The sequence below is a fragment of the Callithrix jacchus genome, chromosome 6 (assembly GCF_049354715.1).
Source record: "Callithrix jacchus isolate 240 chromosome 6, calJac240_pri, whole genome shotgun sequence".
NCBI classification, from domain to species: domain Eukaryota; kingdom Metazoa; phylum Chordata; class Mammalia; order Primates; family Cebidae; genus Callithrix; species Callithrix jacchus.
Genome location: NC_133507.1, coordinates 161,390,873 through 161,460,320, shown reverse-complemented (window position 1 = coordinate 161,460,320; position 69,448 = coordinate 161,390,873). Strand labels below are relative to the sequence as shown.

The window sequence follows — 69,448 nt, the reverse complement described above, 5'->3', positions numbered from 1 at the left end:
GGGCTGGCTGAGCACTGGATCCTGTAAAGCAGGATCCCCAACCCTCAGGCTGAGGACCAGTGTGAGTCCATGGCCTGTTAGGAGCTGAGCCTCACAGCAGGTGAGCGGCGGGCGGGTGAGTGTCACCACCTGAGCTCCGCCTCCTGCCAGATCAGCAGCCGCAGTAGATTTTCACAGGAGTGCACACCCTGCTGAACTGCACATGTGGGGGTCTCAGTTGCCCGCTCCTATGGGAATCTAACTCATGCCTGATGGTCTGGATCAGGTGGACCACTGGTATCCTAAAGCCTTCCCCCCTCCACCATCCATGGACAAATTGTCTTCCGTGAACCCGGGCCCTGGTGCTGAAAAGGTTGGCGACCGCTGCTGTGAATGGGCTGGCAGCTTCTCGCCCGGGGGATGTGGGAGTCACACGAGGTGGGATCGTCTTCATTTAGGCCACTATCTGTTGGGTGTTGACACCGAGGGGACAGGCGAGGTGGAGGAGCGGCCCTGACTTGCTGTGAGATGCTGGACATGCCCCTCAGGCAGTTCTGTGGCCAGTGCTGGGGCCGCAGCCTCGGACGCTGGGCAAGGTTGTGCCGGCCACCCCGTGCAGGCCCCTGCCTCGCCGGTCATGGCCCGGCCTTGCCCTGTTTGCCATCCCTATGCAACGGGTCGGCAGGGACTGACCCTGTGGGAACAGCCTCGGTCCAGGAGGCCACTGAGCAGGGGCCCTCCCGACCATGGTAACCCCAAGTGCCTGGGTGCCCTGTGGCCTCTGCCTGCGTCCTTGTGAGTGGTGCAGTTTTGTGGCTGACAGTTGTGAGTTGAGGAAAGCAGGGAGGTCCTCTGCGAGGCTTGGTGCCAGCTGTGTTAGAAGCACCCACTCGATGCATCCTTGGTCTCTCACCCGTCACCCAGGCATCACGGCCAACGGGAGAGGCCCATGTCACGCAGCCACCCAGCCCTGAGGAGGGAGCAGCCCTCGGTCCTCGTCCCTCCGCAGAGCCTCCCACCCCTGAACTCTGGATTTATGGGCTTTTTCCCTGCGCTGGATGGGGGCCATGAGAGCAATTTCACTGTGGCAGCATTTGTCAAGGCTGGTGGAAGCATCGGAGAGGTGCATTGGCAGCCCCAGTGTTTCTCAGCTGCTGCAGAGGCTGCCCCAGGGGCTCTAGAATGGTGGCAAAAGGGGTCAGCCCAGGGGTGACTGAGGTCCATGAGCCCAGGCCTACCCCTGGCCACACAGCTGGGGCTCACCCTTATTGGCTTCCTGCAGCCTACAGCTTGGTCAGCGTGGAGGCCGCCACTGCCCAGGGTGAGAAAGTCCAGGATGAGGATGTCCTGGGGCTCCAGGAGGCCAAGGAGGGACCCAGAGGGGCTGTCCCTGACGGAGCCTTGTCACCCTCCCCTACCAGAGAGGTCTAAGGGGGACAGCTGGAGCCAGGAGCGGACAGGAGGGTTCTGGGGCTGAGTCTCCACCTGCCTCGGGGTCAGGGGATGGCGGCAGATGTCTGTGCACCTCAGGTCCCCAGGCAGCTGCCCCTGCACACCCCAACTGTTGGAAAGGCTCTCAAGGCCAAGAACCTCCCAAGTCCCCACCAGTCATCTCTGAGAATGTTTTCCCCTCCAGGAAAAATGTAGCCACATGAGGGTCCCTGAAAATGCCACGAAGCTCTCCGGACACTGCAGCTGTGCACTCTTGGGGAAAGCGGCTTGTGTTTGGGGAGCTTTGGGGGACGGCCTTGGAGCAGCAGAGGCTGGTTCGCTCTTGGTTCCTGCGGCCTGAAGTCCACATCCAGGCACTGCAGGGCTGCACTCCCACCGAAGCAGCGGGGGGTCCTGGCTTGTCTCTTCAGCGGCTGGTGGCCCTGGGCTCGTTGGATTGTGGCCGCATCACTGCACCCTCTGCCTCCGTCTTCACCCAGCCTGCGCAGCATGTCCGCCGGTCTCCCCTAAGGGCACTGGTCATATTGAAGTACGGGCCCACCCCACTCCACTGTGGCCTCATTTGAGCCTAACTGTTGACACCTGAGCATGACAGCTTATCCCCAAAGATGGTGACTCACTGCGGTTCTGGAGGTGGCGACTTGAACAAACCGTTACAGGGACACAATTCACATGCAGCAGGGAGGCCCTCTCTCCCCACGCTGTGCTCAGCGCTGATCCTTCTGTCCCTGCCCAGGGCCTCAGGGACACTGTTAACCCCCAGGGTTATGAGGCAGGTGCTTGACCTGAACCACAGCAGCCTCCAGCACCCGCCCTTGGCACCCCATCTTCCACCAGGGCTCTGCTCAGCCTCTTACCTACGGAGGCTGGCCACTGAGGATTCCAAGATGGTGGCTTCCTCATTTAGAAATCCTGGGCCTCCCATGTCTGTCCCTTCCCTCCCTCACTCTTCCCTCCCTCCCACTTCCTTCCCTTGCCCTTCACTCCCTCCCGCTTCCCTCGGCCATGCCCACAGGTTTCCCTCCAATGGTCTGAAGTCTGGCTACAGACCCCCCTGGCTGCGTCCTCCCCTCCGGCTGCGTCCTCCCTCCTCCCTCCTCCCTCCTCCCCTCCGGCCCCCAGACTGGACACGGTTTTTGACTATCTGTGACTCACATCTGGGAAACTGCACAGCACCCCTTGGGGTGGGTGGGGTGGGGCAGCACCCACAGAGTGGCTGGGCTGATGGCAGCCTGGGCAAGGGACCTTTGCTTAGATGCCCCGGCCTGCCCTCTTCTCTGTCCCTGCCTGGCCTCCCCAGGGGAAAGCTTGGCCTCACACTTCATCAGGAAGAGACTGTCAGCCATCAGGCCACCCAGCAACTCTGGGCAAATCCTCCAAAAATCCATTCCCAGAAAGCTGGTTTGCTAGACCGTGCTCTGCTCTTCCATGGAAGGGGGTGGGGGACACATGTCACAGGAAGATGAGAGGCGAGACAGGAGGCCAGCTGCAGATACAGCCTGCCCAGCACACACAGGTAGGGAGAATCAGGGGCACCGGCGTGCAGTAGGTGGGCGTGTAGTAGGTGGGCGCGTAGTAGGTGGGCGTGTAGTAGGTGGTGTGTAGTAGGTGGTGTGTAGTAGGTGGCGTGTAGTAGGTGGCGTGTAGTAGGTGGGCATGTAGTAGGTGGTGTGTAGTAGGTGGTGTGTAGTAGGTGGGCGTGTAGTAGGTGGGCGTGTAGTAGGTGGGCGTGTAGTAGGTGGTGTGTGTAGTAGGTGGTGTGTAGTAGGTGGGTGTGTAGTAGGTGGTGTGTAGTAGGTGGGTGTGTAGTAGGTGATGTGTAGTAGGTGGTGTGTAGTAGGGCGTGTAGTAGGTGGGCGTGTAGTAGGTGGGCGTGTAGTAGGTGGGCGTGTAGTAGGTGGCGTGTAGTAGGTGGGCGCGTAGTAGGTGGGCGCGTAGTAGGTGGCGCGTGGTAGGTGGGCGCGTGGTAGGTGGGCGCGTGGTAGGTGGGCGCGTGGTAGGTGGGCGCGTGGTAGGTGGCGAGTGGTAGGTGGGCGCGTGGTAGGTGGGCGCGTGGTAGGTGGGCGCGTGGTAGGTGGGCGCGTAGTAGGTGGCGTGTAGTAGGTGGGCGTGTAGTAGGTGGGCCTCCACATGGTGAGCCTGGATGAGAAAAGCCACAGGGCAGTGAAGAGGCTCCCCTTAGAGGCCTGGGAATTTCAGCCCCTCAGAAAGGAGGCACCTGCATGCAGGAGGCAGGTTTGCAGGAAATCCCATCCCTACCTGCCCCTGCCGGGAGCTCCCTCAGCAAGAGGCAGAGCAGGGGTGACTCACCTCCTTCACTTCCTCCAGCCCCGCCCAAGCCCCGGCCTCACGCCTTCCCACCCTGTCCACAGGTCCCCTCCAGAAAGCCCCCATGTCAGTGCCTACCCTCCTGTGTGAGTCCATTTTCATGCTGCTATAAATAAATACCTGAGTGGTTTGTTTATGAAGGAAAGAGGTTTAACAGGCTCACAGTTCTGCAAGGCTGGGGAGGCCTCAGGAAACTTACGATCATGGCAGAAGGCGTGGGAAGCAGGCACCTTCTTCACAAGACAGCAGGAAGGAGAAGGGCCAGCGAGTGAGGAAATGCCATGTGTTTAAAACCATCAGATCTCACGAGCACTTCCTCACAGTCAGGAGAACAGCAAGGGAATACCACCCCATGACCCAGCCACCTCCTCCCTCCACATGTGGGGATTACAGGTCCCTTCCTTGACACATGGGGATTACAATTTGAGATGAGATTTGGGTGGGCGACAGAGCCAAACCATGTCACCCCCATTCCCATGACATTTCCTGCTGGGCTCTGAGTCCCCCGTCTCCTTGACAGTCCCTGCACCATGTCCGCCTCCCAACTCCCACCCTCCCCTCAACCCCCACATTGGGAAAGGGGGATCCTGGGGTCTCCCTGCAGCTTCACCTCTGGAGCACTCTATCCTGCCTGCTGCCTGCTGTGCTCCTTGAACTGCTCCCAGAGCCAAGGGCCCCTCCTTGGATGCCCCTTTCCACTCCATAGCCCCCTTCCTTTCCTGTCAGTGGACCCTCAAGGCCGCCTCCTCGGGGATCCCTCCATAGCCTGGCCCTGCTCTTTCCATCCTCTCTCCCTTTCCCAGGAAAGCTCTCCATACAGGCTGAGACCCCTAGTCTCCCCCAGGCCTGGGACCCCCACCAGTTTCTTCCACAGTGAGCTGAGCTTCAGGGGCAGCACATTCCCAACCAGGGCCCATGCTCCAATGGGGGACCCTGCTCTGCACACCAGTACTGACAATGTTGGAGGGCCTGGGCGTTTCTCTCCTGGATGCACAGCCTGGGCATCACCTGCTCCACCCAGCAAGCAGCAGGGCTGGTCCGGACCAACTGGACAGTGCTGACACAGGGCCCATGGGCTGCAGGCAGGTGTGGATCGGGGTTGGGGCTTGGCAGAGGGGCACACAGAGGCCTCAGTACCCTGACCCTGAGCCACCCTGGTCCCTGCCCAGTTCCACTACTGTCCTGTCCATCCAGCTGGGACCTTCCTCAGTGCTGAGACCCACCTGCCTGAAAACACAAGACCCAAGTGCCACATCAGCTGAGCATCTGCACTAGTGGGGGTGCAGGGGGTGGGTTGTGGATACACACAGCCTCAAAGTCCCCAGATTTTTTTTTCTTTCTTTAAACTTGACACCGTCTTTGAGCCACAGCTCCCTTCTTTCTCTGTCCGGGGAACCCCAGGTTATTTGTCCATTCATGGAACCACAGCCGAGTGAGCCCTGCGCCGTGCCCTGTGCCCAGCCCTGTGCTGGGGAGGCTCTGCAGTCCCGAGTGAGCTGTGCTCACACTGGAGGCTAGAGCTGAGACGGTGCCTGGCTCCCACTGCATGGAAGAGCAGAGCCTTTGTTTTGTTCTTTGCTTAAAAAGAGGGCCAGGCACATTGTGGGTGACGGATGAACGAAGACTCACTGTCAGATGACAGATGCAGGAAAATGGTCAACTCATCTTGAGGGACATGCATGATGAGAGAGAGAGAGAGAGAGAGAGAGAGAGAGAGAGAGAGAGTGTGCATGTGTCTGTGCATGTCTGTGGCTGAGCAAGGATGAACCTGGCCCTGGACTGAGTGGAGAACCCCAGGGATGGGACCCAAGACCATGGGAAAGAGGTAGTTGCTGTGTCAGCATTGGCATGGGGGAGAGTAGCCCTGGAAGGCTGATGCAGAAATATGGTCAACTCACCTTGAGGGATGTGTGATGGGAGTGTGTGTGTATGTGCATGTGTGTGCATGTGTATGTGTATATATGTATGTGTGTGCATGTACATGCACGTGTGCAAGCATGTATAGGTATGCATGTATGTATGCACTGTGTGCATATGTGTGTACATGTGCATGCATGTGTGCGTTTGCATGTATATGTGTGTGCATGTGTATGCCTGCATTGTGTGCATGTGCATACACATATGTGTGCATGATCGTGTGTATATATGTGCATGTATGTGTATGCATGTATGCATATCTGTGTGCATGTGTGTACACGTGTGTGTTTGTGTGTGTACGTGTGTGCACATATATGTGTGTGCGTGTGTATGTATGCATTGTGTGCATGTGCGTGTGCATGTATATGCGTATATGGTTGTGCATGTAAATGCATGCATTGTGTGCATATGTATATACATATGTGTGCATGTGTATGTGTGCATGTGTGTGCATATGTATATACATATGTGTGCTTGTGTATGTGTGCATGTGTGCATGTGTGCGTGTGTATGCATGCATTTTGTGTCTGCACGTGTGTGTGTGCGTGTGTGCAGGTGTATGCATGTGTGTACATGTATATGTGTATATGTGTGTGCACGCATATGCATGCATTGTGTGCGTGTGTGTACACATATGTGTGCATGTGTATGTGTGCATATGTTGTGTCTGTGTGTATATGTGTGCACATCTATGTGTGTATGTGTGTATGCGTACATTTTGTGTGTGTACACAAGTGTGCATGTATGTGCATGTGCGTGCATGTATATGTGTATGTGTGTGCATGTGTATGCATGCATTGTGTGCATGTCCGTACACATGTGTGCATGTGTGTATGCATATGCATGCATATATATGTGTATGCATGCATTATGTGTATGTGCGTACACGTGTATGCATGTGTGTGCATGCATATGTTGTGCATACGTGTATGTGTATGTGTGCATGTGTATGCGTGTATATGGGTGTGCATGTGTGTGTGCATGCGTTTGTGCATGTGCATATGTAAAAGTTATGTGCATGCATGCATATGTACACAAATGCACAAATATGTAGGTGTGTACATGTGTATGATTGTGTATGTGTGCATGCATAAATGTGCATGTGTGTGCATGCAGGCACATTAGTGTGTGTGTGTTTAGGTGTGTGCGTGTGTATATCTCTGCGTGTATGTCTCCGGCTGTTCATAGGCATGTGTGCACATGTGCACCCCAGGAAGGCCTTTGGCAGGCAGGCTGACTCCCTGCAGCAGGGATCTCCGGCCGCGGCCAAGAACTTCTTTCCTTGCCCTGTGTGAGCCCCTGCTCTGGAAGAGTTCCGTATGTGACAACATGCTGGCTAATGATGAACGCACTGTCCTCCCTTTACCTCTCAAGGACCTACCCAAGTTCTCGTCCCATTAGCATGGCTGCCAGGAGGTCATATTTTCCTTGTGAAGATTAAGAAATGGCCCCTTTGTGGCCATAGCTCATGCATGTAGCGGTTCTTGAGCATTTGTTCCCATGGGCGTTACTGACCAGAGGAGCATAGAGAGAGCCTGCCCTGCAGAAGGCAGGAGTGGCCGAAGGAAGGCTGTGTAGAAATAAGCAAGCTGGCTCCGGCTTCAGCACCATGCTCTGAGTCTTGCTCCCGTGAGACCCACTGCCCAGAGCTGGCGAAAAAGCAGACAACAGGTGCGGGGACCGGAGGAGGAATTAATCAGCCTCGGCTCAGAGGCCCACGTGAGGGTCTGCAGAGAACCAGCCAAGGGAGAGCCTGTGACTTCTGTGGTCTGTGCCTGGTGGTGCTTCTCCACTCAACCCAGCGCCCCAAGGGGAGAACTCAGTTCCCATTGCCACACCCCTGCAGACTTGGGGCTCCTCCACTGGAAAGGCTGGCCCCTGCAGCTCGCCCATGAACACGTGAGCCAAGCTCACATGCCATCCCTGCAGTGGTCCCGCCTTCCAGGCTGCTCCCTCATGCCAATGCTGACACAGCAGCCACCTGTTTCCCGTGGCCTCGGGGCCCACCCCTGGGGTTCTCCGCTCAGTCCAGGGCCAGGCTCCTCCTTGCCCAGCGCAGTCTCAGCAGAGTACCCCTGGGTTTCTGTGCTTCTTTCCCACCCCCACTGCCCTGGGGGTCTGGGATGCCGGGAGATGAGTGAGAGAGAGAGAGGGATGCTGGTTTTCACCAAGGCACAGTGGTAACCAGACGAGGAGTTGAGCAGTCCAGCCTGCAGAGCTCTGCGGGGACACGCTGGCCGTTTCCTGTCGCTTCCTTCTAACCTTGTCATGTTCTGAACCAACACTTGCTTCCCCCACCCGCAAGGGCAGGAAAAAATGATGTGTCTGAGAAGTAAAGGGCCATTACCCAGATGTCCCATTTAGAATGCGATGGAAGGTTGGGCCCGGGCACTGCACAGCCCTATGCAGGGTGTCTGGAGATGCAGCAGAGACTAGGCTGGCTCCCTCACTGTGACCCCTACCCCACCCACTGGGGACACGCACGCAAGGAGGGGATGACGAGGGAGGGAGAAGTGAGCAACGCCTGGCTCACTCACAGAGGAAGGAGTTCTCTGGGCCTGGAAATCTGGATGTGGTGTGGATGGACAGGAGAGTGGGGAGGGTGATTCTGGGGAGAAGAGCAGTCGATTCAGGAGCCGAGGCAGGCACCAGCCCAGCACAGGAGAGGAGCGGGGAGGGGAGGAGGTGGGGCAGGCACCAGCCCAGCACAGGAGAGGAGCGGGGAAGGGAGGAGGTGGGGCAGACACCAGCCCAGCGCAGAAGAGGAGGGGGGAGGGGAGGAGGTGGGGCAGGCACCAGCCCAGCACAGGAGAGGAGCGGGGAGGGGAGGAGGTGGCGGGGGGAGGAAGTGGCTTGGTCGCATGGGGTGAGGCCCTGGAGTGTGGGAGGAAGTACATGTGCCCAGCAAGAGCCTGGGCATTGACAGACGGGCAGCACCCTCCACAGACACCTGCTTGTGGGTCCAGAGTGGTTCCGGAAGCCAGGGCTGGCACAGGGTGCCAGGGAATACAGGCTGGGAGGCGCTCCCAGGAGGGAGCCTTACAGAGGACCTTGGGCGCTGCTGCCGCCTCCCTCCACCCGAGATGCTACCTGTCCCACTGGAGTCATGAGTTCATCTTGATATTTCCAATTCAAATTGTTGAGGACATGTGTGTCCTTCTGTGCCAGCATCTCATTTATCCTTTGTGGGAAATCTTGGTTCCTGACAATGTTAACATAAACTTTAATTCTCATTGTCCCACAACAGACATACAATGATGTCAAAATAGCAATGCCAGTGTCATCACTAATGTCACTCATAGTTACATTAAGAGTAACTCTCTCTATCCTCCTCCTCATGCCCTTCAGACCAGCAGGCGGACTAAGGTGCCTGCAGGGCCTCGCTTGCCCCAGAGCGTCCGGTGGTGGCTGAGCCTTGGCTGGTGGCCACATTGCCCCAACCATGCCCTCCGTGGCACGTGGCCTCCTGTGTGTCCGCTCTCCCTCTGCCTCCCTCCGCCTCCCTCCGACAGAAACACCCGTGATGGCATCTAGAGCCCACCCAACTAACTAGTCCAGCCTCAACTCCTGCCTCGAAATCATTAACGCAGTCACATTGCAAAGTCCTCTTTGCCATCTAAAGTGGGGATCACAGGCTCCAGGGGTGAGGATGCAGACCTCGGGGCTGTGGTTCAGCCAGTCACATGAGGCGGGGAGAGAAAGCACCGGCCTTCAGACGATGGAGCCTGTTACTCCGTACCCTGTGGGGGGGGCAGATGCTGTTTTCTGGGCTGACGTGTCCCCAGAATTCATAGGCTGAGGTCCTGATTCCCAGCGTGTCACCTACTGACCTTACTTGGAGACGAGGTCTTTACAGAGGAAAAGAGGTTAAGGTGAAGTCATCGGGGTGAATGAGCCCTAATCCAAATGTCCCCTTTTTGGACACAGAGAAAAGCACAGAGGGAAGACGCTGTGAAGAGACGCAGGGAGAAGACAGCCATGTACAAGCCGGAGAGGGACCCGGGACAGGTCCTCCCGCAGCCACGGAAGAAGCCGGCCCTGCCCACCCACACTTGATCCCAGACTCGCAGCCTCCGGAGCTGAGGGAGTCCTTCTGCTGTCTATACCACCTGGTCTGCAGCCCTTTGCAATGGCAGCTTGGGACATGAATTCAGACGCATTCTTTGGCAGCATGAAGGTGGTTTTCAGGGGTCAACGGTGAAGAGTAGACCCTCCCTCTGACGTGTGCACAGGGAGCAGAGGTGGCTGGCACTGAGTTCCCAGGAGGCCCATGGGTTGCACCCCCGTGTCCCTGTGGGTTGCAGCTCCCATGTTTTTGTGGTGCCTGAGGATCCGACCTCCTAAGAAGCCTGGGGGTGGTTCATGGGTCACAGTCCTCCTCCCTCATGCAGGATGACATCACACCCACTGGAGTCACAGGCCCATGTCAACGTGGCCAGGAGGAGGCAAGGCCAAGAAGGGTCCAGAGCAGCACCTCACCACACCTGCCAGGCCCACGCCAATGCTGCCTGCTACTCCCGTGTCTCCTCACCCAGGTCCACCCAGGCAGCCATCTCTGCAGCAACCCATCCACCCACTCCACCTGCCCCTGGTCACTGTGGTGAGCCAGGTGCCAAGTCCAACACAGGACACTAGCCAGACCCCGTCCTACTCCAGACTCTCCAGTGGGGGGTCAGACAGTGGACAAATGTGAACAGGGGGAATTGAGACAGCACAGGACCATGAGGCCACACAGGACCATGTATAGGACCACGAGGCCACACAGGACCACGTACAGGACCATGAGGCCACACAGGACCACGTATAGGACCACGAGGCCACACAGGACCATGTATAGGACCACGAGGCCACACAGGAACACATACAGGACCACGAGGCCACACAGGAACATGTACGGGACCACGAGGCCACCCAGGAACATGTACGGAACCACGAGGCCACACAGGAACACGTACGGGACCACGAGGCCATACAGGAACACGTACAGGACCACGAGGCCACACAGGACCATGTACGGGACCACGAGGCCACACAGGAACACATACAGGACCACGAGGCCACCCAGGAACACGTACGGGACCAAGATGCCACAAAGGACCATGTACGGGACCATGAGGCCACACAGGACCACAGGTGGCTCAGCCCGGGCAGGAGGCAGAGTCCATGGTAAACACTGCACTTTTGCAGCTGCCCATGGTCTCTGCACCATGGAAGGTTTGGTGGTCTCGCCTGGCTTGAACTGAACTGAAACTGGCCCAAGTTCCCACAAGCAGCAGAAGTAGTGATTACCATAGTGTCCTGTGAACGGCATCTCTAAAGTGGCCAGTGAAGGGTGAGTTTCAGTGTCTGGGGGCGTGAACTTCACCTACTGTGGCCTTCAGCTTCACGGAAAAGGGAAGAAAAAAACAAAACAAAACAAAACCCAGTGATTAAAAGCAAGCAGAGGCCGGGCGCGGAGGCTCACGCCTGTAATCCCAGCACTTTGGGAGGCCGAGGTGGGCAGATCACCTGAGGTCGGGACTTTGAGAACAGCCTGGCCAACATGGTGAAGCTTCATCTCTACTAAAGATACAAAAATTAGCCAGGTGTGGTGGCAGGTACCTGTAATCCCAGCTGCACAGGAGGCTGAGGCAGGAGAACTGCTTGAACCCGGAAACCGGAGGTTGCAGTGAGCTGAGATTGCGCCGTTTCACTCCAACCTGGTTGATAGAGTGAGACTCTGTCTCAGAAAAAAAGAAACAAACACACAAATAATTTTAAAAAGCAAGCAGAGCCAGCAGACCTGATGAAATTGCCCCTGGGTTTCTGATGCTTCAGCTGAGATCTCAGGCAGGCGGGCATCAGGCAGGGGCGGGCGGAGGAGTGTCCAGCAGACAGAACCGCCGGACAAAGTCTGGGGATCAGGAAAGGACTCCGGTGCTGACGGACTGAGGGAAGATCAGGGAGGCCCTGGGGTAGGCAGGACTGAGGTTCAGGGTTTTGTCCCAGGCATCAGAAGCCCCATCAGAAGCCCCGCAGGGGTTTGGGGAAGGGCAGGCGTGTCTGTCGCCCAGTGGCTGCTGGCTACATAGATCTGGGGCGCTCCTGGGGGGGATGGGGTGCGGCAGCGGCAGCAGGGCCGTGAGCTGGTGGAGCTGGGGCATACCCTGCAGGCAGAACTGTGGGGCTCAGCTGAGCGCCTCTCCAAGAAGCCTGGCAGACTCTCTGTCGGGGTAGGCCTAATCAGTGGCCCCAGACCACTCCATGAACTTTGCTTCTGTTGCATCTGGAAGCCCCAGATGTGCCAAGATGTGGTGCTGCGGGAGGGCGCATGTGACACGTACCCCACATTCGGCCGTCCTGGACTTTGCCACGACGCCGCAGGTTTCTGCCCTACACACACAGGGATTCTATTTTTCATTTTTCTCATTTTTCAAATGGTGGGAAAAGCGTATGGTGAGTTTCTAATTGTGCACCTGACCTGTGGCAGGAGTCGGCTGCCTTTTGCTAATGGGCTGATAAGAACTGCACGTCGCTCCCTCCACTGCAGACCCTTTTCCAGAGTGGCTTCCAGCTCCCCCTGCACACAGCCCACCCTCCTTACCTGTGCACGTCTGGTACCACGAGCTGTGAAACACCTTCACAGTATGACATGACCTCAGGCCCACTCCTTCCTGTCCTTGTCCCCAGCCAGCCAGCACGTTGGGAGGGAGCACAGCCTGGGACAGCTTACGGTGGCTTAGCTCTGCTCAGAAGTGACTGCAAACCTCATAAGGATGTCCCACCAAACCCGTGATAAAGAGCCAACATGGTCCCCAAATGCCCACAGCCAGCCCACCACACAGCCACGCCGGGGCAGGCAGAGCAAAGACAACGGGCTTAACGGGTGGCCGGAAAACATCAGGGTTTGGTTTTATTTCATTTGTTTTGCAAAAATCACTTGGCTGTGAATGCACTGCTGGGCTTTCCAGATCACGGTGGCAGGTCCACACAAGTCCCACTGCTTGGGGGGTCGTGAGCAGGCAAGCCTGGCTTTCTGCAGCAGGTCCACTGGGAGGAGTGAACGGTATGACAGTAAAATCATGAATGTCAGGTACAGCAGGTCCACTGGGGGAGTCAACAGCATAACAGTTTAATCACAAATGTCAGGTATATTTCAAGGAGTCTGCAGCATCGCCGCTGAGAGCGGACAGGTCCCAGAAGTAACCTGGGCAGGTGTCCACGGGAGATTTGCCCAATGCACATGGTGTGTGCACGCAATTGTGCACGGCCCCACGGGGGTGCGGCAGTGGCTGAGACGGTTTGGGTTTTCTGGACTGAAGAGGCTCCCGGACCACATGGGCGGAGGCCAGACATGCTGCTGAAAGCCCTGCGGGACACAGGATGGCACAGCACAGAGAGCCGTTCCACGGGCTGTCTGCAGGGTGAGGCCTAGCAGGCGGGTACCAGGGTTTCCCAGCTGTGAGGATGTCAGAACATGCAATGACAACATATCCGCCCATAGATCAAATTGGCTTTTATTCACTCTTCGTGAATCGGGGCAGCCTCCCTTCTACAAAACAGAGTAAGAGCTCCCACTGGGCGATGGCAGAACAGCAGGGTTTGTAAGGTGGGACGAAGAATCAGAATGAGAGGCGGACGGCCGTGGCTCTCGCGTGAGGGTTAGAGCGGAGGAGACGCGCGTATCGGCTGAGTCAGGTGGACTGGAATCTCCTACTTTCAGGAAATACTGGTCTGTTTTGGGATCTCACTGCGGCTTTAAAGTTTCGTTTCATTCTGTGGCATTTAGCGTGAGTGCCTTCATTTTGGTTTGACCTGGTCTGCTGGTACTTCCTCTGGGCGCTCCATCCAAAATGAAATTTTGGACCTAACAATTTTTTCCTAACAAAAAGAATACATGAGTCTAATACATATCGACCTGGCAGAGGCCCAAAATGTATCCTTGAATGGGAAAATGCGGCGGTGGATGAATGTGTGTGGTCTCCTCTGCCTGCAGGGCTCAGCCCGGCCTCCGGGGGACAGGGACAGGGAGGGACAGGGTCTGTCCACACAGCGCCAGTAACACTGAACGTTTGCTCCGAGAGGGGAGCTGGAGGGGAAAGGAGGGACAGTTGTCTTTTTTTCCTTTTTTCTATTACAAAAGAACCCCAATGTCTCCTTTTGAAGCGAGCTCATCATGTGGCCCGCCTGTGGGGCGAGGGGCTGCGGCTCCCTAGAGCTGAGCAGGGTGGAGGCTCTGCCTTCCAGGCTCCTGGGCCGAAGGGCGGGCTCCCAGCCATCCAGAGCGCAGCACACATTTCAAAGACATCTCCATCCCTTTAATTCCGAGATGCGGTAAGCGCCTCTGACCCCCACCCTGTGCGCTCACAATACCTGCTTCTGGGATGAATCAACGAATCTAGGACAAGCAGCCAGAAGTGAAACAGGCAACCTGCTCTTTCATCTCCGAGTTTCCAACAACATCAGGGAGGCAGAGCCAAAAAGTCAGAGGGAGGCGGGCAGTGGGCTGGTGCCCGACTCCCGGCAGAGACCCTCAAAGCCTGCAGAGCCCAGGGGGCCCCCAACAGCCGCTGATGGGGCCACACTGCCCGGATGCCTCTGCCAGGCTGAGAAACACGCTGAGCCCTGGTTCCCATAAATTCGGCTTTTATGTGGCTGTGAATAGGAGTGAACAATGGATCTATTGCAGGCTGCACAGAACTGGCCCAGCCTGGGTTTCCCTCCCGCAGTTAGGAGCCTTGGCATGGCAGCGTTCTGGAGCCCCCGGCCTGTCTGTAAGCCTCCTAAACACCAGCGCCTGCTTGAATTTGGGGGAGGAGATTCCACCATCCCCTGGGGTCTGTTGCGGGCAACCCAGACGGTGGTTACTGCAGATTCCCATGGCTGTGGCTCAGGCTTGGCCACACAGCTTTGGGTTGTGTCTTCCAGTTTCCCTCAGCCCCCTTCCAACTGTGGCTCCCGCTGTTCAAGCCCTTCCCCTCCTGCGGAAGCCAGCCCACCCCTGCAGGCATTTGGGCATCATACCCAGGTGAGCACTTCTGCAGGGGCTGGGCATACAGGGGAACCTCAGCCCCACCCTGCACTTCCTGAGCCCAGGGCCTCACCGGCTCGTCTGTGCCCACTCAGCCCCCAGCAGCCTGCACTCACAGCACAGGGTCCATGCTGCGGTCCTACCCTCCACAATGCCCATGCCACCTCCTGGAAGCACCCACGGGCCTTCTGCTAGCTGTTCTCCTGCCTTCACCTACAGACGGTATTTCCAAGAACAGGTTTACTGGCATCACTTTTATGTGTCACCTGGGCAAGTCTGTGGTACCCAGCTGTCTGGTCAAACCCCTGTCTAGATGTCAGTGTGAAGACACACTCACACTCACGCACACTCTCACACTTGCACACTAACACACACTCTCACACTCACATGCATTCACACACACTCACGCTCACACACACACACTCTCACACACTCACACGCATACACACTCACACACTATCACACTTGCACACACTCACACTCTCACACTCACACTCTCTCACACACTCACACATGCACACTCTCACACTTGCACACTCACGCACACTCACACACGCACACACGCTCACACTCACACTCTCTCACACTCACACGCACACACACTCTCACACTTGCACACTCACACACACTCACACTCACATGCATGCACACACACATACACACTCACACACACACACTATTGATATGCTCCTTGTTCTGTTTCCCTGGACAGCGTGGACTAACAAACATCTCTGGTGAAGGGAGCCTCTGCGATGATCCCCACTGACCTCTGGCTCCTGGTGTTCATGCCCTTGTGTAATTCCCTCCCCTTGAGTGGGGGCAGAGCCTCACGACGGATCAGTTGTGTGCAGTATGGCAAATGTAATGGGTTACAAAAAGACTTCCATCTTGCTCTCCCTCTCTTGTCTCTCTCTGAAGTCAGAACCCTCACTCTGGGAGAGGCCAGTGACCCGGACGGGAGCTTCCCTATGGAGAGGACGTGTGGCAAGGAGGGATCTGAATCCTGGTGACAGCCATTAGGGATCTGAATCCCGGTGACAGCCAGGCAGGTGAGTCAAGTGGCTTTTTCCCCGGTTGTGCCTTTGGGTGACTGTCCTCTAGCCGATAACTTGCAAGAGACACTGAGTCAGAAGAACCGGCGGTCCTGTGCCTGGATTCCTGGCTCACTCGTGAAATGGTAAACACTTGTTATTTGGGGTCTGTTACGCTGAGCCAATGTGCTTTGTCACTGGGAATAGGTGAATAATGCAGCACTGTCTCTTTCCCTCCCGGACCTTCTCTGTTGAACTGTTGCTGTCTCACACTGAGTTTCCTTTCCTCTTCCTGCCAACACAGCCGTATTGATTTGGGTTAAATCAATACTCATGCCTCGTGGGATCAGGACCATGTAAGTACCATATAACCCTGAGCCAGGCGGTGCCTTCTAGTGGTATTTCTTTCTCTGCACATTTTTATTTTCCTGGAGTTAGTTATTGCCTTGCTTTTATTTAAAAAGAAACAAAACGTTAGCTTTCCACATGCCTATGTATATTCCAAATGTTCTAACGGAATTCTCAAATGCTGGCAACACATTTTCAAATGCTCAGATGCACCAGACAATCCCGTTTCCATTTTCCTTTTCTCCTGGCACTTTCCCTCTTTGGACCTTCGCCCCTTGCTCTGGAGTCTTGGTTCTCTGGACCCGAGGTGCACCTGCCGCTCTGGGGGATGCCTTTCACCCCTCTTCTGAGTTGCACAAGCTGTTTTCTGTATCCCAGGGTTTCCCTGTACACGGTGTCACCCAAACACTGTAGAATCTTAGGAAAAAGACATGGAAATAAAATGTTGACTCCTGGTAGGTCTGAAAATACCCTTTTCACTCCTAATGGTTGACGGGTCGCTTTTTAGGTGTGACATTCTAGGTTACCCCGAAGTACTCGGGGTATCTTGCCATATGTTGCAGCTTCCAGAGTGACCCTAGAGGGGCCGGATGCCTTCTGAGGTCCTGTGCTTTCTATGCAATCTGCCCTTGCACACCTGTAGGCTTTTATTTGGTGTCCAGGGTCCTGAAATGTCCAAAGCTGTGGCTCCTTGTGGGTCTGGCCTCTCCCAGAGTGGGGCTTCTGACTTGAGAGACAGAGCAAGAGAAAGGGAAGAGAGGAGAGGGCAGAGAGTGAGCCGGTCCTCAGGACGCTGTCCTCTTCCAGCGGGAGGAGCCTGCTGTGTCTTCCCGGTCACTGTGGACACTGACTCTAGTCCTACTTTCCTCAGCCATTTTCCATAGTTCTGTCCTTTTGTTCTATTTTATGAGACTTTTGTTATCTTCTTACCTTTCTGCTAATTTTAATAATTTTGATTATTGTATTTTTGATTGCCAGTGACGTTCCTTGTTTCAGGACGTGGCTCTCATTGTGGCCTCCTGTTTTGTTTCATGGACAGAACGTCTGTCTAACCCCAGTACCATCTGAGCCGATGCCGTCCAGCACCCATGCTTTCTGACCCCGATCCTGCCACGGGGCTCCCCGTCCTCCCTAAACGCAGGCTTGTATCGTGAACCTTGTGGATGACACTGAGAGCTGGCACCAGATGCCAGGAGCTTCCTGGACACAATCCTATCATTTTACCCTCTTCTCAGATACGGAAGCTGAGGTATGGAGGTGGTGAGTGCCCTGCCCAGTCACACAGCCTGTCACAGCCGGGGCCAGATGCACGGGCAGGGACCCTTTCCAAGCCTGGAGGCTCAGCCCCTCCCTCCCTGCAAGTCGGCCTGGTGTCTCCGAGTGTCTTCTTGGCGGGGTGGAAGAATCGTTGCATTTCTCCCAGCAGGGATCTTTCTCAGCCCCTCTCTCCTCGAGGCTCCCTCCCCACTCCATCACCCCACTGGAGAACAAGTCCTTATGTGATATAGCTGGCCTAGAGTTAGAACCTGTACACTGCCATTTTATAAAGAGACAAAACTGTTTCCATTCTCCTCACAATGTCTGCTAACCTTGGCCTCTGTAAACTGCGAGTTTACTTTGCAGAATGCAGAGAGGTAAAGCTGCTTACCTTCTCTTATCTGTAACTGCCACAATTGCTGGCCTCTGTTTACCGGTACTGACCAGAGTAAGCACCCCCAGATAATTCCATCCTGGCTCCAAGCAACTGAAAAATCTGTGGACCCCACACCTGCCCAAATAATGTATAAACTAATGTTTATCTTGACTTCTGTAAACCACTTAAGTGGCAATCGGAATGACAAAAGTCCCCTGGCCCTTGGAATGTCCGGAGCCCCCTCACCCTCCTCTCTGCCTGGGAGGTGATTGACAGCTTTCATTCCTATCTCCGCTCCTCACCCCCACTCCCAAGGTGGTTTTGCGGATATAACAAGGTCTTGTCACCCTTCTTTCTCTGCCATGGGTTGGAGAGACGTGAGTCCTCCGTGGTCGCTGGCAATAAACCCTGCAATTTGGCATACTTTTGTCTTGGTGTTGACACTCTGTGCTCGGTGCAATACAACACTTATACCTACCCCAGCTACGGGCAGGCTGGAGCTGTGACCCATGGGAGTGTCTCAGGCCTCTGGGAGGTGGCAGTGAGTCCTCTGAGAAGCGTCACAGAGCTGGGAAGAACCCCAGAGTCCCAATCTCCATTGGCCACTGCACAGCCTGCGTGTCACTGCCAGGAAGATGTAAGGGCTGCAGATGGTGAGCGCTGCCCACAATGAGGCTAATCATTGTTGGGGGCTTCCTGGGTGGCAGGCACAACCCAGGGTCACCGCCACTTAAGAGATGAGGACACTGAGGCACAGAGGTGTCAAGTAACTTGCCCAGGGTCCCACAGCTCATAAGAGGCAGAGCCAGAAGCCAGGATGCTCTCACACAAGACATCTGTGGCATCAGCACAGCTCAGGGGCTGAAGAGGCAGTGGCTGGGAAGGAGCTGGCCAGGCCAGAGGCGGGAGGGTGCTCAGGCAAAGCCCCAGCCCACAGCTCCTTCCACCTCCACTCTCTGGGGCCTGGGAGGCGGGTGCAGAGGGCTCCTTCCACCCCCACTCTCTGGGACCTGGGAGGTGGGTGCAGAGGGCGCCTTCCACCCCCTAGCTCCGGGGCCTGGGAGACGGGTGCGGTTTTTCCAGGATGCAGGCTCTGGGTGGGCAGGAGTGATGCAGTCTGGCTGGGGTGAGCCTGGCTATTTGTCACCTGCTTGCCAGACCCCAGGAGCTGGCCGGAGATCTCACAAGAAACCAGGACACCCCAATATTCTGAACTGAACATGGCATAGAGCCAACAGGAGCCTCATTGGGGTCTGGCTGAGTTACCCTGGTGGGAAAGCGTCGGGCTGCATTTCAGAGACTGGGGTCAGAGTGGGAGAGTGTGTGTCCCAGAGGAGGGACCTAGCTGGGGGACCTCCAGAGCTCTCGTCCATTGGGTTTCACTCCAGAGCTCTCGTCCATTGGGTTTCACCTCTGAGCCTCCATTCTCACCTGCAAGCAAACCTGTCAGTGCACGGCCCCTGGAGCTGGGCAACAGACTTGGACAGGGGCACCTGGGCCACGCCCCTACCCCACAGGCAGAGCCACCTCCCACCCCACCTGCCCACCCACGGGACCTGTGGTTTGGTGCAGAGGCTGCCTGCCCAGGGCTGCCCTCTCCTGGTTCTGGCGTGCCAGTGCGCTTCCTTCCCCGTTCCTGACTTTGTTTCCCTGAAAGCCCCTATAATCAGAACCTGGAAAGACCTCAGCAAGGGTCTGACCCAGCCCCTCTTCCCTGCCCAGGGAGACAGGGAGGGGCGGAGGAGGTCTGTTTTGGTCCAGGCATCCGCTGACCATAAGTCCGCTGAGCTCTCTCCAAAGGCAGAGATGCAGGCACCAGACTAGAGCGAAGGGTCTGCGTGTGGGGCGTGGCTTTCTCAGTTAAAGTCAGAGGTCCTCGCACAGGGACACGCTGGTGCACTTGAGATCATTACTGTGCTGTGCAGCGTGCATGGATAAGAAGTTAATGAGCCGGGTACGGTGGCTCGCACCTGTAATCCCAGCACTTTGGGAGGCTGAGGCGGGTGGATCACGAGGTCAAGAGATCGAGACCATCCTGGTCAACATGGTGAAACCCCGTCTCTACTAAAAATACAAAAATTAGCTGGGCATGGTGGCGCGTGCCTGTAATCCCAGCTACTCGGGAGGCTGAGGCAGGAGAATTGCCTGAACCCAGAAGGCGGAGGTTGCGGTGAGCCGAGATGGCGCCATTGCACTCCAGCCTGGGTAACAAGAGCGAAACTCCGTCTTAAAAAAACAAAAACAAAAACAAAAAAAAACAGAAGTTAATGAAAGACAGTAGCAAAAGCTCTGAACCCCCACTCCTCAACCTCGGCTTTATAATTCACAATTCATCAATTTTTGTCACCCCCTGTGGGCAGGAGAGTCCCCCTCCCATGAAAAACAGGACTGGCAACTCCCTCCGGCCAGGGAGAAGTGGAGCTGGCGGTCCTCGTCCCTGCCCCCAGGGCCCCTGCTGCTCCTCTGATCCCCGCGGAGGCCCCCACCCCAGCCAGGCCCAGAGGGATCCAGGGCCCTGGGGAGGAACCAGGGCACCCCCCTACCTGGCAAACAGCCAAACCACTTTCCGCTTTCTGCCCTTCCCCACTGTGTTTCTGGGGAAACGTCCCGGTGAGGAACTTGGGGTTCAGGGGAGTGTGTTAAAGGCTGAGCTGCCATTCAGCAGATCTCCAACGTGCCTCTCTCAGGGAGGCGGGGCACCGGGAGGGTCGTGGTCAGTGGACAGGCCTCTGGCCGGCCCCTGTCCAGCGAGCAGGGCCTGTATGTCACCACGCAGGAGCCGCCTCCCCCAGGCACCCTGGTTCTCTGCGCCTCCAGGCATCCTGCCCTGGACTGGAACCTGTATCTACAGGTTCAGGAGGGGAGGGTGAGAGCCAGCGGGCACAGGGGGCGAGTGTGGGTGTGGGCAGGGGACGCGCGTCCAGTGGCAGAGGATGACAGTGTCCTGGGCTGTGGGTTGCCACTAGCCCCTCCTCACCTGTGCTCCTCTGGAATCTTCTCCTGGGTGGTAAGTAACGCAGGGAGACAAGGTCCTCTGAGACAAATCCATATGGGCTGTCTGATAGGAATTCCTTCTTTTTTGGAGATTCCCAAATGCCCATTTGCTAAGCATCCAGGGGTGGATGGTCCCGCCCCAAGGGCTGCCCGTGAGCCTCGGCCTTGCGCTTGGCCAGCTGTGAAGGAAGCAAGAGCTGGGAAGAGAGCAGCTCCCTTCCCTTCCGACGATGAGTCCTACAGCTCCTCTGCCTCCTCTTCCTGGAAACGGCGTCCAGGCCCCATGGTCAAGGACTGGGTGTGAGCACATTTAGAGCCGTGCACCCTGGCAAGCTGCCGTTGTCTCCCCGCTGCTCATCCTTGAGAGCCACAGCCCGCTGGTGTTCTTACCCACAGACACCTGGATGGGTGTTGGGGGAGGTGGGGGGGGGCAGCAGCGCTGGCAGAGGTGGCCTCACAGGATGAGCCACATGGTCTGTCTGGGAGGCGTCTGGGGACATCAGCGACCTGCAGTCCCAGGGCTCTGGCGGACCAGGGCCCATTGTGCGGAAGCTCAGGCCCCACCAGGCCTTCTGAGTGGGCCTCTGTGCAGGTGACAGAGGACACACCTGGAGCATCTTGGAAGAGGCCAGGAGGGTGGTCTGACCCTCACATGCTCATCTTGCCACTCCAGCCTTTGCCGGGCGCCTCTGGGCAGGAGAGCCTGCTTCCTCTCCAGGGAAATGTGGATGATAAGAACAGCGCTGACCCTGCTGAAAGCTGAGGATTTCAGGGGACAGTCCAGGGACAGACAGTTCGTGGTGGCACAGAGCAGCTGCTGGGGACGTGAGGTGGATGCTGTGGTGAGAAGAGACCCCCAGCAGGGACGGGTGACCTGAAGCAAGCATCTGCTTATTTTATGAAACAAGGAGGTAACTGATGGCCTTTCGAGGGTCACGCGGTGCCTTCTGGTAGGCAGATCTCCTGTGGTCTGTCTTTGGCTTGGCTCTGGCTCCCCCTTGGAGACCACATGTCAGGAGGACTGAGGGAGGTACGGATCAGCGGTGGCCCGCGTCCACCTCACTCTTCGTGGCCCCTCTTACTCCACCCTCAGCTGCAGCAGCAGCTCCGCCCAGGCCTCACCTCACCTGCGGCCCCTGCTCCGACGTCCTGCCTCCCCCTGACTTCTCTGAGGCCACTGCTCTGGAAGCCTGCGGGAGCCCAGTGGGCACCCCAAACCTGAAGTGGGGAGTTTACCACATGGGGCAACCCCCACCCAGTGGAGGTGGGAGAGCATGCAGTGGAGAAGCGCCTCCTTCTAGGCTGAGGGTCAGATGCCCCCACACGCCCGGCTGCCCACAGCAGCACCGAGACCACGGCTCACCCTCTTTCTCCCGCTGCCTTGCTCCCAGTCCTAGCTTCCCACTGCCTGGGGTCAATTTCCATATAGAGCACATGGCCAGGCACACATCCCACACACACACCACACACACGGCACACACATGCACACACATTCACACACATGCACACACATTCACACACATGCACACACATGCACACACCACCACATAGCACACACCACACACTTCACACATCACCCACACCCTTACACACATATGCACATGGACACAGCACATAGGCATGCACACATACACACCCTTACAACTCCCCCTCACACACCACACACAAGGCACACACATTCACACACCACCACATAGCACACACCACACACTTCACACACATGCACACACATTCACACACATGCACACACATTCACACACCACCACATAGCACACACCACACACTTCACACACATGCACACACATTTACACACATGCACACACATGCACACACCACCACATAGCACATACCACACACTTCACACACCACCCACACCCTTACACACATATGCACATGGACACAGCACATAGGCATGCACACATACACACCCTTACAACTCCCCCTCACACAGCACACACCACACACAAGGCACACACATTCACACACCACCACATAGCACACACCACACACTTCACACATCACCCACACCCTTACACACATATGCACATGGACACAGCACATAGGCATGCACACATACACACCCTTACAACTCCCCCTCACACACCACACACAAGGCACACACATTCACACACCACCACATAGCACACACCACACACTTCACACACATGCACACACATTCACACACCACCACATAGCACACACCACACACTTCACACACATGCACACACATTCACACACATGCACACACATTCACACACCACCACATAGCACATACCACACACTTCACACACCACCCACACCCTTACACACATATGCACATGGACACAGCACATAGGCATGCACACATACACACCCTTACAACTCCCCCTCACACAGCACACACCACACACAAGGCACACACATTCACACACCACCACATAGCACACACCACACACTTCACACACATGCACACACATTCACACACATTCGCACACCACCCACAGCCATACACACATATGCACATGGACACACACACCCTCACAACCCCCCCCACACACACAGCACACACGTGCAGGGCCCCATACACACACAATACACAGGGATGGACTCATGCACATGCCACACCCACACACCACCACACATGCAAACACAAATACACAGGCATACGCACATGCACACACACACCACCCCACACAGGAACGTGCACACGCATGCATATGGACACACACACGTTCTTCAGGCTAAGACAACACTGACTGAATGCTGGCACGTGCCGGGTGTGGCCGTTGGAGGCTCTGGGTCCTCTGGAAAGAGGAGGAGGAGGAGCGGGAGCGTCTCCCCTTCTGTTGCTCCAAGGGTGTGGGGGCCGAGGGCCTCTCCCTTTCCCGGGTCTCGTTCCTCCAGTGCAGCCAGGCCAGGCCACCCCAGCCCAGCGCTGTGCCTAGGGGATCATTCCTGCCTCACCACCAAGGCGCTGAGGCCCTGGCTGGCCTCTCTGGAGCTGTTTCCACCAAGAAGCGCAGGCCCTCAGGTCCTGTGTCGCAGGATGCAGACCCCTGTCACAGCAGGTAGACAGTCGGTGCCTCTGCCCCCGAGTCATGGGCCTCTGGGGCTCCCCTGCCCTATGCCCCCATCCCTGGCTCCAAGCCAGAAAGAGGGAGGCTCTGAGAGGTGCAGCCTGCCCCCCTCTTTGGCTCTGTCCACTTCCCTCTGTGACAAGCCCAGCTCAGGCCGGCTCCAGACAGCCGTGAGTCCCTGGGTGTCCTGGGCCAGGGGCCTCGGCTGACAGGGAGGTGCAGGCTTGCAGCCCATCTTCCCACCTCGGGTCATGACCGTGACCCTCCAGTTCCAGGAGGAAGCATCTCAGAAAAGACCCTCGTGGGCATGGGGAGCTGCCTGCCTTGCCCCAGAGCTGGGGCCGCCCTCATGGTCCGGAGCCCGGAGTCCCTTCTCCCCAGCAGCCTGTGCTCAAAGCCTGGCTTCCAGCTGGACCTGGGCATGGAGCCAGTGGCCAGGCAGGGCCACAAGGCTCTGTCCTGCACGGGGCTGCCAGATTTCGCAAAAAAAAGAAAAACAGGTAAAATCGGAATTTCAGTTAGACAAGGATACTTGTCAGTATAAGTGTGTCCCTGGCAATATTTGGGACACACTTATACTAAAAAGAGTATTCATTTTTTGAAATTTACATCTAACATGGCATCCTGTAGTTTTTCAGGACAACTAGGGTCCCCAGGGGTCCCCACAGCCCCACCCCCACTGGAACCCAGGTCAGGATCCCCCGTTTGAGGAGAAGCCTCTCATGGTCTGTACTGGGGCCTGGTCAGAAATTCCAGGTCGGTTAAAGGAAGGAATTGTATCTTTCTTTAAAAGAAGACTCAAAGGGGCCTTACATAATTTAGCTTTCAAACCTGTCACCCTTACAGGACAGTCTTGCGACACGGCGGGGCAGCTCTGCTCGGACCATCTCCTGGCACGTGTGGTACCCCAGGAGGCCCGACTGCGCAGAATCCGCTGAGAACAGCGCCCCCAGAGCGCGCCTCCGAAATCCCCCACCATCCCCAGTTTTGTTTCCTGAGAAGACCCTTCCAACACCCCGTGATCTGCAACCCCCAGTCAAGTCGGGCTGGGTTTTCACTCTTTTAAAGCTGGCATCCCCACCGCTGATGTGACAGTTTTTAGTGCTTGTCATTGTGAGTAGGCCTTTCCAAGCCAGCTTAGTTTTAATCTAAAAAAGCTCTTTCTTTTTAAGTTCACTAGAATTCAAGACATTTAGCTATTTTATTAAAATAACGAGGACAGTCATCACCGGCGGGGTGGGAACTGGCATAAGACACTGTCGGAGGGCGCCCTCACCCTCACTCCTTGGGTACCTGGGCTCTGTCCTCGGGTTTGTGGAGGGGGCAGAAGGCAGCAGCTGAGAAGTGAGTGGGCAAAGTGGGGGTGGGGAGGGCACGTTCCCTGTGGCTCAGCAAGGACAGTGGGGTGGCCAGCCTGCAGGGCACAGAGGGCTCTGGCACAGACTGGTTGGGTGGACCCAGACCAGGCACTAACGCAGGCTTGGAGAGGAGGCAGGCGGGGCACAGCCAGCAGGAGGCCAAGACCGCTGTAGAGACCGAGGACACGGAGGACACAAGCCAGGGGCACGGGGGTGGGCTGGGCTTCGAGGAGGCTTCGTCCCCTCCTGGGACCGAGGACATGGGCCAGGGGGATGGGGGTGGGGTGGGCTGCTGAGGAGGCTGCGTCCCCTCCTCGGACGGAGGACATGGGCCAGGGAGATGGGGGTGGGGTGGGCTGCTGAGAAGGCTGTGTCCCCTCCTGAAACCAAGGACACAAGCCAGGGGCACAGGGGTGAGCTGGGCTGCCAAGGAGGCCGGCTGAGGGTCCTGGGCTCTGGAGGGGATGGCAGGCTCCAGGCAGCGAGCAGAGCCCTAGCACCGAAGCAGGGGCACGTTCCTGGGCCCAGATGGTGGGCTGGTGAGAGGGGACCTGGGAGCGAGTCCGAGGCCGGAGCCCAGGCTCTGAGGCCAGACACGTGAGCAGTGTGGACTTTGCAGTAGCTCATGGAAGCCTCGCAAGCAGCTGAGGGGAGGAGGGTGCTTTGAATCAGGTCTGTCTGCTGCAGACACTAGTCAAAATCTGGTTATCATCATGGCGGTGTCGTGATGGGGCCTTCGGGAGGGATTTGTGGGTGAAGAGGGGTTGCTGCGTCCTGTCAGGACCCAGTCCTGGGAGCTGCTATAAAGGAAGCTCCACTTGCCCTCGCCCAGGGCCCTTCGACTCCCAGCCATGCTGTGGAGCAGCACAAGCCCCCGTCCCCGAGGTGGCTGCCTGGTCTTGGACTCTGCAGCTTCCAGAAGCGTGAGCTGGACAAACCCCTGTCCTCTATAAATGCGCCACCTGTGGCACTCAGTGAAGACCAGACCAGGGGACGGGGGGCAGCAGGCAGGAGGCACAGCCCTCCGCAGCCCACGTCCGGGGAGATTGTGGCTTTAGGACTCTAAAGCATGAACAAGTGTCTGTGCGTGGTCTGTTCCTCCAGGAAACAGAGGTGGGCTGGGCACAGGCCTGGGCACCCCTGGCTCCGTGAAATCCGCGCCTAGCCCAGGCTTGGTGTTCCCAAAATGGACAGCAGAGGGCACCAGAGACCGCCTGATCGCTGCACCGCCGGGGCGCCGGCAGCCCGGCTCTGCCTGGTTGGCTTGGGACCCACCAAGACCATCTGTGTGTGTAAGCACAGTCTCACCCCACACAGACGAGAGTTCCAGAGGCCCCCGATGCACCCACGATGGCTGGGGCTGTGCGGGGCAAGGGCTGGGGTTGGGGAGCAGGGACTCTGCAGAGTCACCGGGAGAGATTTCAAAACCGCCGAGACCTGGACCCACTGACTCAGAATCTCACCTGAGGAGGCTGGAAATCCCGACTCTTCAGAAACTCCCAGCTGGCCCCAATGTGGCGCCAGGGTTAAGAGCCACTGCCTAGAGACGTGTTAGAAATGCAGATTCCCAGGCCCCGAATCAGAACTCTGAGTGGGAGGGGGGCCAAACAGAGACCCGCATCTTATCAAGCCCTCCAGGGACTCTGAGGCCAGGCCCCCAGGGGATTCTAACCCCCTCAGACTGAGACCACTGCCCCTGCCTCTCTGCCCAACCTGTGCTCGGGGACCAGCAGCATCGCAGCTCTCGGGAGCTGGTTAGGGATGCAGAGTCCCAGGCCCCCCCGTGGAATGAAAGCTGCACTTTAACAGGATTCCTGGGCAATTCTTACCGTCTGAGGACCATTCCCATGGGCTCTGAGGAACAGGATGCTGAGCCCGAGTCCTCCTAGGGCATCGTGAACCCTCCCCAGTGTAACTGCCCTGAAAGAATCCATTACCTCCTGCAGCCGCAGGCTCCACGTTCCTGACAATGAAGCCCGAAGTTGAATCTGTGGGCGGCTGCCTTACAGTCTGAATTAAGTTAACCACCTCTCTGGGTATCTTTGGTTAAATGTATGCCATTGTTTGGGAAGAAAATGAGTCCTTAATCATTTGCGGGACATGTGGGCAGAATGTGATGACACTGGGGACCCTGAACTCCAGAACCGAGGGACACATGGGGGAGGAGCTTCCCTAGTCCTTAACGAGCCCCCAGGGTGACCAGGAATGACAGAGGAAACTGACACTCCAAATTTGACCCCTGAATTCAGTGGGGTGGTGGGACCCCACAGGGTAGGACCAGGAGGCGTCTGCACTTACGGAGAGACAGGTGAGCACCATGACCCATGTGGTCAGAGTGGCCTGACCTGCAGAGACCCCTGGTGCCAGTTACTGGTATCCCGGGGTGGGGACGGCCTCCTGCCCACCTATAGGCTGATGCTTTGGATCACAGGGAAGCTCCCGCCTGGAGTCGGAAATCCATCCTGACCCCAGGCTCTGCACAACGGACGTCCTGCAGGTAGGTCCCCCTGACCTGGGGCTCTTCCTGCCTGCAGGTCTAAGTGGAGGCAGTGCTGGAATTATTCAGCTCCTCACGAGGGAGGAAACCTCAGCCAGCCCTGACGTTGGATGTAGGTTGTCTCGTTGTGGAGAGGAAGCTGGCTTTGTTTCAAGTGCCAATGCTGAATTCAGTCCTAACAATTTTAGAAATGGCCTAGCCAAGATGTTTTTCTCTCGATTTGATCTTTGGATCAGATTCCCAGAAGCTGGCACTCTGATCTGCCTGCCAGCAGGGTGGCAGAGGCCCACAGTTCTCCACTGGGGATGAAATACTCCGTGTGACTGTTCTGGCAGGTGACGTGTCCTTCCTCATCCCCAGCCCTTCTATAAAGAGGACCCCTGAGCTGGCAGCAGAGCCCGTCCAGGCAGCACGGCCACTAAGCGGACAGAGACTGGGTAAGCTCAGCAGAGGCCAGGCAGGGTGGAGGGTGGGGGTGCAATTTCTTAAGTCGTGGAAATTAAGGCCAACTGAGGCAGGGATTTCATCTCCAAATAGTGGGATTTGGGGTTTCTTCTCCAAACCACGGAAACTGAAATTGCTAGGAAAACAGTAAGATTATTTTTTTATCCATGCCATTTTCCCAGGGCCGCCTGCACCGGGGCTGGTGGAAGAAGCCGGGTGGTCTCACCCCTCCTGGATTAATCCTGCTGCCTTGCAGAACAGGAAGCGCTGGGAAGATGAGGGCCTGCGTGGTGCCGGGGCTGGCACTCTGCCTGCTGCTGGGGCCTCTTGCAGGTGAGGGGCCTCTCTGGAGGGACCCAGCCACCTGGACCCACCCCAGACAGCCTTCCAGTTCTCTCCCCTCCTGCCAGGCTGCTGCCAAACCCCCAAGCCTTGCAGCTGGGCTGGGGTGGGCCCAGCCGGCACCTGGGGGGGTCCTCTTGGGTGACAGCTCTTCTCTTCCTTTTCAGGGACCAAGCCTGTGCAGGAGGAAGGAGGTAACTTCTCCAATTTCTTTCCTTTCATTTGCATAAGTAACTGGTGTGCTCATGCTCCTGCTCGGGGAGAGACTGCTGGGGAGGGCAGCGGCTTCTTACCCCAAGCAGGTGCATCAAGAGCCCCGGCTCAACTCAGGCCTGAGCTGGAAAACATGGCCCTGGAGAGACAGCCTGGAGCTGCACAAGCAGAGGATCTTCCAGTGGGGCCCCTGGCCTCCAGCCACCTGGGAACACACTGGGCAGGGGAGCCGGGCATCCCCACCCTCATCCTGGGCTCTAGCCCCCAGGCCCCCTCCCAGCCTTGAGCCCTAAGTCAGTCCAGTAACTTCAGGGCCGCCTTTCGCCGAGCTCTAGGACAGGCTGTGTTGGGGGAGGCAGAGGCAGATGTCTGTGCTTCCCTCTGAAATCCCACCAGGTTGCTGACGGTGCCCCACTCCCTACCCACCCTTCCCCCGTCTTCCTCTTTCTCTATCTCCCAGACCAGGCGTCCCCAAGGACCTAGGTCACCACCCCACTCATGAGAGGGGACAGGCTCAGGTCCCCACTCTGGGAAGGTTATATCATTGTGGGCACAGCTGGGCACCATCCGCCTGCCTTGAGGCCTCCAAGGACGGTGTCTCCAGACAGGACCACGGGGACAGCCCCCCCGGAGGCAGGTGTCACGTGTCTTTCAGACCCCTACGCGGAGCTGCCGGCCATGCCCTACTGGCCTTTCTCCACCTCTGACTTCTGGAACTACGTGCAGCACTTCCAGGCCCTGGGGGCCTACCCCCAGATCGAGGACATGGCCCGCACCCTCTTCGCGCACTTCCCCCTGGGGAGCACCCTGGGCTTCCACGTTCCCTATCAGGAGGACTGAATGGTGTCCAGCCTGGTCCCCGCCCACCCCGCCAGGCTGCGTAGGTCGGGCCTCCGCAGGAGTGGAGTCGCAGCAAAGATCTGGCTCCAGCGGGGGGGGGGGGGGGGGGGGGGGGGGTCAGTCCTCTTCTCAATAAACTCCGGACTGAAGAGGCACAGCCAGCATGTGGGTTTTCCTTCCGTGACGGCTGCGCTCCGGCCCCATTTACTTCATCACCGAAGCTGGTTTTACCCTGGTTCCTAGGGAGCACTTTCATAACTGTTTCCGTCCACACCGGCGTCAACAAGGTCCTGAGCAGGCTCAGGACCGGCTTTCTGGGTCTCTCATCCGTTTCCCACAGTGACCCTGCAGGGAGCTGTAGTTCCCCCAGATTACAGGTGAGGAAACTGAGGCAGAGACCTCCAGCCACTGCCTGACTTGTTAAGGTCACACAGCTGGTGAGAGGGGAGCCAGATTCCAGTCCAGGCACCGTTGCTCCAGGCCACTAAGCTGGGCAGCAGGTGAACCCACAGCCGTGGCTGTGCTGGGGGGCCGTGCTTCACACCACAACACACCCTGGGAGGAGTGCCCAGGAGGCAGCAGGAAACAAAGAAGTGAGACTCCATCTGTATCTGTCACCGTCAGGGACAGCAGGGCCTGGACAGGCTCTGTCTTCCAGGGAAGCTCAAGGCTTTGAGGGTGCTGGGAGGAAGGAGCTTCACCTGGGCACTCTGGGGCACTGGAAGGCTAGGCAGGCAGCGCGGATGGCGTCTCAGGGATGGGCCACCAGCAATGGGATGGCCTCCGAACAGGTGGTGAGCCCCCCATCCCTGCAGGGTGTACAAGCAGACCCCGGAGACCCACGGCCCCACCCCTAGTAAACACCTTGACTTAGTGGGCCCTCCTGTTGACCACTGCCCAGTCCTGGTTCCATCCGACTGGCTTCCACTTGGGTCCTTCAGGGCGGCGCACACTGGCACGGCACGAGCCTCACCCGATGTCCACTCCTGCTTCTCCCTGCATCCCAAACTGTCCGCTCAGGCCGGGCGGCCCCTTCCCAGGCCACCCTCCCTCGCACATCTCAGCTCAACCATCCCTGTCCCTGGAACTACGCTGGACCCCCCCTCCCGTTCTCTACAACCAAGCCCCAGCCCCACCTCCTTTCAGACCTGTCAAAGAAAACATTATTGGACATTTTCAGATGCTATTCCGAACCCTGGAGATGGGCGTGGGGAGCACTGCAACGGGGTCTTGCAGTAGGGGAGGGGACGGGCTCAGCTCAGAACCGCACAGGCAGAGGGGATTCGCGGCTGAGGAGCAGGCGGGTCCGGGGTGGAAGACAACGGGGAGGAACCCAACTCGAGGGCGGGGGGGAGATGCTGGCCTGGACCGCCGCTGAAGACAGGCCTGGGTGATCAGGTATCCCCCTGGGGTGCTGGGGGACCAGGAGCCGGATCCCATATCCAGGGTGGGGGCTCTAACTGAACGCTTAGCAGGGCTCTCTGCGAAAACCAAACCGAGGAGGTTCCCAAGGCCTCCGGCGTCCCGCTGAGCAGAGCCTTCAGCTGGAAAGAGTCGCTGTTACTGTCTCTCCTTCCCGCCGGGGTTCTTCCTCTACCCCTCCCTCCCTCCAGCCCTGTCCCTCCTCTCCCCTCCCTCCCTCCAGCCTTCTCCCTCCTCTCTCCCCTCCCTGCAGCCTTCTCCCTCCTCTCTCCTCCCTCCCTCCAGCCTTCTCCCTCCTCTCTCCTCCCTCCAGCCTTCTCCCTCCTCTCCCCCTCCCTCCCTCCAGCCTTCTCCCTCCTCTCCCCTCCCTCCCCCCAGCCTTCTCCCTCCTCTCCCCTCCCTCCCCCCAGCCTTCTCCCTCCTCTCTCCCCCCTCCCTCAAGCCTTCTCCCTCCTCCCTCCAGCCTTCTCCCTCCTCTCCCCCCTCCCTCCCTGCAGCCTTCTCCCTCCTCTCCCCTCCCTCCCTCCAGCCTTCTCCCTCCTCTCTCCCCTCCCTGCAGCCTTCTCCCTCCTCTCTCCTCCCTCCCTCCAGCCTTCTCCCTCCTCTCTCCTCCCTCCCTCCAGCCTTCTCCCTCCTCTCCCCCTCCCTCCCTCCAGCCTTCTCCCTCCTCTCCCCCCTCCCTCCCTGCAGCCTTCTCCCTCCTCTCCCCTCCCTCCCTCCAGCCTTCTCCCTCCTCTCCCCTCCCTCCCTCCAGCCTTCTCCCTCCTCTCTCCCCTCCCTGCAGCCTTCTCCCTCCTCTCTCCTCCCTCCCTCCAGCCTTCTCCCTCCTCTCTCCTCCCTCCAGCCTTCTCCCTCCTCTCCCCCTCCCTCCCTCCAGCCTTCTCCCTCCTCTCCCCTCCCTCCCCCCAGCCTTCTCCCTCCTCTCTCCCCCCTCCCTCAAGCCTTCTCCCTCCTCCCTCCAGCCTTCTCCCTCCTCTCCCCCCTCCCTCCCTGCAGCCTTCTCCCTCCTCTCCCCTCCCTCCCTCCAGCCTTCTCCCTCCTCTCTCCCCTCCCTGCAGCCTTCTCCCTCCTCTCTCCTCCCTCCCTCCAGCCTTCTCCCTCCTCTCTCCTCCCTCCCTCCAGCCTTCTCCCTCCTCTCCCCCTCCCTCCCTCCAGCCTTCTCCCTCCTCTCCCCCCTCCCTCCCTGCAGCCTTCTCCCTCCTCTCCCCTCCCTCCCTCCAGCCTTCTCCCTCCTCTCTCCCCTCCCTGCAGCCTTCTCCCTCCTCTCTCCTCCCTCCCTCCAGCCTTCTCCCTCCTCTCTCCTCCCTCCCTCCAGCCTTCTCCCTCCTCTCCCCCTCCCTCCCTCCAGCCTTCTCCCTCCTCTCCAGCCTTCTCCCTCCTCTCCCCCCTCCCTCCCACCTTCTCCCTCCTCTCCAGCCTTCTCCCTCCTCTCCCCCCTCCCTCCCACCTTCTCCCTCCTCTCCAGCCTTCTCCCTCCTCTCCCCTCCCTCCCTCCCACCTTCTCCCTCCTCTCCAGCCTTCTCCCTCCTCTCCCCCCTCCCTCCAGCCTTCTCCCTCCTCTCTTCCCCCTCCCTCCAGCCTTCTCCCTCCTCTCCCCTCCCTCCCTCCCACCTTCTCCCTCCTCTCCAGCCTTCTCCCTCCTCTCCCCCCTCCCTCCAGCCTTCTCCCTCCTCTCTCCCCCCTCCCTCCAGCCTTCTCCCTCCTCTCCCCCCTCCCTGCAGCCTTCTCCCTCCTCCCTCCCCTCCCTCCCTCCCTCCCACCTTCTCCCTCCTCTCTCCCCCCTCCTCTCCAGCCTTCTCCCTCCTCCCTCCCTCCCTCCCTCCCACCTTCTCCCTCCTCTCCCTCCCTTCTGCTTTTCCTCCCATTTCTGTCCTTCAGTCTGTCTTTATGGTAAAACTTCAGGGATTGTTTCCGTCTTAACGCTGCAGAAGTGGCGTGAGGGACACTCGCGGGGCTGTGCGCCGTCACCACCGCCCTCTCAAGGCCGCAACTCCGTCCCCAGTAACCGCCCACGCCGCAGCGCCCGCCCCGGACCCCGACCGCGCTTCTCAGTCTCTGCCTCTGAGGCCCCGACCCCGAGGGGCCCCGAGAGCGGAATCGCGCAGCCTCCGGCTCAGGACCGGCCCGTTTCCCGGGCACAGCGGCCTCCCCGTTCCCGCGCGCCGCGGCCGGTGCCGGCGCCCCCTTCCTTCCCCAGGCGGAGCCACAGCCCCGGGGTGCGGGGACCACGTCCGCTCGCGCGCTCGCCCCGTGGCCATTGCTTGGAAATAGCGCTGCCGCGAGCGTGGGGTCCAGACGCCCCCGGAGCCTCTGCTCTCAGCCCTCAGGGGCCCGCTTTGCCTCGCGCCTGCTCCTCTGCTCACTGGCCGGGTGCTGTCTTCTCCAGACGCACGTCCGAGGGCGCGGCCCTGGGCCCCGTGGCCTCTGTGACCCCTGTGGCCCCCGTGGCCTGTGACCCCTGTGACCCCGTGGCCTCTGTGACCCCTGTGGCCCCCGTGGCCTCTGTGACCCCTGTGGCCTTTGTGACCCCTGTGCCCCCCGTGGCCTCTGTGACCCCTGTGGCCTCTGTGACCCCCGTGGCCTCTGTGACCCCTGTGACCCTGTGGCCCCCGTGGCCTCTTTGATCCCCGTGGCCTCTGTGACCCCTGTGGCCCCCGTGGCCTCTGTGACCCCTGTGACCCTGTGGCCCCCGTGGCCTCTGTGACCCCGTGACCCTGTGGCCCCCGTGGCCTCTGTGACCCCTGTGACCCTGTGGCCCCCGTGGCCTCTGTGACCCCCGTGGCCTCTGTGACCCCGTGACCCCTGTGACCCTGTGGCCCCCGTGGCCTCTGTGACCCCGTGACCCTGTGGCCCCCGTGGCCTCTGTGACCCCGTGACCCTGTGGCCCCCGTGGCCTCTGTGACCCCTGTGGCCTCTGTGACCCCCGTGACCCTGTGGCCCCCGTGGCCTCTGTGACCCCCGTGGCCCCCGTGACCCCTGTGACCCCCGTGACCCCGGCCGTCTCTGCGGCGGAGCCTGCTCCGCGGGCCCTGCTCCCGCTGCTGGCGGCCTTTTCTCTCCGTGGCCGCCCGGCCGCCCGTCAGAGATGTGGCAGACGCCGCCCTCGCCGGGGCAAAGACAGACGCCGGTGGCCGCGGACGCGCTCGTGGCTCCGAGCAGGCCCCGAGCACCTGGGACACGAGAACGCGGATAGCGCTGCGCGCAGGGCGGGGGGGCACCACAGAGGCGCGGTCCTCCGGCGTCTAGACCTGCCGTGTGGCGCGCGCCGGAAGCGGCCCCGCGGCCGGAAGTGGGCCTAGAGCGCCGCGGGCCCGAGATGAAGCCGGCGGTGGACGAGATGTTCCCCGAGGGCGCCGGGCCCTACGTGGACCTGGACGAGGTGTCACGGGCTGGGCGGGACTCTCCGAGCGTGGGGAGCGGGGAAGGGGGAGCGGAAGGGCGGTGTCCTGTTGCGCGGGTCCTGGGGAAGGGAGGCCGGGCGGGCCGGCGATGGGCGGGGCTCCCAGGCTCCCGGCCCCGCGGAGAGCGAGTCCCGGCTTCTCCGAGCACCTGGTGACGGGCGGCGACTGACCCGGGCGGGAAGCGTGTGCCCAGCCCGGGGCCAGGACGCGCAGCCGGAGGGTCGAGTGCCCGCTGGGTGCCCCACGGCCCCGGGCAACACGCCTGTGGTCCGAGGAGTTGGGTTTGCTGCTCCTCGATGGCGGCAGCATCCCACGGGGGCCCGCGGGGCGTCTCCGTAGCGCGCGGGGCTCCCCTCGTGTGGGATTTGAGCTCCTGTTAGGGGATTTGGGGGAGAAAGCGGGCACTGCTGTGCCTTGGGTGCCGCCTGGAAGCGACGGTAATTCTCCGATTAGGCCTCCTGTCTGAACCGGAGTGACGGAAGACGGAGCAGGGCTCGGCCACCGTACTTGGTCAAGAAGCCGCTTTTAGCCGTCGTTCCTGTCGGAGCGGAAAAGGGCACGTCTGGCGTTTATGTGCTTTGCGCGGTGGCCTCGTTCTTTTTTAATATACAGGATTATGCAGTGGTCTGTCGTGATCACCGCGTGACCTTGTCCGACGTGAGCGTTCTGTGAGACGGTTTGTGGTCAGCAGGAGAGCGCCACAGCCTAGCTCGTGTCGGGGCCTTGTGTGCTCTTTCTCAAAACTTCGGGGGTTCAGAGATGGTCAGAGGCAGCCCTTGTGCCTATGGAGAGAGCAGCATGGCAGAGAGGCTGATGGCAAATACCAGGTGTCATCCAAGCCGGGGGCGCATCGCCCTCAGGCCTTTGAGGGGGCTCAGCAAAGGTGCAGCTGAGGAGCGGACTCTGGCCAAATGGTGGGACACATTGGTGTTTGCCAGGCTGGCGGGGATGAAGGCCGGCAGGAGCAGAGTCCTGTGCCAGGGGACGCCCACTGGCTCACCAAGGGAAGGGGATATCGTGTTCTTTAACATGGCTGATCCCGCGGTACCAGAGAGAGGGGAGGCAGTGGGCAGGGTCCAGATCATGAGACCCTCTGGAACTACGCTGAAGAGGGTGGCTCTGTGCACCCAGCTCCCCAAGCACTTCCACTAAACCCAAGCCGCAGTCCGGTTTTAAAGTCACAGCCCTAGGCCATGTGGAGCCACCAGAGGGCTTTACAGTGCGGAGGGAGAGGCTCCCACTTGCTCTGTAGCGGTGAGAGGTAGCAGGGAGAACAGGAGAGTTGAAGAGGTGTGAGTGAGAAAGATGGTGGCAGGGACAAGCTCAGCCCAGTGTTTAAGTGGTAGAAAGCGGTAGAAAGCGCGTGGCTACCTGGGGTGATGGGGGCGGGGAGGGAGGCTGAGATGCCAGGGGAGGAAGCTGAGCCTCCTGGCTTTACTGGGAGCAGCAGTGAAAGGGAACAGGAGCATTCAGCCACATGGGGACCAGGGCAGGGTGGACCAAACGGCCTTGTGAATGCTGGGTCAAGGCAGCAGCAGGACCTGGGGCCAGCTGTCCAGGGTGCTGCCGTCAGAGGACTCTGCTCTGTCGCCGGGTGAATGCTGAGGGCTTCAGACTGTCCAGTTTGGGTTGTGACATGGTTTTTTCACTGCTGTGGAGTTGTGGCAGTGGACGGTCCATGATGGCAGCCGGCACTGGGACCTCAGAGGCAGAGCAGGTCAGTTTCCTTGCAGAAGTCATTTCTAGATGAGAGCGGGAAGGGTTCCTGAGCCGAGGCTATGGGCTCAGTTTCGCACGTTTGTGACCTCTGTGGTGATGTCCAGCAGGGATCAGAAACTTCTCCTGTGGTTACAGAGAAGCCCTGGTGCTTAGGGCAATGGTAGGTTTTTTTTTTTTGAGACGGAGTTTCGCTCTTGTTACCCAGGCTGTAGTGCAATGGCGCGATCTCGGCTCACCGCAACCTCCGCCTCCTGGGTTCAGGCAATTCTCCTGCCTCAGCCTCCTGAGTAGCTGGGATTACAGGCACGTGCCACCATGCCCAGCTAATTTTTTGTATCTTTAGTAGAGACGGGGTTTCACCATGTTGACCAGGATGGTCTCGATCTCTTGACCTCGTGATCCACCCGCCTTGGCCTCCCAAAGTGCTGGGATTACAGGCGTGAGCCACTGTGCCTGGCCTAGGTTTCTTTTTTAAAGGCAAGGAGGAGTCAAGGAAAAGAAGCCCTTGAAAGACCATAAAAATAATTCCTTTGAATTCCTCCCTCCTGTTGCCCCTCCCCTCGTACGCATTCCTTTGCTGGAATGAAAATGTTGACTCCAAGTGGAGCCTGTTTCCCCTCACCCTTCTTCCTTTTCTGCAGGGTGGCGGGCACTGCAATGCACCGGCCACTTGTTTCTTCAGAGAACACAACTGACCTAACTTTGCCTTTCCATTCCCCAGGCGGGAGGCAGCACCGGGCTCCTGATGGACTTGGCAGCCAATGAAAAGGCCGTTCACGCAGACTTTTTTAATGGTAAGGATGCCTGGGATGGGGACGCCAGGTTTAATCTAAATGTTTCTTCTTCAGGTGGAGGCAGTGAAGCAACTTGGTGACATGAATAATTTGGATCATAAGACAGTAAAGGCCCCGTGCCACTCTCAGAAGGCAGTGCAGAAGGAGGTGGGCTGGGCACACTGGCAGGCAGCCCTGTTTTTCAGGAGAAAAGTAGCATGAGATTGTTCCCAGCCTGCAGCCCAGTAATTGAGTTTGAGCGTGGTAACACGTGCCTGCAGACACCTCAGACTGTAGCCAGGTCTGGCCCCTTGCCCCAGACACGGCCATAGGAACCCAGTCTGTCTCCCTGTCTGCCCTCTCTGGGTAGCGGTTTCCTTTCCTGTCCTAGGCCGCCTGTGCCCGCCTGCCTGGGTTCTGGCGCCCTCAGCTGCCTTTGCAGAGGGGCAGCCACCCTCCAGCTCTTGCCCTTCCCCAGTGTGTCTGAAATCAGGACCCACGATGCATTTCCCTTGTGATTTCAGGGCCTCAGTGCTAGTCACCAAGAACATGCATGAACCAAATAAACAGTGAGAAGCAAACTTTCTGTAAGATCTTCAGACCTGCTAGAGGGAACATGTCTCTCATTCTCTTCTGATTTCCTAAGGCCTTGTTCCTATGGATTATATTAACCTTTACTAAGGGTTCAAATAGTAAGTAAACAAGATAGGTTTCTTACTCCAGAGGGTGAGGTGGCATTTTCCATCCTGTTTTCCATCCTTGCCTCTACAGAAAGCTCCTGTTACTAGTTACCAGTTAGGCTTGACCTTGCCACGCTGGTTTCTTGTCTTACCAGAGGCCCCACCATCCCGTACCCCTGCTGCCTCATCAAGCTTGTTGTCCGCAGCCGTTGTCTGAGGGGAGCGGCCAGGCTGCTGAGTTGGGGTGCAGGCTTCCCTAGGGTGCCCGGCCATGCCCCTGAGGCAGCATTCTGGCTGCTGCCAGCCGGAGTCATAACTGGGGCAGGTGACATTGGAGGTGAGCCTGGAGACCTGAATAGCATTTCTTTCCATTCTTTATGCCAGAGCGAGGGGGGAGAAGGGTGTGGCAGTTGTGCACAGCCACGGGGTGCTGTCCAGAGCTGCTTTGTGAAAACACGAGCTCACCAGGTGCCTTTGAAGCTTCTTCACTTGGGCAGGATTGGGCAGTTGCTGATGCTGGCACAACCTGCGTGCATTTTGATGATCTTCAAAGCGCCATTCATCCCCTGCAGTCCGCTGGTTTAGAGGCGATCACTGTGTTCTAGTGTTTGAGGTCACAGGACTTCAGAGTCAGCCCCTGGATCCTGGCGGGAAAGCATCTGTGAGAGGGACCCAGGCCCGACCTGTCGGGTGAGTGCCCGGCAACCTGAGCAGTGTGAGCACGCAGGCGTCTCCTCTGCCACAGCTGGCCAGAATGGGAACGCAGGAGAGCTGTTGTCCCCTGCCGCCCACCTGCTAAGTTCACAAAGCACTCACTGTCCTGTCGGCTTGTGACAGCCCCATGTGTTGAAGGAGCCATTTTTTTGAGAGACCTCTGTGGCTTAGGGCTTCTGCCATATCCTTTTTGCTTGTCAGACAGATGGTTTTGCTGGGCTGTTGTCCTCTGGGCACCGGGGTTCTAGCCATGAACGAGATTCACTCTCTTCCTTTGCTGTGTTTTACAAAATCGTGGTGGGTCCAGACGAGCCAGCGTGCAGGGTCGAGACCGTGATGAGAGCCCTGGCGATGTGTGAACAGCCTTGTTTCCGGGAGCACAGCAGAGGGAGGTTTCTCCGGAGGCGACAGCAGAGCAGAGATTGGGAGGGGTGAAGTCAGCTGGGGCTGGGGCCTGCGGCAGAGCCACAGACAGCAGTCAGGAGGCAGTGAGGACGTGGGGCACGTCAGTGTGGCTGGGGAGAGCCGGACCCTCTGCGGTGGCCAGAGATGCCGCAAGGACACCACCCTCCCAGGAAGGCTGCTACCAGCGGGCTCCTGCCTCTTTGCTCTGCCTGACCGTCCAGGAGTTGAACTTCCTCTTTCTAGTTCATAATCCCTTCTGCACGTTTTCAGTACAGTACATATGGGTAGGATTTTAGCTTTATCCTCTTCTCCCATTGTGAAAGTCTTATTGCCTGTAGGAGGAAATTTGGAAAACACAGAAAACTAGACAGAAGGACAGAATCTTTCCTGGGGGTGGGGAGCACTGATTTTGATCACCCAGGGCAGTGTACCACGTGTTTGCTGTGTTTCTTCCAGCGCAAATGGGCCTTCGCGGTGTTTCTCAGGCTTCAGTGTCGTTCCCACTGCCTTACTGGAGGCTCCACCTTTCTGCACCCCAGCCCGGCTTTCTCATTCTCACAGCAGCGGTGGCCGGTTTCCCTCCACTCCCAGGGCCCTAGCACGTGCCTCCCAGCTTGGTCTCTCCCCAGCCCGGCAGAGAGGGCGGCACCTTGGCCACTGCACTTGTGGGTGCAGACGTGGCATTGGCGTGTCCTGAGTGCTGAGCTGAGGCTGTGAGGTGATGTCCGTGGGACCTAGGACAGCCCTGCATGCGTTTTCTTAGGATTGTCCCACTCACACTCTACCCCCAGACTCCATCCATTTCCTGTTGGATGAAACCGAAAGTCTGTTCTGGGAAAAGTCTTTTATTTCATAGATCAGTGACTGTGGACTCTGCACTTTGAGGTGACCTCTTCACTGCTTGCCCTCGTGTGTGTAAGTACCTGGCTCTGCTTCTTTCCCAGATTTTGAAGATCTGTTTGATGATGACGACATCCAGTGAGACGCCGTCTGCTGCAGGCCAGGCCCTTGATGCAGAGCCTCGGCGTGAGCCTGCGCAGGTTTCAAAGAATGTGGAAGTCCCTTGAAATGAGGACCTGGTTAACCAAGAACGACAGTAATGTACTCAGCCCCCTGGACGAGGCTGTTCGTCTCTGACGTGACCAGGTTTTGCCCTCACTTCAATTAAAAGAAAGCAACATCACATGCAGAGTGATCTCATTCCTGGAGTTTGGGGTGAATGTTGCAGTCCCTAAAATCTGTGTGTGTTTGTGTGTGCCTGTGTCAGCATGCTGAGAACCACGCTTGTCTGGAAGCAAGCAGCGTGTGTTAAGCTGCTGTATGTGCCGGAGCAGGAGGCCGCGCACAGCTGGCCTGCTGGCAGCACCTGGGGACCTTGCCCCGGGGCCGCTCCTCTGCTCCCTGGGCAGGTTCGCACTGTGTGTGTCTGTCAGTGAAGCGGGCCTCGTGCTGTCCTCCGGCCTCCACGTCAGGGCAGCTCCCCACAAACCCAAGGCAGAAGAGCTAGGACGACAGGTGGTGACTTTGCAGGAGGCGCCTTCTATGAGAAATGCACGGTGGTCCATTTCATTGGAGGATGTGGGGCCCACGTGGCAAGGGGGTTTGTTTCCTGTGGGCCCAGCTCAGTAATTGATAAGGGCTATGAAACAGCGAAGTCCCTATGTCATACCCATCTCCAAGGGAAGAGTTTCTCAGGCCAGGGGATGCCCAGGCCCAGGACTTCACCTGTTTCCATTTTCAGAGTCAGAGCTCCTCAGTAGATGAGGGACCTGCTGCCCCCACCGCTGAGAACCCGGTGAAAGGTGCGTGTCACCTCTTTGGCATGTTTACAGAGGAGACGTTTTTACTAGAGGCCAGGTGAGGTTTTAAGCATAACAGAATGTCAGCTCCGCTCATTCTCTTATGAGTGGTGAGTGGATTTTCAGCCGGTCACCCCGATGGAGCTCCTGTCCTTTGCTGGGGCTCAGCAGCTGGGGCCTGCCTGGGACAAGGACAAGCCAGCAGTCCTCCATGGTCCCGCGCTGCAGTGAGGGCAGTCTGAGCCCAGGGCCCGTGGGAGGCAGGAGAGAGGCGCGCCGTGGTGATGGAAGACCATCTGTCTCAGGCTCTATGCTGGGCTGCACGCTGAGGCTGCTGCTTTGTTTCCGAGGTGCTCGTGGCTTATCTGCAGGCGAGTAGCGGGGTTTCCAGCAGCCGTCTGCACTTGGAGAGGGCGGGGTCCTCCTCACTGTGTTCTTGCCGTTCATTCATGAGAGTCCTTTCTAGGTTCCTAAGTGGATTCCTCAAAGCAGGCATCAAGGACTCTGGGGCACAGTTAGGTATCTGGGTGAATTCTGTGGTGATCAGCTGGTTCCCTGCAGTCCTCTCAGTTGGGGTTTATTGCAGTCCCGCAGGGCTTGCAATACAGTGCTCAGGGCTGTGGGTACAGCTCAGACTGGCCAGTAGCAAACACCCCTGCCGGTGAGCTGTTGCATTCTGTAGGGTCCGGCTGAATCAGTTCCTTTGGGGAGCTGGGCACAGTGGCTCACTCCTGTAGTCCCACCTGTTTGAGAGGGTGAGGCGGGAGGATCACTTGAGGCCAGCAGTTTGAGACCAGCCTGGGCAACAGAACAAGACCCCCGTCTATACAAAATAAATGAAAAAATGAAAAAAAGTTAGCTGAGCATGGTGGCACATGCCTATAGTCTAGCTCTGTGGGAGGCTGAGGCAGGAGGCTCGTTTCAGCCCAGGAGTTAAAGATTGCCTAGCTATAATTGCACCACTGCATGCCAGCCTGGGCCAAAGAGACCCTGTCTTTAAACAAAACCAAAACTGTTTCTTTGGGCCTCTGTTTCCTTATCGGTGAACGGGGCCATCGGCCTCTGGTCTTCAGCGGGAAGGAACACTCCCAGGTGAAGAAGACAGCTGCCGCACAGGAGCTCAGGCGGAGTGGAGATTGGCACACCCTTCTAGACCAAGGCCTCCAGCCCCAAAGCCCCTCAGTGGGCTCGCCTGGTCCAAGCTGCTTTGTGAATAGCAGTCTGCACGTGTGTGTGCATGTCAGTGTCTTCTGCACACATTTAGACCTGTGTGGGCTCCAGGAAGCCTCCCTCTGCCTTCACAGAGTCCTCGCAGCTTCCTCAGTGCCATGACGCCATGAGTATTGCCACCTGTTTTGCTTCCTCATCTCCCCGTGACTCAGCTGTCATCGTGAGGCTGTGAGGAAGGGTGATTGCCCAGGTGGTGGGAAGAGCAGCCGACTGGCCCAGCCATGCCCACTCCCGTGGCAAAATGTCAGCCATTGTCAGTGATACGTTTTCACCTACACTGACACACACGTCTTTTCTCAGTTTCTATACCTGATGGCCTTAATCAGAGACCTCTATACCGATCCCTGCCGCATTTAGAAAGCTGCAGGGGGACCGCAGGCTCAGTGCCGGAACGCGGCAGATTCAGCGGAGGGCGAGGGAGCCTTCTGGGGTCTTCATGAAGACCCTTCCATGAGAGGAGGAGGAAGCGCCGTGCGTTAAAATCCATCCGAGAGAGGAATTTGTCGAACGGCTCACAGGAGGACAGCTGGCCTCAGGCTCACAGGTCCCTGGACTCCACCACTTCCTGTTTCTCCTGCCCACTGGCCTCTTGGGCTCCGGAAATCTTGCTCCACAGCAGTTTCTTTCTCCACCGTGGTTCCAGCAGTTTCCATACTACATTCCAGTAACACGCCTTCCGGGGGTGGAGGGGACTGAGTTGGGAGGGAAAGGCTTGAGGAAGGTGTCTGTCCCACCTTCCGCCACCGCGTGCTGTCCCCACTGCCAGCCCTGGAGCCGCACCCGGGCTCCCAGCACGGCTGGGTCCCATAGTCTTGGCCACACGGCACAGGTTTTGTGTGAATAATGTTGCCTCCAACTGGTCCCCAAATACTACTCTCAAATATGTATTGAATGGGTTTGAATGGTTCCTGCGTGGTTTTTGAGGGGGTGTGAGTGCCCTAGCGTCAGCGACCTCTGATGCTGGTCCTTTTGTCAAGGTGCTCAGCAGGTGTTTGTTATGTGTAAATAAGCAACAACAGAGGGACTTTGAAATGACCAAACCCTCGGCTCCTCTGGAGAGGAAAGCCACCCTGAGGGTGCTGAGCCCGTGTGACTCATAGATGGCGCCTTGCTCTGGAAGAGGCATGGGGTCTCAGATCTCCTACAGGGACCCTGATGACACTTGTGAGGGCTCCACCCCCACAACCTAATCGCCCTCCAAAAGTCCCACCTCCTGACACCATCACCTGGGGGTGGGGGCTGAGGATTCAACATGAATTTTGGGGGAGACACAAATTTCTGGACAGTAGCACCTCGGAATCGGAGGGTGAGCAAACACGGCCTGATGGGGGCAGTGCCATGCTACCCAAAGGCAGGAGCCTGAACACATCTGGGATATGCCATCTAATCAGGAAAGATGTGAGAGAGGAAGGGTGAGAGAGACTGGTTACCAGGGGCCCTGGGCTCCACCTAAGCCCGGCTGCCCCTGGGTGGTCTGGAATTTCCCTGTGCCTGAGCTCGTAAACTGGGGTCACAATGACACCCTGTGGGGCTTCCTCATAGGGGTGGGAGTCGGGGGTTAGTGAGCTCCCATGGGAAATGCTCCAGTGGCACCATGCGCATGAGTATTCACGGTTATTAGCAAGGCTGTGGGTCTCAGGAGCCCTGTGTCCCTGTACGTGGCCTTCCCCTCTCTGTCCTAAGTGCCTATACCTTGTGGAAATACCTGTCTTCTCATTGGACAGAGTGACTTGTCTAGGTCACTCGGAATTCCACAGACAAACAGGTACAAGGCCTCGTTCTAGTGTCAGGAGCTTCCTTCTCTTTCCCTGGAGATGGTAAACTAAACGGGAGACAAGTGACAGCTTTGGACAGTGAGAGCACCGGCCACGGGGAGAGGGCGGAAGTGCTCACGTTTACCAGATGCAGAGAACTTTCGCCAAGTGGCATGAACAAAGTAACAAGTTAGGGAAAGATGGGCGCAGGACAGCAAAATCTCGGCTCACAGGAGACCCAGTCCAGGTGTCTAGAAGTTATGTAAGGTGCTCAGAATCGCAAGAGGCAGCAAAATGTCAACTAAGGCAGCGGTGTCATGTTATCACTGTGGGGTAGACGTTTTCAGGGTGATGGAACACCACTGTGGCTGGCGGAGAAGAAGGGAAGAAGAAGACATGGCCGTGTGTCGATGGAAGGAAGGGCGCAGACAGGGATGCGTTTCTGACATCATTTACATACATGTAAAGTAGCCATTGTTTGTGCATGTGCAGAGGTGAGTATGAATGTGGGGTGTGCCCCATCTATATACACCCAACGTCAGAGCACCCACCTGGAGTCACGTGTCTCTTACTGATGGTGGTCCGTCCTGAGAAACGCATTGTTAGGTGAATGTCCTTGTTCCAGCATCATGGAGTGCACGGACGTGAACCTAGACGGTTCAGCCTGCCACACACCCAGGCTGGCTGGCGGTGCCCGCTGCTCCCAAGCCGCACACCTGCACAGCTCGTGATGGCTGAATCCTGCAGACAGCCGGAGACAAAGCAGCAAACCTGAGGAGCCCTGTTGGCTCCTGTCTGCTTGCCAGCGTCATTTCACAAAGCCCCTGTACGCAGGCTCCAGAGATGCTTCGAAGGCAGCACAGGACAGCACACGTCACCCCCACATCTGCCACCCCAGTCACTGGCTTCCTGGTCTTTCCTACACATAAGGTAACGCCACCTGCGACTTAGTGATCGTGCCTGTGTCATCTGCAACCTGATGTCCTCCTGTGCATGAACCTCGATGGGATTCTGCTCTCGGGTAACTTCCGAGCAAGGTCATCACGACTGTGTGTGTCCTGAACCCGGCCACCTGCATGTCCACAGTGGGCTGGCACCTGTGCGGGGCTGACAGGACCTCTCGAAGGGGCCGCTCCCAGGCTGGAGGCCTCAATCTAGAGTCCTCAGAAAGACTTCTGAGTAAACTGGTTCAAATGCCTTCACGCTTGACTTCTCTTCTTCCGTCAGCAGCACAGAGGCGTGCTGGACATGCGATGCCATAATCTTATGAGGCCGGTGTTGCTGATGCCATGTCTGCCCAAAATGGCATCACGTGGTACAGGACTGTGTGAAGCAAGCATTGACGGATCTAGGGGAGGAATAGCGATTCAACCAGGTAGGAGACTCCAGAACCCCACTACGAGCACAGGCACAGCGTCCGGACAGAAATACAACGAGGGAAGAGCCGCCTTACACACCGCTACAGACCAGAGACCTGACAGACATTCTCCCCCGGCCTGTGTGTTCCGCCAGCAGCTTCTTGAGACCAATATGGTAACGGTGATGAAACTGAAGATACACAGGGAAGTGGGGTTTGCAGCACGTTTTCCACAACAAAAAACATGGGAACAAAATGAATGCTCGTTCATGAAAGAGGAAATTACGGTGTGTCCCGACCATGGGGTCCCGCACCCACCAGGCGGAGCATCCCTATCACGGGGTCCCGCACCCACCAGGCAGAGCATCCCGACCATGGGGTCCTGCATCTGCTGGACAGAGTGTCCCGACCGTGAGGTCCCGCACCCACCAGGCAGAGCGTCCCTATCACGGGGTCCCGCACCCACCAGGCGGAGCGTCCCTATCACGGGGTCCCGCATCTACCAGGCAGAGCGTCCCTACCGTGAGGTCCCGCACCCACCAGGCGGAGCGTCCCTACCGTGAGGTCCCGCACCCACCAGGCGGAGCATCCCTATCACGGGGTCCCGCATCTACCAGGCGGGGCGTCCCGACCATGGGGTCCCGCATCTACTGGGCAGAGTGTCCCTTCTGTGGGGTCCTGCACCCACTGGGCAGAGGGGGCTGGAGCCTCAACTGCCGGTGTGGATGGGAATGTGGAATGCAGAGAGGTAAGTGTTATCTTACGTATTCATACCTGTTTACATACACATTAAATCGACATTTGTGTGTGTGTGCATAGGTAGACGGGTATTAGATGAGTGTAAATGTGACGTGCGTCAATCTGTATAAAACGTGACACTCTTGCACTATGCAGCTCACCTGGGCCTCCAGGCTGTGAGCACGCCCCTGTGCGTATGACTGCACATGCATGCATGTGTGCATCAAAGTCTCATGAAAGGCTGTGCTTACGGCCCTGTAGGGAGGATGAAAACTCAGGCCCCTGTGAGAACCCACCGTAAAGTACGAAGGCAGGGAGGATGTCCATGGGAGGGTGCTGGCCCCGGACCCCACTGTGCAGGGGCCTGGGTGAGTGTTGGGAGAGGATGCACAGTCCCGAGGGAGGGGAGGGCTGCCCAGGGTGGGCAAGGGGCCTGAGCGCCAATCAGGGGCTGGGTGGAGGGTAGAACTCACACGGCTTTTCTCCCCTGCCCTGAGGGCTGTCCCCATCAGGGGTCTCTCTCCATTTCCTTAGGCCCCCTGTTTGCAGCTGAAGCAGAGAAGGAAAGCCTGGCCTTCAAGGTCCAGGGCTGTTCATCAGCACGGGCCTGGAAAGGGGCCAACTTCGGGGCTCAGTACTCTGAGCTGGACAAAGCCTGGCCGGTGTCTGGGCCCCGGGGAGGCCGTGGATGGGAGTAGAGTACACTTGCTGTCCTGGACACAGGCCGGTCTCCTCAGCTGGAATCTGCCCCAGACATCAGTGCTTTCTGCTTAGCTGAGAAGTGTGTACATCATGGCAATATAGAAATGAATTGACACGGCTTGGAAGCCTCTTGTGGATCTGCAGATGGAGGCTTCCCGCAGGGCCGGAGGCTCAGATGATTTGTTCCAGCCAGCAGCCCTTGGGTGGGGTGGTGGTGTTTTTGTTTTGTTTTTTATTTTTTCCCCTTTGGCTGTTTTAACTTTGAAGTTTCTTTGCTGAGACTCCATTTATCCTGTCGCTTGGCAGGCTCACCTCCGTGTCCCCAGCTGTGCCCAGTACAGCTAAGGAAATGCTGAAAGCGCCTGCTTGCCGTCTTGCTGAGGCAGGAAAACCACCAGCCCTGCCATGAAAATAACATTTGGAACACTTAGTTATGTTTTTTATTTATTTAGTATCTTGCCACTGATCATAACAATCTCAAAAGATGCCATTCACTGAAAGCCAGCCTTGTGCCCAGCATTCAAATTCCAACATTCCACCCTCAGAAACTCCCAAGACGGATGTGGGGCGCTCACTTTGCAGATAAACAGACCCTAGCTCCCTGCAACAGGGTGACCTGTGCAGCCTGGCCTGGCCGTGTGAGGGACGGCCGTGGAGTGTGGGCTCCACTCCGCAGGACGCGCACACTCAGCCCCCAGGACCACCTTCCTTGAGGTGTGACCTGGAGCAAGTTCTCGCACGTCTTGAGGATTATGACAATACCTACCTCAAAAAGTTAAAAGTGCCTGCTCAGCAAAAAATACAGGCGTGAATCTGCACAGTACGGGAATCTGACAGAGGACCCACTCGGTCAAGAACGCGTTGCCTGTAACAAGAATTCCCATAAACCAACAATAGAAACATGCGCAGTCCAATGAAAAACTGGGAAAAATGCGTTTCATTGATACCTCATTTACAAGTGAGTGTTTGCAAGTGATTAATAAGCACCTTAAAAGGATGGCAGCATCCTCACGGGTCAGAGAAATGCAAATCGAAACCACAGTGAGATGTCATTTCACATTTCTGTCCACAGCTAAAGTCCAAAATGAAAAATACAGCACAGTGTCATCAGGGATAGAGAGCTGCTCCTCGAGCGCGGGCTGCGGGTGGGGGTGTGATGATGTGACTGCACTGGGGAGAAGTTCAGCAGTTTCTTAAGTTAAACCTATATCTATCCTATGGAACACCCCTCCCCAGTTCCCACTCTTAGATATCTGCCTAAGAAAAATGGAGGCATATGTACACACACACACACACACACACACAGACACACACACAAAGATCTGTCCAATAATGCCTAGCGGCCTTATTCCTAATGGCTCCAAACCAGACGCCAAAACAGAATATAAAGTCCAGAAATAAACTCATACATGCCCGGTCAGATGAATTTTGACAAAGGGGCTAAGGAAACTCAACAGGGACAGCCTTCAATAAATGGTATTGGGAGAACCAGATATCCATGTGGAAACATAAAGTGATCCCCGGTGCTGACCTTACACTGTACATACGTGTTAATTGGAAATGGATCACAGATACAGAGCTACAGAGCTTCTAAAAAAAAAAAAAAAAAAAGCAGCAAATCGTCAGAGCCTTGCAGAAAGCAAAAGCTTCAAGAACCAACAACATGAACGTCGAAAAGAAAGGGAGAAAAACAAATTAGATCCCATCAAAATTAAAAACTTCTCTTCAAAAAGCACTAGATAAAACGGAAAGGCAAACCACAGATAGGGAGAATGTATTTTTAATATATATATCTGACTATGTAAAGAACTCTCAAAACTGTAAGAAGACAAACATCTCCCCTGCAAATTGCTCAAACATTGAATAGACACTGTACCCAAGAAGATGTGGAGGTGGCCGATTAACACATAACAAGATATTCCACACCAGAAACATCACAAGTAACATTGCAGTGTGATGCCTACTATTACACACCCACTAGGCGAACGTTTAAAGAGCTCGACAATCCCAACTGTGGAGCAGTACATGAAGCTGTTGTAACTGACACGCCGCTGGTGGAGGCGTGTGCTGGGCAGCCACTTTGCAAAAACATTTACCAGGTTCTTATCAAGCCAAACATACACTCCCAGCATGACCTAACAATTTCACCTCTAGGCATTTATTTAAGAGAAATAAAAACATTACAAAAAAATCTTATGCACAATGTTCATAAGATTTTTTTTAAGAGAAATAAAAACGTTACAAAAAAATCTTATGCACAATGTTCATAGCTGAGAAAAGCTGGTGATCAAATGTCCATCAGCAGATAGAATGGATTAAAAAAGTATAGTACCTCTATCCAATGGAGTAGTACACAGCAATAAAAAAGTTAGCTACTGATGCAAATATAAGGATGATTCTCTAAAACATGATCCCAGCAAAATAGCCAGACACAGGGGGCCCAGAGGTCAGGGAACGGAGTCAAAGGGGATTATTTTTGAGTTTTAAAGTCTAAAGGTTTTTTTTTTTTTTTTGGCTAGGCTTCAGACTTGATTGAGAGCTGTCACTTCTTTCTTCTTTCTGACTCTTTCTTTTGGAATGGGGAAGTTTGTCCTGTGCTTATCCACGCATGGTATTTTGGAAGCAGATAATGTGTCTGGCTTTACAGCAGGAGAGAAATTTTTCTTCACAGTAAATTATACTTTGATTTTTAACTCTACCTTACATAGATGATACTTACGTGAAGTTTTGGACTTAGAGTTGATGTTAGAATTGGTTCAGCTTTTGAGACTGTTTGGATGGGGTTCACGTATTTTGAATGTAAGAAGGACATCAGTTTCAGAATGGCCAGAGTGGAGTGTTGCGGACTGAAGTGTCCTTCCCCCAAATTTTTATTTTTAAGTCTTAATCCCCAGTACCTCAGAGAGGACTGTGTTTGGAGTTAGGACCTTAAAGAAGCAATTAAGGTAAAATGAGGCTGGGCGTGGTGGCTCACGCCTGAAATCCCAGCAGTTTGAGAGGCTGAGGCGAGTGGATCACCTGAGGTCAGGAGTTCAAGACCAGCCTGGCCAACATGCTGAAAACCCATTTCTACTAAAAAAATACAAAAAATTACCTGGGTGTGGCGGTGGATGCCTGTAATCCCAGCTACTGGGGAGGCTGAGGCAGGAGAATCGCTTGAACCCAGGAGGTGGAGGTTGCAGTGAGCCGAGATTGCACCACCACACTCCAGCCTGGGCAACGAGTGAAACTGTCTCAAAAAAAAAAAGGGGGGTAAAATGAGGTTATATGAATGGGTTGGTGTTCTCATATGAAGAGGCAGTTAGGACACAAACAACACACGAATTGAAGGTAGCCATCTGCAAGCCAAGGAGAGAAGCCTCGGAAGAAACCAGCTCTACTGACACCTTGACCTTACAGTTCCAGCCTTCAGAACTGTGAGAAGATACATTAGTGCTGTGTAAGCGTGTGGGGTCCCTGCACCCACTTTGTTATCACGGCAGCCTTAGCAGACGAATGCAGGTTGTTGGGACTTTGGTTGTTTCCAGCTGGGGCTATGGTAATTACAGCTGCTGTGACCATCATGCACAAGTCCTTGTACGGACGTAACGCTTTCATTTCTCTCGGGTAAATATCCGGAAATGGACTGGCTGGGTCACATGGCAGATTTATAGCTTTTAAAATAGACTGCCAAACTGTTTCCCAAAGAAGCTGTTCACTTTACATTCTCATCAGCAGTCCATGCGAGTTCCAGTTGCTCTCTGGGATGAGACTTTTATATTTCAGCCATTTTAGTTAGCATGTTATGGTATCTTATTGTGGTTTCAATTTGTATTTCCTAATCACTAACAATCTTAAGAGTACTGTTATGTGCTTATTTGCTATGTATATTCCTTCTTTTGATTAAGTGTATGTTAAGATTATTTGTCCATTTATTTATTTGGTTGTTTCTTTTCTTATTTCAATATATATTGCATATATATACACACACACACACACACACACACACAGAGAGAGAGAGAGAGAGAGAGAGAGAGAGAGAGAGAGAGAGAGAGAGAGAGAGCAGGGAATGCCGAAATCCCATCCACCAAGGGAGAAAGACTGTCAAGTATATATATGATGTAAGTCCTTTGTCAAATATATAATTTACAGATCTACAAACCTCTTCTTCCCATTGGTGACTCGTGCGATAGACTGACAGCTTCCAGTGCGGCCCCCAGGGATCCCTGCCTCCTGGCACTCCCACTGTTGTTTAATCCACGCTCCTAAAAGCGGGGCTGGAGTTAATTATTTTCCTGTAATAAATAGAATATGGCAAAGGTGATGCTGTGTCTCTCCCAAGATTAGGTTGGTTATGTAAAGACTGAGGCTTCTGATGTGAGAACTCTTTCAAAACTACGTCTCGAAGCCTTGAGACGTAAGGAATGTCCAACTTTTTTACCGGGATTTCAAAATTGCTATGGTCCAGTGGCCCCTCTGTGCCTCCCATTCTCCCCACCATCTGCACTCTTCGGACAGGAACGCCTACAGATGTTACTCTGTGCCTGTCCAACCACTGTTATGTTGGATGTGGGGATCAGATAACTTATTTCTTTAATTTCACAGTTCTACAGATTGAGAAAAACTGTCCTCAAGAAGCTGTAATTAAGAACCTACACCTGAGAAGCCTCGTCTACACCTGGACCAAAAATATATATAATAAGCTTATAACTTTGAGCTGAAGTAATAATGACATAAAATTTTGGAGAATTTGGGTATGGAGTAAATGCAATCTTTATAGGGGACAGAAATAAATCAAATGAATAGAATACAAAGGAAATTATGTACTGTTCTGTTTGGGGACATTAAAAAGACTATAGCTTCTATCTTGAGGTTCTCTCTCTCTCTCTCTTACTCACTCTGTCTCTCTTTGTCTTTGCTTATTCCGAAACAAGTTAACTTCAATGTCATTGGTCGGTCCTTATATGCTGCATAAGTGACCTTGGAAGTAGATTTTCTGAGGCCTGACCATGGCCAATGAGTGTTTGGAAGTGGATTCTCCCACAACTGGAACTGGAGATGGCCCCAGTCTGTGCTGACACTCCAGTGAAGAAAGACCTTGAGTCAGAACAAAGCTGCTACATTCCTCACAGGCTCTTGACACAGAAACTTTAAGGCAATAGATATTTTATTCTTCTCAACCTCTAAGTGTTGGAGGTAATTTGTTAAGTAGCAATAGATAATTAATAGCACTTTCTTTGTTCCTTTTTCTTTCATGTACACTTTATAATTAGCTCATCAATACCCACAAAAAAAATGCCTGGTAGGTGTTTGATTGGAATCGCACTGCGTCTGTAGATCAAATCTGAAATGACTGCGATCTTAATGATGTGGAATATTCCAGTTCCTGAACACAGTTTATCTCTCCATTTATGTAGACCTTCTTTAGGTTTTCTCATTGTTGTTTTATGTTTGTGTATAAACTAAACATCCTTTGCTAAGTTTATTCCGAGGCATTTCATTTCTTTGATTCTATTGTAACTAGTACTTTTAAAAAATTCAAATTGCAAATGTTTATTGCTAGCATATAGAAATATGATTGATTTTGCATGCTGTTTTTCTATCCTCAGATTAAATGACTTATTTTTCTACGAGTTTTTTTTAGATTTTTACAGATTTTCTATGCAAAAATTATGAAGTCTTCATATTTGAAATTATCTACTAGAGCTAAACATATGTCTCAGTGATCCACCTATTTGACAGGTTTCTTTACATATTTGCAATATAAATAATTTGCATATGACCCTCAAAATACATGCAAAAGATTGTTTATAACAGTTCTTCCAAAAATCAGAACAGCTTGAATGTCCATCAACAACACAAGGAACACAAAACCTGTGGTATATTTAGGCAATGGAATACTACACAGCAGTGGAAAAGAATAGATGACTGCTACATACAACAGCATGGATCACTTCCAAAGACACTAGGTTGAGCCAAATAAGACTGACAAAAGGGTTCGTGTTATGATTCCATTTTTATGATGTTTAAAGGCAGACTATTCTGCCACAAACTAGTTTGTGCTACTAGAGATCAGAATAGTTGTTATTCTAGAAGCAAAGTATTAATTGGGAAGGAACATATTTGCTGTGTAGCAATTTTATAGTTTAATTAGGTCCCATTTATTTACTTTTGTTTTTATTGCATTTGCTTTTGGGGTCTTAATCAGGAATTCTTTGCCTAGGACAATGTCTGCAAGAGTTTTTCCAACATTGTCTTCTGGAATTTTTATGGTTTCAGACCCTTTATTTAAGTCTTTGTTCCACGTTGAGTTGATTTTTGTGTATGGTGAGAGATAGATAGGGATCCAGTTTCATTCTTCTACATATGGCTTGCCAGTTTTCCCAGCTCCATTTATTAAATATGGTGTCCATTCCCTATTTTATGTTTTTGGGTGCTTTGTTGAGGATCAGTTTTCTGTACATATTTGGCTTTATTTCTGGTTTCTCTATTCTTTTAAATTGGTATATTTAAAAGAAATTATTCCAAAAGATTGACAAAGAAGGAATCCTACTTTTATACTTACCTACTTTTCTACCAGTACCATGCTATTTTAGTGATTATAGCCTTGTGGTGTAATTTGAAGTCAGTTAATGTGATGCTTCCACATTTGTTCTTTTTGCTTAGAATTGCTTTGACTATTCTGGTTCCATGTGAATTTTAGGATTGTGTTTTTCTAATTCTCTAAAGAATGATGATGCTATTTTGATGAGAATTGCATTGAATCTGTGGATTGCTTTGAGCAGTATGGTCATTTTCACAATACTCATTCTTCCAATCCATGAGCATGGGATACATTTCCATTTGTTTGTGTGGTCTATGATTTCTTTCAGCAGCATAGTGTAATTCTTCTTGTAGAGGTCTTTCACCTCCTTGGTTAGGATATTCCAATGTGTTAATTTTTTTGCAGCTGTTGTAAAAGGGATTGTATTCTTTGATTCTCAGCTTGGTCACAATTAGTGTATAGCAATGCTATTGATTTGTGTACATTGATTTTGTAACCTGAGACTTTACTGAATATGTTCATCAAATCAACAAGTCTTTTGGCAGAGTCTTTAGGACTTTCTAGATACACAATCATATCATCTGCAAACAGTGATAGTTTGACTTCTGCTTTTCCACTTTGAATTCACTTTTTTTCTCTTGTCTGATTGCTCTGGCTGGTACTTCCCGAACTATGTTGAACAGAAGTGGTGAAAGTGGGCATCCTTGTTCCTGGAAGCATCAGGTGCGGAGATGCTTTCAACTTTCCCCATTCAGTGTGATGTCAGTTGTGGGTTTGTCATGTACGGTTTTCATTATTTTGAGGTAGGGCCCTTCTACACCTACTTTGTTAAAAGTTTTTATCATAAAGCAGTGCTGGATTTTGCCAAATGCTTTTTCCGTATCTATTGAGATGATCATATAGTTTTTGTTTTTAATTCTGTTGATGTGATGTATCACATTTGTTCACTTACACAGGTTAAAGTGTCCCTGTATCCCAGGGATGAAACCCACTTGATCATGATGAGTTAATATTTTCTGATGCACTGTTGGATCCAGTTAGCTAATACTTTGTTGAGGATTTTTGTATTTATGTTCATCAGGGTTTGCAGTTTTCTTTTTTTTGTAGTTATGTCCTTTCCTGGTTTGGGCATCAGGGTGATAGTAGTTTCGTATAATGACTTAGGGAGGATTCCTTCTTTGTCAATCTTTTGGAATAATTTCAGTAGTATTGATACCAATTTGTCATAGAATATCTGGAAGAAAGCTGTGACTCCATCTGGTCCTGGGCTTTTTATGGTTGTCAAATTTTTAAATTACTGATTCAATCTCACTGCTTGTTTTCAGTCTGTTTAAGGTTTCTATTCCTTCCTTATTTAATCTAGGAGGACTGTATGTTTCCATAAATTTGTCCATTCCCTCTGGGTGTTCTCATTTATGCACATAAGGATCTTCATGGTAGTCTCAAATGGTCTTGAAATTCGGTTGTGTCAGTTGTAGTGCCTCTAGTTTCATTTCTAATTGAGCTTATTTGTATCTTCTCACTTCTTGGTTAATCTAGCTAATGATCTATCAATTTTGTTAATTGTTTCATAGAACAAGCTTTCTGTTTTGCTGATTTTTTTATATTTTTTTGTTTAAGTCTGTTATTGGTATATAGGAATGCTTGTGATTTTTGCACATTGATTTTGTATCCTGAGACTTTGCTGAAGTTGCTTATCAGTTTCAGGAGTTTTTGGGCTGAGGCGATGGGGTCTTCTAGGTATACAATCATGTCATCTGCAAATAGAGACAACTTGGCTTCCTCCTTTTCTATTTGAATACCCTTTATTTCTTTTTCTTGCCTGATTGCTCTGGCTAGGACTTCCAGTCCTATATCGAATAGGAGTGGTGAAAGAGGGCATCCTTGTCTAGTGCCGGATTTCAAAGGGAATGCTTCCAGTTTTGCCCATTCAGTATGATATTGGCTGTTGGTTTGTCATAAATAGCTTTTACTATTTTGAGATACATTCCGTCAATACCGAGTTTATTGAGGATTTTTAGCATAAAGGGCTGTTGAATTTTGTCAAAGGCCTTCTCTGCATCAATTGAGACAATCATGTGGTTTTTGTTTTTGGTTCTGTTTATGTGGTGAATTATATTTATAGACTTGGGTATGTTGCACCAGGCTTGCATCCCCGGGATGAATCCTACTTGATCATGGTGGATAAGCTTTTTGATGTGCTGTTGCAATCAGCTTGCCAGTGTTTTATTGAAGATTTTTGCATCTATGTTCATCATGGATATTGGCCTGAAGTTTTCTTTTCTTGTTGAGTCTCTGTTGGGTTTTGGTATCAGGATGATGTTGGTCTCATAAAATGATTTGGGAAGGATTCCCTTTTTTGGGATTATTTGGAATAGTTTCAGAAGGAATGGTACCAGCACCTCTTCGTGTGTCTGGTAGAATTCATCTGTGAACCCATCTGGACCTGGGCTTTTTTTTGTGTGGTAGACTCTTAATTGCTGCCTCAACTTCAGACCTTGTTATTGGTCTATTCAGGGTTTCAGCTTCCTCCTGGTTTAGGCTTGGGAGGACACAGGAGTCCAGGAATTTATCCATTTCTTCCAGGTTTACTAGTTTGTGTGCATAGAGTTGTTTGTAATATTCTCTGATGATGGTTTGAATTTCTGTGGGATCTGTGGTGATTTCCCCTTTATTGTTTTTTATTGCATCTGTTTGGTTATTCTCTCTTTTCTTTTTTATTAATCTGGCTAGTGGTCTGTCTATTTTGTTGATCTTTTCGAAAAACCAGCTCCTGGATTTATTGATTTTTTGGAGGTTTTTTTTCGTGTCTCTATCTCCTTCAGTTCAGCTCTGATCTTAGTTATTTCTTGTCTTCTGCTAGGTTTTGAGTTTTTTTTTTTTTATCTTGCTCCTCTAGCTCTTTCAATTTCAACTGTAGGGTGTCAATTTTGGATCTCTCCACTCTTCTCATGTGGGCACTTATTGCTATATATTTTCCTCTAGAGACTGCTTTAAATGTGTCCCAGAGATTCTGGTATGCTTTGTCTTCATTATCATTGGTTTCAAAGAACATCTTTATTTCTGCCTTCATTTCGTTGTTTACCCAGTCAACATTCAAGAGCCAGTTGTTCAGTTTCCATGAAGCTGTGTGGTTCTGAGTTAGTTTCTGAATTCTGAGTTCTAACTTGATTGCACTATGGTCTGAGAGACTGTTTGTTGTGATTTCCGTTCTTTTGCATTTGCTGAGGAGTGATTTACTTCCAATTATGTGGTCAATTTTAGAGTAGGTGTGATGTGGTGCTGAGAAGAATGTATATTCTGTGGATTTGGGGTGGAGAGTTCTGTAAATGTCTATCAGGTTTGCTTGTTCCAGGTCTGAGTTCAAGTCCTGGATATCCTTGTTAATTTTCTGTCTGGTTGATCTGTCTAATATTGACAATGGGGTGTTGAAGTCTTCTACTATTATTGTGTGGGAGTCTGAGTCTCTTTTTAAGTCATTAAGAACTTGCGTTATGTATCTGGGTGCTCCTGTATTGGGTTTGTATATATTTAGGATTGTTAGCTCTTCTTGTTTTATCGAGTCTTTTATCATTATGTAATGTCCTTCTTTGTCTCTTTTGATCTTCATTGCTTTAAAGTCTATTTTATCAGAGACGAGAATTGCAACTCTTGCTTTTTTTTGCTCTCCATTTGCTTGGTAAATCTTCCTCCATCCCTTTATTTTGAGCCTTTGTGTATCCTTGCATGTGAGATGGGTTTCCTGGATACAGCACACCGACGGGTTTTGGCTTTTTATCCAATTTGCCAGTCTGTGTCTTTTGATTGGGGCATTTAACCCATTTACATTTAGGGTTAATATTGTTATGTGTGTATTTGATACTGCCATTTTGATGCTAGCTGGCTGTTTTGCCCATTAGTTGATGCAGAGTCTTCATTTTGTTGATGCTGTTTACCATTTGGTATGTTTTTGGAGTGGCTGGTACTGGTTGGTCCTTTCTATGTTTAGTGCGTCTTTCAGGAGCTCTTGTAAAGCAGGCCTGGTGGTGACAGAATCTCTGAGTACTTGCTTGTTTGCAAAGGATTTTATTTTTCCTTCACTTTTGAAGTTTAGTTTGGCTGGATATGAAATTCTGGGTGGAAAGTTCTTTTCTTTAAGGATGTTGAATATTGGCCCCCACTCTCTTCTGGCTTGTAGGGTTTCTGCCGAGAGATCTGCTGTGAGTCTGAGGGGCTTCCCTTTGTGGGTAACCCAACCTTTCTCTCTGGCTGCCCATAGCATTTTCTCCTTCATTTCAACCCTGGTGAATCTGACGATTATGTGCCTTGGGGTTGCTCTTCTTGAGGAATATCTTTGTGGTGTTCTCTGTATTTCCTGGACTTGAATATTGGCCTGCCTTGCTAGTTTGGGGAAGTTTTCCTAGATAATATCCTGAAGAGTATTTTTCAGCTTGGATTCATTCTGTTTGTCACATTCAGGTACACCTATCAAATGTAGATTAGGTCTCTTCACATAGTCCCACATTTCTTGGAGACTTTATTCATTCCTTTTTGCACTTTTTCCTCTAATCTTGCCTTCTCATTTTATTTCATTGAGTTGATCTCCAACCTCTGATATTCTTTCTTCTGCTTGGTCAATTTGGCTTTTGAAACTTGTGCATGCTTTGCAAAGTTCTTGTGTTGTGTTTTTCAGCTCCATCAGTTCACTCATATTCCTCTCTAAGTTGTCCATTCTTGTTATCATTTCGTCAAATCTTTTTTCAAGGTTCTTAGTTTCTTTGCATTGAGTTAGAACATGTTCTTTTAGCTCACGGAAGTTTCTCATTACCCACCTTCTGAAGTCTGATTCTGTTATTTCATCACACTCATTCTCCATCCAGCTTTGTTCCCTTGCTGGTGAGGAGTTGTGATCCCTTGTAGGAGGTGAGTCTGCCTCCTTAATGGTGGACTCTCTCTGTTATGGTGGGTTGCCTCGGCAACAGCAGGCTGCCTCAGCAATGGCGAGCTACCTCCGTAGGAGTGGAGTGCGTTGGTAATGGCTGACGCCCCTCCCCCACAGAGCCGGGCTTTCTGGGTTCAGCTATGCTTGCTGTGAAACTGTCAACCCCAAGCGTTTCCAATTACCGTTTTCTTTGTTTTTGTTTTTGTGGTGGTGGGACCCACGGAGCCTGATCACCTGGCTCCCTGCCTCAGATCCTTTCTTTTTAAAGTTGAATGGTTGACTCTTTCCCAAGTGTTCCAGTTGCCTGCTGAAAGGGTGCTGAGATCTGTGTGATTTCCTGTGCAGTGACCCACTGTGCTGGCAGAAACAATGGCACTGCCTGGGAATCTCCTGGCCGGTTTTCTGTTTCAGACCCCTGTTTAATCAGATGAATGGGCGAATCTGCCTTCTCAGAGTTCCAATTGCCAGCTTAAAAGGGCAACCAGACCAGAGTATTTTGTATGGAGAACCGCCGCGCCGGGGCACCAGCAAAACAGCTGCACTGGTGGAAACAGCCACACTGGTGACCCGTGGGGCTCCTCTGTCTGGGAATCTCCTGGTCTGTGGGCAATGAAGATCTGTCTGGAAATGCAGCGTCCACTCACCCTCTGTGCTTTCACTGGGAGCTGCAATCCTGAGCTGCTCCTAAAGGGCCATCTTGGATCTTCCTCCTCTTCTAATTATTCTTAAATTTATGTTTGATTTGACTGGGTTTCTTTTGTTTGTTTTTAAATTCCTTTTTTCCCCCTTAAGAATGAGACTTTAATGCTTATAATTAATAGTAGCCAGATTCAGTTCTTGGTACTCTGAGGGGTGAAAACTCTGTAAGAGAGTCCTTGGTGATAGAGAGTTTTTGTATGATGCTTTTCTCATATGCTGGTTGTGGTAGCAATGTGCTCAGTGTGTGAGTGACTTCAATGTCTCCTTCGGGGTTGAATGGTAGAGGTCTCTTAAAGCTTAGCTCATTCCCTCATCTCATGCACTCTTTATATACTTATTTCTGCTAGTATTCTGTTTACTGGTTTAATGGTTCAGGCTTCAGTCCAGTAGAGGAGGTGCCCCCAGGCAGGAACTGGTTGTGGCTAAAGCACGTGGATAAATGAAGTCCCAGGCTTGGCAGAGGTCGCTGGAGGAGCTCTCAGTGAGTCACACTGAGGTCTTATATGGGTGAAGGGTGGCTGCCGCCTCAGCTCTCCTGCCAGGCCAGCAGGAACGTCATCCACCTCTCAGGCCTGCTCCTGTCCAGTGCTTCGCTATTCAACTCAGACAGGCACCTCTTTCCATCTGCAGGACTACTGATGTTCCAAATAGAGAGGAAATGTGGCTCTATCTCTTGTGCAGGCCTGAACCTGGAGGGTGCTCCTCCTGTGGGGCTGCGGTAACCCTGATGTGTCCCAGAAAAGCTGTCTATAGATGCACTTGTGCCAAGCTCCTGTGGGAGAAGCCCACCTGTGCCTATGGTGGTCAACAAAGGGACAAAGACCTCCTCTTCTCCAAGATCCTTCCTGTGTGCTGGGGCTGTCTGACTGGTGGGATAGAGCTGAAGACTTTCCCTGCTGAGCCCAGGACTTCAACTGTGTCTCTGCTGAATGCAGCTTTCCACCAGTGGACGGATCTGGTGCTCAAACCCTGCGGTCTTTTGTCCCACAGGGTGTTCCCTTGATGCAAGCCCCCTTCCCCTGAGTGGGGGTCCCTGGGAGGCAACCACTGTGAGTGTTGCTGCTCCTCTGGGTCTTGCTGCCCAGTGAAGTTGCCACACGCCTGGCTGGTGTTGGGGAATGTCTGCAAGGGACCCGGTGATGTGTCCTGTCCTCAATTTCCCAGCACCGGGTCGCAGCAGCAGCTCTAACGGGGGTGGCAGGGGAGTGCGGCAGACTCTGAAGTGCCCTGGCTATAGATGGCCTTGGTGTCTTGGTTACAGGCATAATGAGCTGCCCACTAGGCAAACTCAGGGCCTCCTGGTTAGCCAGAGTGGCCCGGCAGAGGTGATCGCTGGGTTTGCACGGCGGCTTTCTCCTTCGTGGGTGAAGAGTTGCTCTACCAGGAGACACTGTCCTGGGCTGCGCTGATGGGCCTTCAGCCAGGAGCTGGTGCCTGCAGTAGAGCAATGGGATTTGTGCCGCCTTAGGCTGCCAGGGGAGAGACTTCGGCTTCTTAGGCAATGGGCGGGGTCGTGCCGCCCCCCAGAGATTCGGTCCCAAAGCTCCAGGGCGGTGGCAGGAGGGGCGGGGGGGGGGCGGTCTGTGCTCTGATTCTCCTTGTGCGGGGGAAGCCATTGCCCCAGGGCTGTGGGGCACGGGAGCTGTTCCTGGGGGAGCGCCGCTGTCACTGCCACACAGAAGAGTTTGTTCGGGGAGCGGCGGTGGCAGGCGGTGGCCCCACAGTTCTCGCGCACTAGGAGGGGCGGATCCCTTCCCACAGCCTTCGCTGCCAGCAGCGAACTGAGCCCCAGTCAGCCGGTAATCAGACCTTCCACCGCCTGGAGTCACAGCTGTCCCCACTGAGACAGCGACGCTGCCTTCAGGCCACGCGCCTCCGTGTCTGCTGCAAAGGTGGGCGTCCAGCCCCTGCCCCCGCAGGCCCTGCGCGTGACGCTCCTGCACCCCAAGTTCCCGCACCCAGGGACCCTGCACCCGCAGCCCCTGCACCCGCGGCCCCTGCACTCCAAGCTCCCGCACCCACGGCCCCTGCACCCCAAATTCCCGCACCCGGGGCCCCTGCACCCGCAGCCCGTGCACGCCAAGCTCCCGCACCCACGGCCCCTGCACCCCAAGTTCCCGCACCCGGGGTCCCTGCACCCCAAGCTCCCACACCCACGGCCCCTGCACGCCAAGCTCCCGCACCCGGGGCCCCTGCACCCGCAGCCCCTGCACGCCAAGCTCCCGCACCCACGGCCCCTGCACCCCAAGTTCCCGCACCCGGGGCCCCTGCACCCCAAGCTCCCACACCCACGGCCCCTGCACGCCAAGCTCCTGCACCCGGGGCTCCTGCACCCACAGCCCCTGCACCCCAAGTTCCCGCACCCGCGGCCCCTGCACCCCAAGCTCCTGCACCTCGGCCCTTGCACTCAAAACCTGCTTTTTACTCTCCCCCACTGGGGGTTATGTCGTGAACCATCCCCCACCCACTGAGAGTGTCTTTCAACCTGCAACCGCGCCTGAACTTTCCGACTGTCCAGCAGGAAGTGACTGCCCTTGGCCTTGGTCAGCGAAGGAGAGCCCTTCCCAACACCGCTCCTACTTTATGTCCCCGCACCCTCCCCACGTAGGTTCCTGTGCCGGGTGGGGTTAGGGCCTTCCCTCGTGTCCTCCTGGACTTCTGGGGTCCCCAAGGCGTCCCCTTTGGGTATCCCAGAGACAAACTCCCTGCTCACACTCGGACTCGCAGCCCCGCCTGACTCACAGTATGGGCTGCAACCTCCAGCTTCCTTCAAAGGTCCCTAGAAAACTGCAGTTTTGCGACAGCATCTCTTCCTGAAAAGCATTTCAGGAGGTGAATCTCTGCACACGTTTGTCCTTCCAAGCGGGAGAGGTGTGCTAGCAATGCCTCTAATCTGCCATGTTGGGGTGAAGATTTTATTTTTAATACTGTGTGGCCAAATAAAATGCGTCTTTGACTCAGACTCAGCCTGCAGGCTGCTGGCTGTCTTCGTGTCAGAGGGTATGTCGGCCCATGATGTACCAGCTCACAGACAAGGTCTGGATGAGCTGCTGGTGACATCAGTGAGCACAAGAAAAGGGAATTTTAAAAGACACCAGCGGGTCATCTGCACCAAACAGGTTGCATAGTGTGTAAAGTACAGACAACTGTGTTAAGTACACTTAGCATTACAGGAAATTAGACCGTCGCTTTTTATAAGATAGGAGTTCTATAACAATGGGTGAAATAGGAAGAAAATTCATAAACTAAGAGAATTTCAGAGCCAAAGTTGGTATTAGAGAAATTGTACAGTGGAAACAGCATGGTGCAAAAAGGGATTCCTGGCACAGAGGAAAGTCCTGAGTCCATCCTGGTTAGTACAGAGAATAAAGGAAGAAGGACTTCTTAGAGCAAAGTGGGTGGAAATGAAGGACAGATACGTGAAATTCCACGTGAAGTTAACAAACTTTGCAATAGAGAAACCAACAATGGAAAAAAAATGTTTTCGGAAAGATAGTGGCAGGGAATTTTCCTGCATTAAAGAAAGAACCACATTGGGCATTGAGTTTTGGGGGAAAATGATGCAGAAACCAACTCTGAGACGTACCCTAACAGCATGATGATGATGAAGATAGAAAGTTTAAACACGCGCAGACGCAGAGAGGACGGCGTGATGCACGGTTTAAACACGCGCAGGCGCAGAGAGGACGGCGTGACGCACGGTTTAAACACGCGCAGGCGCAGAGAGGACGGCGTAACGCACGATTTAAACACGCGCAGGCGCAGAGAGGACGACGTAACGCACGGTTTAAACACGCGCAGGCGCAGAGAGGACGACGTAACGCACGGTTTAAACACGCGCAGGCGCAGAGAGGACGGCGTAACACGGTTTTAAACCCGCGCAAGCGCAGAGAGGACGGCGTGACGCACGGTTTAAACACGCGCAGAGAGGACAGCGTAACCCACGTCAAGCGCGCACGCAGCTTCCACAGCAACCCGCTCCCGGCCAGCCTTGCAGCCTCCCTACCCGAAGCCCACAGTCTCTGCAGTATTTTGAAGCAAACATTACACAAATAGAGTTTTATCTATAAATATTTAGCATGCTTTTTTTTTTTTAAACAAGACCATTTCTCCTAAAAATATCTACAATATTTAAAGAAATGTAATTTCTTAATATGAAATGGTTGTCAGTGCTCAAAGGTTCATTTTCTTGTAAATTAAATTTAATAGATTTTTGAAAATAGAGTTTGTTTTAATCAGTATCAAAATCGTTCATACTCTGACTGGCAAAAGGCCCTTTTAATATGGGCCGACTCCTCCCGCTCTCTCCCTCCCTCTCCTCTTCTTCCCTCATTCTTTCTTCCATTCTCCCTCTTCTCTCCCCCTTTTCCTCCCCCCTCCTCCCTTCATCTGTGTGTGTCTGTGCCTTGCTTTAATGTTATTTCCTCAAGAAACTGGAGTTTTGTTGATAAGCAACTTTGGTAAAGTCTAAGGATATAAAATCAATGTGCAAAAGTCACCAGCATTCCTATATACCAGCAACAGGCAAGCAGACAGCCAAATCATGAATGGACTCCCATTCACAATTGCTACAAAGAGAATAAAGTACCTAGGAACAGAGCTAACAAGGAAGTGAAGGACCTCTTCAAAGAGAACTACAAACCACTGCTCAAGGAAATCAGAGAGGACACAAACAAATGGAAAATATTCCACGCTCATGGATAAGAAGAATCAATATTGTGAAAATGGCCATACTGCCCAAAGTAATTTATAGATTCAATGCTATTCCCATGAAACTACCATTGACATTCTTCACAGAATTAAAAATTCACATGGAACCAAAAACGAACTTGTATATCAAAGTCAATTCTAAGCAAAAAGAGCAAAGCTGGAGACATCACACTATACTACAAGGCTACGGTAACCGAACAGCATGGTATTGGGACAAAACAGACACATATCCTAATGGAACAGAAAAGAGACCTCAGAAATAAGCCCACACATCTGCAACCATCAGATCTTCGACAAACCTGACAAAAACAAGCGACGGGGAAAGGATTCCCTATTTAATAAATGATGCTGGGAGAGCTGACTAGCCATATGCAGAAAACGGGAACTTTGAAACTAGACCCCTTATTTACACTTTATACAAAAATTAACTCAAGATGGATTAAAGACTTAAATGTAAAATGCAAAACTATGAAAACCCTAGAGGAAAATCTAGGCAATACCGTTCAGGACTTTCATGATGAAATTTACAAGAGCAATTGCAACAAAAGCAAAAATTGACAGATGGGATGTAATTACGCTAAAGAGCTTCTGCACAGTGGAAGAAACTATCAACTGAGCAAACAGGCGACCTACAGAATGGGAGAACATTTTTTTAATCTGTCCATCTGACAAAGGTCTAATATCCAGAATCTACAAGGAACTTAAACAAATTTACTAGGAAAAAAGGAACAGCCCGACGAACAGTGCGTAAGTGTTCCCTTCTATCTGCACCCTTGCCAGCATGTATTATTTTTTTGACTTTTAACAATAGCCATTCTGACTGGTGCGAGGTGGTGGTGAGATGCTATTTCCATCACTCCCTCTTCAGTACCTACTCAACTCAATGCCTCTGTGAACATAAACCACCCTCATTGATTATCTGGTTCCTCAGTGATAGGAAAAGCAGGACGCCTGAGTCTTGCTCTCCGGGTACCATTTCCAAGGCAGTGAACTATTGCATTACCATCCTCCAGCAGTGACTAAGACGCTTGCGTTGTTGTGAACTCACAGATTCAACATACTTGATGTATTTCAGTCGATTGCAGTTATTATTCTTATGTATGTTAAGACAGTTCGGTTTCTAGCCAGCTTTAGAACAGTTCAATTTTTCGCCAGTGGGCACCTCTTCAAATTGGTCTGAATCCTTTTGACATAGGCTGTTAGTCTGTGATAACTCGTTTGCTTCTAGTAGGGCGTGCTGTCCTGACTTGTCAACTCTAACGCTTAGTGTGCTTGCGGACCGCACCTGCCTGGCCGAATGAGCGAATGGACTTAGCGCCCTGGCTTCTCTGCCTCAGGTCCCATCTGGACCCTCCTCTTCCTGACTTCTGCTTGTCACAGTGCCCAGAACGCAGTCATCTGTTGTTTCCTCTTTGCTGTCTGTCTTGGTGATATCAAGTAACCTCATGGCCTTATAATCTCATTGTGCACCAACACTTCCCATATTTATACCCTCAGTGTGGACCTCTCCCCCAAACGTCAGACTCCCATAGATTCAACTGGCTACTCACTCTCCTCTTGCATGTACAAGACTCTCATGGCCAAACTGAGCCCTGCAAGCAGGGCTTGCACCAGCAGCAGCCCTCCTCACCGCCAGCAGCAATCCTCCTCACCGCCAGCAGCAATCCTCCTCACCGCCAGCAGCAATCCTCCTCACCGCCAGCAGCAGCCCTCCTCACCGCCAGCAGCAGCCCTCCTCACCACCAGCAGCAGCCCTCCTCACCACCAGCAGCAATCCTCCTCACCACCAGCAGCAGCCCTCCTCACCACCAGCAGCAGCCCTCCTCACCACCAGCAGCAGCCCTCCTCACCACCAGCAGCAGCCCTCCTCACCACCAGCAGCAGCCCTCCTCACCACCAGCAGCAGTCCTCCTCACCACCAGCAGCAGCCCTCCTCACCACCAGCAGCAATCCTCCTCACCACCAGCAGCAGCCCTCCTCACCGCCAGCAACAGTGCTCCTCACCGCCAGCAGCAGTCCTCCTCACCGCCAGCAGCAGGGCTCCTCACCACCAGCAGCAATCCTCCTCACCACCAGCAGTGCTCCTCACCGCCAGCAGCAGCCCTCCTCACCGCCAGCAGCAATCCTCCTCACCGCCAGCAGCAATCCTCCTCACCGCCAGCAGCAATCCTCCTCACCGCCAGCAGCAGCCCTCCTCACCACCAGCAGCAGCCCTCCTCACCACCAGCAGCAGCCCTCCTCACCACCAGCAGCAATCCTCCTCACCACCAGCAGCAGCCCTCCTCACCACCAGCAGCAGCCCTCCTCACCACCAGCAGCAGCCCTCCTCACCACCAGCAGCAATCCTCCTCACCACCAGCAGCAGCCCTCCTCACCGCCAGCAACAGTGCTCCTCACCGCCAGCAGCAGTCCTCCTCACCACCAGCAGCAGGGCTCCTCACCACCAGCAGCAATCCTCCTCACCACCAGCAGCAGCCCTCCTCACCACCAGCAGCAGGGCTCCTCACCACCAGCAGCAGGGCTCCTCACCACCAGCAGCAATCCTCCTCACCGCCAGCAGCAGCCCTCCTCACCGCCAGCAACAGTGCTCCTCACCGCCAGCAGCAGTCCTCCTCACCGCCAGCAGCAGCCCTCCTCACCGCCAGCAGCAGTGCTCCTCACCACCAGCAGCAGTGCTCCTCACCGCCAGCAGCAGTCCTCCTCACCAGCAGCAGCAGTCCTCCTCACCACCAGCAGCAATCCTCCTCACCACCAGCAGCAGCCCTCCTCACCACCAGCATCAGGGCTCCTCACCACCAGAAGTGCTCCTCACCAGCAGCAGCAGTGCTCCTCACCACCAGCAGCAGCCCTCCTCACCACCAGCAGCAGTGCTCCTCACCACCAGCAGCAGTCCTCCTCACCAGCAGCAATCCTCCTCACCACCAGCAGCAGTGCTCCTCACCACCAGCAGCAGCCCTCCTCACCACCAGCAGCAGGGCTCCTCACCAGCAGCAGGGCTCCTCACCACCATCAGCAGCAGCAGTGCTCCTCACCACCAGCAGCAGTCCTCCTCACCAGCAGCAGCAGTCCTCCTCACCACCAGCAGCAGCCCTCCTCACCACCAGCAACAGTGCTCCTCACCACCAGCAGCAGCCCTCCTCACCACCAGCAACAGTGCTCCTCACCACCAGCAGCAGTCCTCCTCACCAGCAGCAGCAGTGCTCCTCACCACCAGCAGCAGCCCTCCTCACCACCAGCAACAGTGCTCCTCACCGCCAGCAGCAGTCCTCCTCACCGCCAGCAGCAGCCCTCCTCACCGCCAGCAGTGCTCCTCACCAGCAGCAGCAGCCCTCCTCACCGCCAGCAGTGCTCCTCACCAGCAGCAGCAGCCCTCCTCACCACCAGCAGCAGCCCTCCTCACCGCCAGCAGCAGTCCTCCTCACCACCAGCATCAGCCCTCCTCACCGCCAGCAGTGCTCCTCACCAGCAGCAGCAGCCCTCCGCAACCCTGCTCTTGCTGTCACATTGGTGATAAGCCCATCCTTCCAGAGGCTCAGGCCAGTATCGCTGGTGCCGCCTTTGACCCTCGCTTTTGGCTTCGCCCCTCTTCTGTTCTGACAACAAAACGTGTCAGCTCCAGCAGCCTCTTGACTTCATCTCCTTCGGCTGCTGCCCCAGTTCTAGCGCGATTATCTTTCCGCTGGATTCCTGCTGTGGCTTCCAGCTGCGGTCAGTAACAGAGAAACCTGCTGACCTGAAGTCAGACAATGTCCCTTTTCTACTGAAAACCCTCGTAAGGCTTAACGTCTCATTCCAGGTGACAAACCCCGTTTACAGAGTCGGGGTGGGGAGTGCATGTCTTGGCCCCAGCACTCCCTAACCTGCCTGGCCTCTTCTCTGCAGCCAATTAATCTATTGGTAATTTGGGAGGAAAATTGACGTTTTAACACTATTGAGTCTTCTGCTTGCTGAACACAAGGTACGTCTCAATTTATTTCGGTAGTCTTGCCGTTTTCTCAGCAGTGTTTGAGGTTTTCAATGCACAGAATTTGTGCATTTTTTATTAAATGTATCCCTATTTTAGGATGCTACTGCACGTGGTATTTTCCCATTGTTCATCACTGTTATATAAAAAAATGACAGGCTCTTGCTGGGGATGGCGGAGGGAGAGAAAAACCAAGATTTCATTTTCAAGATGGAAAGTCCATCAGACTCAGCTGCGGTTTTACCTAACACTCCTCAGGTCTCTGCAATTCCATCATCTCCCTATACAAGTAGTTCATGAAAACAACCCATGAGTGCAACACTTAGAGAAAGATTAAGGAGGCCGGGCGCAGTGGCTCACGCCTGTAATCCCAGCACTTTGGGAGGCCGAGGTGGGTGAATCACGAGGTCAAGAGATCGAGACCATCCTGGTCAACATGGTGAAACCCCGTCTCTACTTAAAATACAAAAAAAAATTAGCCGGGCATGGTGGCGCGTGCCTGTAATCCCAGCTACTCAGGAGGCTGAGGCAGGAGAATTGCCTGAACCCAGGAGGCAGAGGTTGCAGTGAGCCGAGATCGCGCCATTGCACTCCAGCCTGGGTAACAAGAGCGAAACTCCGTCTCAAAAAAAAAAAAAAAAAGCATAATCTGTCTCCGTGACAGTTGTGAATAAAGAGGTGGAGAAGCTGCATCTGAAGAGAAGCAGCATCTCAGCCTTAACTGATAGAGCACTATGGGGTAGATGATAAACTGCTACACTCTAACGGAAGTGAAGAAGAATTTATAGATGTTTAATTCTTGACATTTGCTCCAGAATATCCTTGATAATGACAACTTAATTAAAAGATACTTGCGCATTTTAAAAGGAAGATAGAAGCCGTCCGGGCTCCGAGGAAGGTATTCGGATGCACGCCAGTTAAGGGCACTCTAATATACAAATTACAAACCAAGCTCTAAAAGGAAAACTAGTGTTTTGGATAAATTTGTCAAAGAGAAATTGACATTTAAATCATGTTTAAAAAGTTATTTGGGCAGTTCTGGAAACTAGTTTTAATACATTTGTTTTTTTGTGGCAAAGAGTTTTATTTTAAATGTCAAAAATTGTCCAATCTGGTGAATGTCTAAAGTTTAAAAATTGCTGCCTCTCTCCTAAGTTTATGCACCTTGTTTCCCTCCATTGGCCACATATTTTCATCTGAAAATCTAGCAGGTAATTAAACTCAGATGTCCAAAACTATGAAAAAAAAGACAGATTTGGTATATAGACTCTGTATCCTGGGATGTTACTCCACGTTATTAGTTACAGTCAATTTTTCTCTAAATTCCTTAGAATTTTCTAGGAGATAATCCCGTGGTTTGCAGATAAGAACTGTTTTACTACTTTCCAATCTGTGTGCCTCTGTTTTTCTGACATCAGCACACTGGGCAAGACATCTAGGACGATGTTTGCTAGAAGCAATTAGATAAGACGCCCTACTCCTGCTTCTGATGTGGGGGAGGAAACATTCAGGCCCTCACCATTAAATATGTTTCAATAGATTGAGGAAGTCTTCTATTTACAGTTTCCTGAGAGTTGTTCATTATAAATGAATTTTGGATTTCATTAATTTCCTTTTCTGCATTTTTTGAGATGATTGTAGGTTTTACTTTTTAAGTCTTTTAAAGTATTATGAATTGCATTGAACGTTACACCAATCTTGCATTCCTGGGATAATTTCCACCTGATTCTGGTATGTTATCATTTTGATACATTGCTCAAAAACAGAAATGTATTCTCATAGTTCTGGAAGCTGAGAAGTTCAAGGTCAAGGTCCAGCATGCTTGGTTTCTCCCAAGGGCCTTCTTGCAGACAGCTGCCATCTGGGTCTGTGCTCAAAAGGCCTTTCCTTAATGCATGCACTCTGGGAAGTGGGTGTGAGAGTCTCTCTTCTTCTTCTTGCAAAGCCGCTAATCCCAACAGGACGGCTCCGCCCCGTGACCCAATCCAACCCTCATTGTCTCCCAAAGGCCCATCTCCATGTGCCACCACACTGGGGATTAGGACTTCCACATATGGACTTGGGAGACATAACCATTTGCTTCTCTTTAACAGAATTCTATGTTCTTCAATTCTTAGGTTTTCTTCTTCTTTAATGTGAAATTTCCTGAATTTATTCTTTAATGTCTTTTGACAAGTGTGTTAATTTCCAAATATTTGTGACTTCTAAAACTATTTTCCTGTTTGACTTCCAATGTAGAAGTCAACCTGCACCGCCTCCAATCTGCACCGCCTCCAGCCCGCATCACCTCCAGCCTGCAGGCCTCCAAACTGTACCACCTCCAACCCGCACCGCCTCCAGCCCGCACCGCCTCCAACCTGCACCACCTCCAAACTGTACCACCTCCAGCCCGCATCACACCCAACCCGCACCGCCTCCAACCCCTGCCACCTCCAACCTGCATCACCTCCAGCCCGCACCGCCTCCAACCCGCACCGCCTCCAGTCCGCATCACC

The 69,448-nt window shown here is 53.9% G+C and overlaps 2 protein-coding genes and 2 long non-coding RNA genes across 6 annotated transcripts; 2 read left to right on the top strand and 2 right to left on the bottom strand.

Annotated features, from left to right (window-relative positions):
• Window positions 1–13,153: 13,153 nt before the first annotated feature.
• Window positions 13,154–14,275, bottom strand: LOC144576845 (uncharacterized). The gene is made up of 2 exons (XR_013519440.1): window positions 14,029–14,275; window positions 13,154–13,536 (listed from the first exon to the last, which is right to left on the bottom strand). It is a non-coding gene; the product is annotated as an uncharacterized LOC144576845 (long non-coding RNA).
• Window positions 14,276–27,999: 13,724 nt separating this feature from the next.
• OTOS (otospiralin) lies at window positions 28,000–29,597 on the top strand. Its single transcript, XM_035306248.3, has 4 exons — window positions 28,000–28,040; window positions 28,230–28,380; window positions 28,557–28,583; window positions 29,258–29,597. The coding sequence occupies exons 2-4, from the start codon at window positions 28,323–28,325 to the stop codon at window positions 29,440–29,442; spliced, it is 270 nt and encodes an 89-aa protein (XP_035162139.3). The 5' UTR covers window positions 28,000–28,040; window positions 28,230–28,322; the 3' UTR covers window positions 29,443–29,597.
• A 4,564-nt stretch (window positions 29,598–34,161) lies between these two features.
• On the top strand, window positions 34,162–39,739 carry COPS9 (COP9 signalosome subunit 9). The gene is made up of 3 exons (XM_017973861.4): window positions 34,162–34,243; window positions 36,706–36,778; window positions 39,501–39,739. Exons 1-3 carry the CDS (start codon window positions 34,181–34,183, stop codon window positions 39,536–39,538), a joined length of 174 nt encoding a protein of 57 aa, XP_017829350.2. The 5' UTR covers window positions 34,162–34,180; the 3' UTR covers window positions 39,539–39,739.
• Window positions 39,500–61,964, bottom strand: LOC118154722 (uncharacterized). 3 transcript variants are annotated; one of them, XR_004744957.3, is made up of 4 exons: window positions 61,866–61,964; window positions 61,022–61,092; window positions 50,278–50,410; window positions 39,500–46,536 (listed from the first exon to the last, which is right to left on the bottom strand). It is a non-coding gene; the product is annotated as an uncharacterized LOC118154722 (long non-coding RNA). The 3 variants fall into 3 exon arrangements; XR_004744956.3 differs by lacking the exon at window positions 61,022–61,092 and having other exon boundaries at window positions 39,500–44,887; window positions 45,908–46,536; XR_004744955.3 differs by lacking the exon at window positions 61,022–61,092.
• Between the last annotated feature and the right edge of the window lie 7,484 nt (window positions 61,965–69,448).

What these genes read in the sequence shown, in the direction of transcription:
- COPS9 (XM_017973861.4), top strand. Translation starts at nt 34,181, where the DNA reads ATGAAGCCGGCGGTGGACGAGATGTTCCCCGAGGGCGCCGGGCCCTAC. An exon ending in CCTACGTGGACCTGGACGAG is followed by an intron (nt 34,244 to 36,705) that starts GTGTCACGGGCT and finishes TCCATTCCCCAG; the next exon opens with GCGGGAGGCAGCACCGGGCT. An exon ending in TCACGCAGACTTTTTTAATG is followed by an intron (nt 36,779 to 39,500) that starts GTAAGGATGCCT and finishes CTTCTTTCCCAG; the next exon opens with ATTTTGAAGATCTGTTTGAT.
- OTOS (XM_035306248.3), top strand. Translation starts at nt 28,323, where the DNA reads ATGAGGGCCTGCGTGGTGCCGGGGCTGGCACTCTGCCTGCTGCTGGGG. An exon ending in GCTGCTGGGGCCTCTTGCAG is followed by an intron (nt 28,381 to 28,556) that starts GTGAGGGGCCTC and finishes CTTCCTTTTCAG; the next exon opens with GGACCAAGCCTGTGCAGGAG. An exon ending in GCCTGTGCAGGAGGAAGGAG is followed by an intron (nt 28,584 to 29,257) that starts GTAACTTCTCCA and finishes CGTGTCTTTCAG; the next exon opens with ACCCCTACGCGGAGCTGCCG.